Below are 72,089 nucleotides of genomic sequence, written 5' to 3' on the forward strand. Positions count from 1 at the left end.
TCTTGTTCTCAAGCTCAAGCTTCACCACCATGTGCTATAAACTCTTAATGAGCTTATCCATTTCTTCCCACTTCAATTCTACTAATTATTTACCTTGACTAGAGGAGGGTGCTTCTTCTTTCCCCCTTTTCTTCTCAGGAGGTTCATTCTTTCCTCTTGACTTCCCTGTCGAGGTGAAATTTGCTTCCACCTCAAGATCATTGTTGAGCTAATTTATTAACACAAATTAACACAAGTATTCATTATCAATCCAGGTTTGTAAGACTTGGAGGCATGTCCATAATGTATGGATATCAAATGTAGCCAAGCTTAGAAGATAAAATATAAGGATTTAAGGAAGTGCATATTACAAATATAAATCTATTTAAACAATTTCTAATTCACTTTTGCAATGTATGTGAGATGAAGTGATGCATGAAACCCCAATCACAAGGCAATCCCCCCTTCATTTACCAACTATCGATAGTGGACTTATGGTTATGCTTGCAACAATCTATCGGAAGCATTGTTGATGCACTATTGTGTTAAAAATCTGGCTATACAAATTTATTGGAATATAAAGGAATACACAGGAAAACCCGCTCTAAACACATAAACCAGACTTCAAACATAATTACACCCACATCTATAAACTTTCGGGTCTATGTATTTCAAAACCTTTCCGCAGCGATTAAATCTCCACCATTGATCCTTTTCTAATCCAATGGTTTACACTTCACTCGATTTGAGAAAACAGTTCACTCGATCTCAACCGTTCAATCAACTCCGCTTGATCTGACGGTTGATATTGATATCGGGTGGATAACTTGCGAGATTGTTAACCGCCCGATAAAGCGGGTTTCTCTTACTCCTTCGCTGCTACATGTTAATTGATGAATGTTATCGGGTGACCATCCCTAAATACCACTTACCACTTTAGTGCCACTCGATATCCCACTCACTGTTTATGGAAACTGCCTTCTGCCAATGCGATATTAAACTCCGCTCTGCTCTTGTGATCTAATCCTGACCGTTGATTGTAAAGATCAAATGGTTGATGAGCATTAGCACTTCACTTCTCTTCGCTTGGTTTTTACGCCACTCTTCAACGATTTCTCTGTGGTTTGGTTTATTTTGGGTTTCCTCATCCTTCCACCATTATGCGATGTGACTCCCTCCTAAGCTTAACTCTGTGGGTTCTTTACTAAATGTCCCTACAAGACATTACTTGGTTCTTCAAATGGATTCAACGATCCATCTCATTCCTCTCTATTCTTCTCCTCTGTGATTCACCTGGACTCTTCCTGCACACGTATATTATACAAAATACTCCATTCCCTACATAACTTTAACATTCAATACAAGAATTTCATACTTATATAGTTTAGAACCAATCACTGTATATGTATAAACACCCAGTTATACAATTTCTCTATCTTTGGCCTGATCTTCTCATGTAAATGGCGTTTGATTACAATCTTCCCATAGGCTTAGAATCACACCCTTGCTCTTTTAGCTTCTCTCTCACTAACTTCTGAATTATACAAAAAGATCACAATTTATACAAAAGTGGATTCATGAATCAATTTTGGTTCAGATCCAGAAATATCTCTCTCTCCTAAAGAATGTCTTCAACTCCACTCTTTTCTAAACAAATGCTAAATCAAGCTTTCAAATTCCTCATATGCTATCCAAACCAAATAAATCTAATTATTTGGCCTGATCTCCACACAGGGAGGATCACTCAGCCATTATACCCTTTTTCTCATGTTTTACAATAAATAAACACTCTCATACATTTAAATAAATAAAATTAACTAAACTATTGTCTTCCAACCCTTTGTTAGTCAGAACATGTGATCATGCCATCACATTGCTGACTAGGCCTGAATGCTCCTGCATCATGAAGTGGCTCTTAACTTAAGAGATCCATTTGTGTCCTTCTTCTACAATATCACTTAATGAATAGAAATAAAAAATCATTAATTAACAACAGTTGAAGATGTATGAATAAATAATGAAGGAGAATCCTATCTTAAGAGATCTTTGGTATTCCTCATCAAAATTCACTCATCATTATGCTATTGTTAGAAAACTGAAATTGCATAAAACTGGTTAAACACACTAAAGACAAATTCTAGTTTTGATCCATTAATTCAATAGAAGGAGGATTTACCTTGAACCCTTGTCGTCCCTTCTTATCAAAGTGATAAACAAACTAAGATTCATCAACAATATAAATCATTAATCATCAATTAAAGTAAGAAAATGTGAAATAAAACAAGTAAATAATTTTGAAGCAACTAGTACATGAAAATTAAGCTAGTTTAACAATGAAGTGTACTTAGCTTGGAGTGGGGGCCCTCCACCCTTGCCTTGCACACTTGAGGATGCCATAAACAACTAAAAATTCAGTCACGCATCCACACCAATAAACAAAAAAAGTAAGTAGAACAAGTTCTTCAAATTAACTTCAAATATTCAAATGTCTTAGCATAAAGTTATACAAAAACAACACACATAAGCCTTCAAAGTTTTGGCTTTAAATAGAATGTAATGAAAAAAAACTGATATAAAGTCTATCTAACAACTCTATCTACTCATAGCCATCTATCCACGTTGAATCCATCCAATTTATCAGTAAAAATATGGACAATCCCATGAAATCACAAAACAGCCCTATTTCCTAGGGATTTTCTGGATGACTGGTCATGTTTGACCAGCTTTGACCAAGACTGATTTAGCTTGTTTTAACCAAACTAATTGGATTTGGTTCAGTGCTAGTTTCCAAGCTTTCCATTCAAGTATCCAGCTCAATCCTAGGTGTTCTGCAAGTATGACATCCATATAGCTATTACGAGAATTTATGATTCTATCCAAAAATTTCACTTGAAATTCAATCCATAAAAACTTCTAGAAATTGCAAAATTAAAATTAAATACCTGAATGTGCATAAAATACATCAAAATTAGGTGGATGTGATGGAAAATGGATGGATAATATAAGAGTTAAATAAGTTTCCTTAAGAAAAAATGGACGAAAACTAAGGGCCAACATCTCCCCCTTGATGATCTTCAATCATGTCCTCATGCTTGTTTCTTCCTCTTGGACCTCCTCACCCCTGTTGTGTATCCTGTTCCTGACCTTGATGCCTACTGTTGTGCTGTCTCTATCAGATAATCTATCCCCATGCTATGCTCTTCTTTATACAAAGTAGCCTTGACCTTCTATTTTCCATATTTGTTTTCCACATGTTCTTTTCCTTAAGCCACTTGAATGCCTGTTTGCAAAGTATGTTATTCTTTCTCTTTAGTTTACTTATTTCTTCAGTTAATTTTTCATTCTCCTTAACTAGCTTTTCATTACTCTTCTTACTTGCCTTGTTTTCCTTCTTCAAGTGCTTTTCCAGAATCTTATTTATTTCTAGCTAGTCTGTTAATTCTTTGATTTTGGTCAAGTGTAACTCTTTTTTGAGTTCCTATGTGTCTTTTGCAAATGATGTTTCTGCCACATCATCAAAATAAGAGTCTTTCTCTAGAGCTTCTTTCTCTAGTGTCTCAATGATATCCTCTACTTGCTTCTCTGTAGAACATGTTTCTACAATTTGTACTTCTTGGTCCCTACTACTTGTTTCTACTGGGCTCTTCCTCCTAGGCTTCCTAGGAGTGGATATGATGGATGTTTCTTTTTCAACCATGACAGTGTTGTTTTGTTTCTTAGACCTGGTTCTGGGATAAAATGGTGAAGTTATAATGCCCCTCGTTTCTTACTGTGCTATTTTCTGTTCCTTAATGACCCATTCCTGATACTGGTTTTGATTTAAAAAATCTCTCCAAGTTATGCCTTGTGTTTTGACTTGATTCTCTACAAGTATTTTTAGGAGCCCCTAATGATAGACTTGTGCCTCCCTTGGTTTATTCTCATTTCTTGCCGATTCTATCATCTTAATGAGACTTCGGAAGAAGAAACATGGTAGTTTTATTTTGACTTCCCCCTTAATGTCTTGGAGGAGCCTAACATGATACAAGTGTGCCAAACTCTGTCCCCTATCACAAGTGAAGAATTTATGAATAATCAAGACTAGTTCCCCCCATGGCTCATTGAACCACTCCCTGGGTATACCTTTGGCCTTGTCAAAGGTTCCCTTCTTATTTTTCTCCAAGATGAAAGTCCATGCTTTCTCCTTTAAATGTAGACCCTCAGGATAATTTTCCCCTGTCAGTGGAAGGTCTAGTGCTTGGGAAATGTATTCCTAAATCACTGGAATGATTAGGTTCCCTACCCTTGTTTGCTCCTGAGTATAATTATTCACAAATTCTTTGGTTATCCCCTCACCGTGATGATTGAACCATTGTAGAAACCCTATAAGCCCTGCCTAATACAACTTTTCTATTGTTTCCTTTTTCCATTGTTCTATTTGAAATTTTGGCTCTATCCCGTGGGCCATGTTTTCTGAAAACCAGTGGATATACCCTTCTACTGTCATTAACTTCATTTTGAGCAATAAAAATAACAATCATTTGTGCATACAAACCATTTTTTATTGAGTTTGTAGAAGGCTTACCTCTTTCTTTTTATTCTTTAGAATGATGAAAACAAGCTTCTTTTTGTCTCTGTTTTTCTGCAATCAATGAATCAATGTTTTTTTATTAACCTCTATGACTAAAAAAAAAAATCAAACTGCCTTCTCTGATGCAAAATCCATTCTCGGCTGTGTCCCTTTTTATCACATCCCTATTCTATCAATACAAACAAATTATTCCTTCATGCATACATTGTTTATAAATGAAGACTTGGAAATCGATCTGTGTTTTTTTTTTAAACAAAATCATATCATGATTTTTTTCTTTTCAAATTTCCTTGTCACTCTCTTAAGTCATTCATCTGTCAAACAATCATATGTCAACACCATTATTCATAAATATTTTTCATAAACAAACTGGAGTTCTTTTCTTCTTTTACTCTTTGTCATATTAATACCATCGTGTATGCAATTAATATTGCTATTTATGCAATCAAATTTACAGTTTATGCATTTAAATCCACTATCTGTGCATTCAACCCTTGATTTTTGCCTTTTGAACTCACTGTTTACACAATAAAACCGTGGTTTTTGAACTCATTGTGTACTCAATGAACCATTTTTATGAATTCCTTTGCAAGTTCAATACTCTGTTTTATTAACCAATTTGGTGTAGACACGCATTCATGCAACTAGACCTCAACTCATCATTTTGTTTCATTACCCAACACATGTTTATGCAATCGAAATTACAATCAAACTCTCTATTTTAACTTGGTGACAACATGTGTTTTCAAAACTACACTTTAACACTCTGTTTTCGTTATTCTTGGAAAAAGTTTGTTTTTATGTATTCATAACTACACTAAACACTTCGTTTCATTACTCAAGTCTTAACAAAAACATTTAGTTCTGCAATCAAACATTCAGTTTGGTGATTTAATGGAGTTACCTAGCTACATTGACTTATATTGATTTCCTTTGATTTTGACTCAACTGACTTGCATTTTATTATGGTTGCCACTTGTTAAATCTCGGTTCAAAACATCTATTCTTTGGCTAATGGCAGAGACAACTAATGACAAAAATCAACAGAATTTGGAGTGCTTCCCTATCTCAGAGTTTAACTTCTATTTTAATGAAATAATCTTGTGATTTCCTCATAAGAATCTGTTGCATTCAATGATGGAGATCAAGTTTCGATCTTACCTTATTTCGCACGAGATTTCTTTGAACTAACTCCACTTTGCTTGTTAGTCTTCTCGGCCTATCTCTTGATCCTCACCCGATTTCCTCCTTATAGCTCCAATCCCCAACCGCTATATCTTCTGCCTTTTCCTTCTTGATTTATTTTTCTCTCTTCTCGTGTTTCTTCACTCAAACATGCATCTCAAGCTCACAACCATATGCTAAAACTCTTTCACAATATCTCGTCACTCTGCCTGAGCCTTCTGAATGGTTGTGATGGTGGAGAGGGAATGATATTCACAACAACTGTGTATACAATGGCAGGCTCTGTGTATTCAATGGGATACTGTTTACAAACTCACAGTGTTGTTTGAAACCTTTGTTGTTTGTATTTAAAACTGCATTTAACCGTTTACCTGCTCTGATTGCTTTCATCGTGGTCGTCCCTCATTCCATTGTGACTGTTGTGACTGTCCCGCATACCATTCCTTAGTATTGTCATGACATTCATTGTTTGACCTTGACTGATATGCCACTTATACCATCATATTATTTGCAAACCATATGTTCCATTATAGTTGGCTCGTATTTGTTATGCACTATGTTTTGATTTCCATTTGAATGATTTTTATTGCACATTGTATGGTCCTATCCCTATTCAATTGTCATCATCCTTTCCCTTATATCCACTTCCTCCATGACCTATGGCTTATTCCTCTGAAGAATTCATAACATGCATTATTTCATTATTATAATAACATGTATTTGCATTGTATGTTTTTTTATAATAACCCTTGTCACTTCAATAGTATCATTTCATATGCGCCATTATAACTTATTATAAGAAATCATTTCCACTTTGTATTTGTTATAATGTGCATGTTTCCATATGTTTGTATTTCATATGTCTCTTTTTAATTTTAAAAATGACCATATTTAGGTCATGTTTTAAAATTAATTCCCTGATACTAATGTTGTTATTGGTTGTGCAGGTTCTAGGGTTTCAATTGTTGAACCCTCTATTCTGGTCTTTTTTTCTTTTCAAAAAAACTTATGGTTAGGAGATGAAATGTATATGGAATGGAGTATGGAATTATGAATATAGACCATGAAATAAATATTTGGAGGATATTTATAGTATTAGATATAGGATAATAGGATGAGGGTAATAAAAATAATATTTAAGTAAAAATAATAGGATGAGGGTAGTGAAATGAATATGTAAGTAAAATTATGCTTTCAGGTACTAACTTTAATTTTAACATGTTTCTAAAAATTTCTAAAAAAAAATTGAATTTTCAAGAGCAGAACTTTGTACTTACAGTACTTGTACTCCATGATAATATTTGATAAAGCCTATGATGTCTTCTGGTCAAATGTCTTTTGATGAAATGTCTAATATGGATTGAATAAACTTTATTTCTGCTTCCTATTCTTGCATTCTTCATTGATTCAGGTCCATTGATTGTTGATGTCATTCAGGTTCTGTTAGCAATTGATTCATAATAACTCAGGTCCCTACTGTCATGTACATTTTTTATGAAATATATACATTTTTTTTTCTAACATTTCATGTCCCTTCTACTCAATGGTTTATGATGGGGCCAGCCCACGTGGTCCCGCCACTCCTAAGCTGATGTGTAACAATTCTATGAACCGGACAATATACATTTGATTTGGTATTAATTTCAGATTGATTTACAATCAACTTGGCATGTACTGGGGTGGTCTTATCGGTGGACAACTGTCCTCCTCGGGATCCTGGAAAGTTCTCGCTTGGGTTTTACCCTGTTCGCGCCCTTTGGGTTATTATTGTTACTTGGTGGTTTGGCTCTACAGTCTCTGCGATTTTTCCTTTGTATTTGTTGTATGGTCTGCGGTGAAACACAATGCGGTCCCTGCCTGCTCGGGTTACTGTATGGCAAACGTTTGGTCGCGGTTCTGTTGCTCCTGGTCCGGCTTGTATGCCTCGACGGTCTGGTGTCGCTTTGGTAAGTTCGCTACTGTTTCGTTTGTATGCTTGTCCCTCTGTCGTTTGGCGCTTCCCACTGGTGTTGTTGTTTGTCACGGTGTTGTCTGTTCATTTCTCTCAAGAGTCCATGGTTATTTGAGCATTATAAGTTAATGGCATTCTGGTTACATTCTCGGTTCGTCAGCCTCCAAGTTTGATGGATTTCGCGGCTTGCCCTGTTCGGCTCTCGGCTATTTCAACTGGTAAGCTCTCGTTCCCTGCCAGATTTCTTTACCACGGCTTATTTAGACCCTAATGGCTCATCTCCTCTGTGAGCAGGGCTCGTTTGTTCGAGGGTTTTGCTTTGCAGTCATGGCTCACCTTCAGGTATGGTTACTTGTTCATGCTCTCTGCATTTTCCCTTTCAATTTCTCTGTTTTCTGCTTTTCTTCAAGGGTTGGAAATTAACCCTTCCTCCTTTCGTCCCTACGCAGGTGGAGCCACTCACTGGGTCGATGGCATTGGCGTCCGGCTATTCTGGATATCTTCCGGGTAGATTTGTTTTCGTTTCTTGTCTATAATGGATTCTTGTATGGGTCGTTGGTTTGGTTGTTGGCTACTGTAGTGAATAGTTCTCGCCGCGGCTTGTGTTCATGACTTTTGTCAAACACTAGGCTTGTGAACTAGGTAGGGTTGAAGCTGCGTTGAACACTAATTTGTATGCTGAGATGGACTGTTAATATTTGTATTTATGCTGAGATGAATTGTTAGTTATATGTGGAAAGAAAACTTGTATCACCTTCGGTTTCGTTTGCATACCTTGTAACTGTATTTGTCTGGGCGCTGTAACTCGTGACCGGTGCTGGTTGGTGTCACCTCTCGTTTGGTTGTTTGTCCTTCTGCTGGTTCGAAGTCTGTCAAGAATTTATAATGGGTTTTGTACATGAAAGAAAAATGAAATATAAACACAGCATGGAATTGTACAGTCTCTATTTTTCTGAGGACGCACGTAAGAGTTGTTTGTGCACTGAAAACAAGATGTATCTATATTTATTTCTGTTCCTTCTTTTATCTTCCTACTGTTGAACCCCCATGGGCTTGCTTTCCCTCGTTTTTGTACATTGTTTTCAGGCAGTTAGATAACTGCTGTCAGTTATTCAATTATCAGTTACATCAGTTATTTCATATTTGACATTTATCCATGGCTAGCTTGTTTCCCTTTGTCTGTTTTTTTACAATAGTAAATAACTGTTCAGCGACTAATGATTCTAACTAATATTACTATTCCTAATTAGAACTCGTTATAGTATTCTAGGCATTTTAAACAGAAACCAAAAACAACAAATAATAAAAATAATTAAAAATAAAGACGAAACAGACATGCTGTCCGTTCTGCGAGCTATGTCCTCTGTCCTTCTCAGAAACCATGTCATCCTTCCTTCTATCTCCGCCCTGTTAACCAGATGCTCCTGCATCAGTTTAGAAAATGTTTCAGGTCCCTACTGCCATACAATACAAGTTCCATCATCAATTCAGCTGCGTAAACTTCTAGCTGCTCAACTATGTTTCTTTACATTCCCCCTTGCTTATCTGAAGACTTGTCCTGAAGTCTTGTTTCTTTGGAGGATCTTCTACAAAATCAAACAGTTATGAGAATAGAACAGAAATTTTGAATTTATACAAGCCAAAACAAGTTGGTTTTCCTTTATGACTTCCTGTTTGCTTGGTGCCAATTTCTTGTTTTCACTAGCAAACTTTTTATTAATTTATTATTATTATTATTATTATTATTATTATTATTATTATTTTTAATTCTTCCTCTTCTGGGGTACCGGAAGGCATATGGATATGTCGTTCCATTACTTCCAGATCTATCTCTTTTGTCAGTTGTTTCACAAAATCTTCTCTATTGATAGGCTTATTATAAACTTTAAGCCTATGTCCGTTTACTAAAAATGATGTAGACTCTTGATCAATTGTTTTTATCTCAACAACTCCATTATCAAAGATTTCTTCTATCTCATATGGCCCTAGTCAATGAGTTGTGAACTTTTCCTTGAAATCTTTGAATTTGGAGTCAAACAGTAATGCCCAGTCTCCCTTTTTGAATGTCTTGTTCTTGATGAATCTTTCATTCCATTTCATTCTTTGGTGTTGCATCAGTATTGTGTGTTCTACTGCTTGTTGTCTCTCTTCATCTAGTTGGTTCAATTCCATTATCCGCTATGTTGTGCTTCAGACAGTTCTAGTCCTAATTCTGTTGCCAACTTAAATGTGTGTATCTAAAATTATATGGGCAGTAAGACTTCTTTTCCATACACTAACTAGTATGGACTAAACCCAGTTGTGTTTTTCCGTGTTATTCTGTATGCCTATAGTGCATCTCTTAACTTTTCTGACCAACCCTTCCTATTCATCTGTATTGTCTTTGTCGTTATGTTTTCTAGGACTTTATTTGTTGCTTCCACTTGTCTGTTTGCCTAAGGATGGTATAGCGTTGATTTCCTATGTTTGATCTTGTACTTTTTCGTAAGATCCCAAACAAGTTTTGAAGTGAACTGTGTGCTTTGGTCAGTCACAATCTGTTTGGGTACCCAAAATCTAACAAAAATTTCCTCAAAGAGGAATGTGACCATTGTATTCTATGTTGCCCTTTCTACCGCCTTTGCTTTCACCCACTTAGTTACATAATCTGTACATACCAAGATGTACTTCTTTCCGTTTGATGGTGGATTTATTGGTCCTAAGAAATCCAGATCCCATTGCTTGAATGGTTCTATGAGGACTTGTGGTTTAAGTGGCATCTCATCCGATACTATTGATCTCCCTATTCTTTGGCAACTGTCACACCTCTTGACATAGGCTTTGGAATCTTTAATTATTGCTAGCCAGTAGTAGCCCAATTGCAGCACCTTGTAGGTTGTTCGCTTATCTACAAAATGAAAACCACATGGTTTGTCATGACATGCTTTCAAAATTTTTAGTATTTCATCTTCTCTAACACATTTTCTGATTATTAAATTAGAGCTAGTACAAAACAGATCATCATTCACCCAACTATATCTAGAGCTTCCTCTAATGATCTTTCGTTTTTGTTTCTTTGTGAACTGAGTTGGTAATTTTCTAGAGGATAAACAGTTTGCTATATCTGCAAACCATGGTTTTTTTACAGTTATTGCAAACAAATGTTCATCTGGAAAATTATCTGCAACAGGATTTGGATCATTAGGGGTATGAAGCCTTTAAAGGAAATCAGATACTTGAATGTCTTTCCCCAGTTGATCTTGAATTGTAATGTTAAATTCTTGCATTAACAGTAACCATCTTGTTATTCTTCTGTTTGTGACTGATTTGTTCATTAAGTATTTTATTGTTGAATGGTTTGTATGAATGGACACTTGGTATCCTGTTATGTAATGCCTGAATTTGTTTACTACATGTACTACAACTAACATCTCTTTCTCTATGACTATGTAGTTCAATTCTTCTGGTGTTAAGTTTTTGCTTTTGAAGTATATAGTATAATTGAATATGTTTTCTTTCTATCCAAGTGATGCACCTATAGTAGTATCACACACATCAGTTGAAATATGAAATAGAAAAGACAAATTTGGCCCTCGAAGAATGGGGGCAATTGATAGTTTTTCTTTCAATATTTGAAATGAATTTTGATAATGATATGTCCATTGGAACTTGACATCCTTTGGAAGTAACTTGAATAGAGGCTATGCTATTTTGTTAAAGCTTTCTATAAATCGCCTATAGTAGCCTCCATACCCCAAGAAACTTCTTACCTCCTTTTGAGTTGTAGGTAGCATCAAATTCATAATGACTTGTATTTTAGCTGGATCCACCTTAATTCCTGATCAAGAAATATGGTGTCCCAAGACTATTCCTTTTGTTATCATCATGTAGCATTTTTCATTACTCAGGGAAAGATTTGTCTCTATGCATCGTTTCAAAAATTTCTCAAGTTTTTTCAAACAATCATCATATGTGTTTCCATATATAGTGAAATCATCCATATAGACTTCTACACGTTCATGGATTAGATCAGCAAATATTGCAAGCACTGCTCTTTGGAAAGTAGTAGGTGCATTACATAGTCCAAATGGAAAAACATTATATGCATAGGTTCCCCATGGGAAGGTAAATGTTGTTTTGTCCTAGTCTTCCATTGTTATTCTAATCTGATTATACCCACTAAACCCATATATAAAGGAAAATAATTTTTTCCCAGCTAATGAGTCTAGGACTTGGTCAATAAAAGGTAGCGGGAAATGATATTTTAATGTTGCTTTGTTTAATTCCCGGTAGTCCACACATATTCTCCACTTCACATTTTTCTCTGGTACAATTACTAAGAGAGAAACCCATTAACTATCTGAAATAGGATAGATGAACCCAACTTGCAATAGTTTATGTAGTTCTTCTTTCACTATTTCCTTCATCACGGGGTTCATTCGCCTTTGAGGCTACCTTACTGGTTTAATCTGGTCATTTGTAGAGATGTGGTGGACACATGTGTTGGGATGAATTCCTTGCACATATGCGTAATCCCAGGCAAAATCTTTTGAGTATTTTTGTAGTAATGTTATTACCTCTTGTTCTTGTGACACTTGTAGATGGTTACCAATGTGCAAATGTTTTCCACGATATATCTCAATTGTTTTTGTTGTTGAATTGGTAATTGTGTTTACAAGAAAAATATTTGTAAAGGATTCTTGCAGGGATTGAATTGTACAAGTTTCCTGAAAACACTGATTCAAAAGATTAGTTGTAGCTTCATACTGAGTTACTCCAAGCTTCTCTAAAATATCTGGTTCTGAGATGAAAAGATCCAATAGATTTTCATTCTCCTCTTCTTCTCTAAGATCAAAAACTTGTTTAATACTTAAAAGTAATTTATTTTGTTGTTGTTCTTGTTCTTCAAGCATTGATACTAAAGAAGGTGATTGTGCAGGAGAATAAAGTGTGATGTGTTTTCTCTCATCTCCATGTGCAATAATCATACTTCCAAATCTACATCCTATAAAGGCATCAACGGTGGCTAACCATGGTCTGCCTAAGATTAGAGGATGTCCTCCCAAGTTTGTTTTCGGTTGCAAAATGAGGAAGTCTATAGGATACTCCCATGAATCCAAAGAGACTATGATATCTTCTAATATTCCTTCTGGTATAACTTTAGATCTATCTGCTAACTCTAAGATTGTAGAAGTAGATCTAATGTTGTTTAAATGCAAATGTTTCATTGTCTCTGTAGTCATTACATTTATAGCTACTCCCAAATCTATTAATGTGTTTGGAACTGAGAAATTGTTGATTGAAATAGTAACCATAGGGATACCAAGGTCAACATATTTTTCTACTGCCGTTTTTGTAGACACGAGGCTTGCTAATTTTCCAATGACTTGGATTGTAGTAGGATTCTTCTTCTTTTTACTAGTTTTCTTGATGCATAATTCCTTTACTATTTGAGCATATATCGATATTTCTTTCATTGCTTGCAATAAAGGAATTTTTACATAAGCATTTTTCAGTTCATCCAGAATGTCAAATTCAGGAAGGTTCATTTGAATTTTCTGCTCTACTAACCTTTCTGGATAAGGTGGTGTTTGAGTTATGATAGTTTTTCCTTTCTGAGTTTGTTTTCCTGAATGGGATGTTTTAGGTTGTTCTCTTTGTTCAGGTGGTTCTTCTTTGATCAGAGGAGAATGTTTATGAAGTACTTTCCCAAACCTTAAATGGACATCATTTATGGGAAAAATGTAGTATGTTGGAAAGTATGTTGCTTCTTCCACACCGTATGCAGGTTTATCCATTCTATTGCTTGTATTTGCCACCGGTTGGGCTAGTAGTTGAGTTGGTCTGGGCTAGTTTGAAGGCAGTTGTAGATGTTTTGGTTGTGTTAATAATGGTGCAATTTTTTTTTTGTGGAAATGGCATGGGTAGTGGATATGCATAACTCTGTTGTGGAAATGGCGTGGATTGTGGATATTGTTGGAACTGTTGGTATGGGAATGATTGTTGATATTGTTATTGGTATTTTTGTTGGTATTATTGAGGTGGCTGGCTTTCATAACCATATCCTCTCCAACCTTGTGCAGGTTGGTTCTGATATTGTTGTGGAGGCCAAGCTTGTCATGGAATTGCGGTATTCCAAGAGTTTTGAGGAGGATACTGATAGTTTTGTTGAGGGAATTGATGAGAAATTTGTTGAGGAATCCTTGGCTACCAAGGCCTCCTCGGTTCCACATAATAGAAACCTTTTGTTCATTGTACTTCTTCCATTGGATTCATTTGCAATTCCTTCAACTTTAGACAGTTTTCTGTTGAATGATTTTCTGTGCAATGACCACACACTTGAACACTATCTAAAGGACATTCTCTTAATGCATGTTTATTCCTACATTTGGGACAAAAGATTGTTAGGATTTGTTCTTTCTCTTCTTTCTTTTTGTTTGCATTTAGAACATCTACTTCTGTCACTAATGTACTTAGGAGATTAGTTTCGAAGTTTTCTAGCAAGCTTCCTATCTCTACTCTTGTTACCCCTCCTGCTACTGATTTTGCTAGTTTTGAACTAACATCTCTTCTTCTAGCTTTTGATCTTCATCTAGAATATTTTTGACATAATTCTACAATTTCACTAAATGGAAAGTTTGAAATGTCACCCTTGCCCATTACATTTATAATGTCAAGGTATTCATCTCTTATACCCTTGAGAAATATTGTTTGAATGGTTTCTTGGTTTAGTGAGTGTTGTTTAGATTTTTGTAGATTATAAGAAAATATTTCTAGGTATTCTTCTAAAATTTAATCTTCTTGTTGTGTCATTATGAAAACATCCACTTTCGAGTCCCTAGGCCTACAATAGGCTTGCTATTTTTTAAGAAATATTGTCTTCATTTCATCCCAAGAAGTTATTGTTTGCTCTCTTAAACCCATGAACCATTTTAAGGTTGTTGCTTTCAAAGTAGCAGGATAGAGACGAAGTTTTTGTGTGTCAATTTTGTATCCATAAGTTCTACACCAGATGTCAAATTCAAACATAAATGAATTAGGATCTTCTATTAACATTCCATAAAAGTTAGGCAATACAGAAGGTGGAATATTTTTCATTTTCACATCTTCTCCTACTATTGCACTTGTATCCAATATTGGAAAGCCAAAAATAGCTTCCGGATCACCAACATTTTCCTTTTAATTATCATTTTTTCTTTTCCTATCATCTTCTCCCTTCTTATCATTTTCTATTTTTGCATCTTCCTCTCTTTGTCTTCTCCATTCTCTTTTTTGTCTTTCATATTCAAGTCTTTGTTCAAGAGTAAAGATAACAGATCTGTTCCCTTCTTCTATCATAGCTTTAGCTATTTCGATGTCAACTTGAGACTTAGGTTGTTCGAAAATAGGTTGATCTATAGAATCAAAAATGGGTTGATTTATTTTAACAATTTCTTTTTGCTTTCCTGAAGTAGGTGTTGCTTTTGGACTTTGTTTTCTTTTCACCTCCTAGGCTAACAAAGTTTGTCTTTCAATTAAAGCTAATCTTGGTCTTGTTCTTTGTTTTTCTTCTAATTCCTCTATGGTTGGTTTACCAACAACCGGTGTGGTTAGTTTTGATGGTCCTACTTCTATTTATGGGGGTTTTGTTTAATAAATCTATCTTTAGGATCTCTATTTCTAGGCATAAAGAAACATAGCTAAGAAAAATGTAACATAACTAGAATTTTATTGTTTTTGTTTTATCAATTTTTTAGTGTTTTTGTTTATATTCTATTTGACTATGTTGATGAATGCCTCCCCAGAAACGGTGCCAAAATGATGAGCTAATTTATTAACACAAATTAACAGAATTATTCATTATCAATCTAGGTTTGTAAAACTTGGAGGCATGTCCACAATGTATGGATATCAGATGTAGACAAGCTTAGAAGATAAAATATAAGGATTTAAAGAAGTACATATTACAAATATAAATCTATTTAAACAATTTCTAATTCACTTCTGCAATGTATGTGAGATGAAGTGGCTCTTAACTTAAGAGATTCATTTGTGTCCTTCTTCTACAATATCGCTTAATGAATAGAAATAAAAAATCAATAATTAACAATAGCTCAAGATGCATGAATAAACAATGAAGGAGACTCCTAACTTAAGAGATCTTTGCTATTCCTCATCACAATTCACTCGTCATTATGCTATTGTTAGAAAACTGAAATTGCATAAAACTACTTGAACACACTAAAGATGAATTCTAGCGTTGATCCATTAATTCAACAGAAGGAGGATTTAACTTGAACCCTTTGTTGTCCCTTCTTATCAAAGTGATAAAAAAACTAAGATTCATAAGCAATATAAATAATTACTCATCAATTGAAGTAAGAAAATATAAAAAAAACAAGTAAATAATTCTAAAGCAATTAGTACATGAAAATTAAGCTAGTTTAATAATGAAGTGTACTTAGCTTGGAGTGGGGGCCCTCCACCCTTGCCTTGCACACTTGAGGATGCTATCAACTACTGAAACTTCAATCACTCATCCACACCAATGAACAGAAAAATGGAAGTAGAACAAGTTCTTCAAATTAATTTCAAATATTCAAATGTCTCATCATAAAGTTATACAAAAACTACACACATAAGCCTTCAAAGTTTTGGCTTTAAATAGAAGATCATGAAACAAACTGATATAAAGTCTATCTATAAACTCTATCTACTCATATCCATCTATCCAAGTCAAATCCATCCAATCTATCACTAAAAATATGGACAATCCCATGAAATCACAAAACTCCCTTATTTCCTAGGGATTTTCTAGATGACTGGTCATGTTTGACTAGCTTTGACCGGGCCTGATTTAGCTTGTTTTGATCAAACTAATTGGAGTTAGTTCAATCCTAGTTCCCAAGTTTTCCATTCATGTATCCAGCTCGAGCCCAAGTGTCCTACAACTATGACATCCCTATAGCTATTACAGGAATTTCTGATTCTGTCCAAAAATTGCACTTGAAATTCAATTTTAATAAAAACTTCTAGAAATTGCAAAATTAAAATTAAATACCTGAATGTGCATAAAATACATCAAAATGACGTGGATGTGATGGAAAATGGATGCATAATATAAGAGTTAAGTAAGTTTCCTTAAGCAAAAATGGACCAAAACTGAGGGCCAACAAGCATCAACTTGGAGTTAATTCAAGGTATGAGACTTCCTCAGCCTCGGGCTAAAGCCAAATTCAGACTCAAAGGCTCACACAAATAATACATGAGTAGCAGCTTGAGGAGGCTTTATCTCAACATAAATTTAATTATACCTCTTATTGAACCTTTTTATGAATTCTGAAATATACTCTTCTGGCTTCTTCCTTATAGCATTGAACTTTGTAAAGAGATACTCATGATCTCTCTTTTCACCCCACTTTTGTGTGAAAGAGTCTTCGAGTTCTTCCTAGGTGGTGATGGATTCATTGGGTAGGGCTTTAAACAACTTTTTGGCTTCTCCATCAAGGGATTGCACAACGCGTCTCAGGACCACATCCAGTTGTGCTACATTTTGATTCTCAGCAAAAGCATAGAAGGTTTCAATGTGTCTTTGTGCAGTGTTTTCATCTTCCCCATTGAACATAGGAAAAATCTTTAGGTAGTCCTAAGGCATAGCTCTTAGGGGTTGAGGTAAATCAAGAGGGGCATATTGATTCAGTAATAAACCCAGAACAACCATTTGGATTAATGGAGGGGGATTGAGATTTGCCGGAGGAACTTGGGGCAAAACCACAATGGTTGGAGTAACTAGACTGAGAGCAGTGTGACTGAGTGTATAGTGTATATTTCTATTATTGAGGATATATTTACCTTTTTCAGTCTAAGGAGGAGGAGGAAATGAAACAAAACGAGTCGTAACTGAGATTTCTTCCCCTTTGATCTCTGACTTGGGGGCACGATTCTCTAGATCATCGTGTGCAGGGTATGTAAGGACCTTAGGCGTAAGATCTGAGAAGTCACTGACAACATGTTGGGAGATGGATGAGGAAGATTTAAAGAATGATGAGACAGTAGCCTGGGTAGTAAGAATTTTCTCCTTCGAGACTCTCCTGAAAATTAATTTCTTTGGGTCAGATACAGAAGGGGTTTTCTACTGAGAGGTATCTGAGTGAGTGTGAGGCTTTCTAAAAGCTAGGATGATAAATGATAATGATATTAGTGGAGTCGCCAAGGTGATGAGGATGAAATCAACATGTCTTTGCTCACCTACACAAAGAGTGATTAACTTGTCGTATCCTAGGGGATAAATCCTTCAATACGTTCCCCGACAACGATGCCAAAATATGTTGTCGCTTCCAGATACAACCTTGGATTGGTTACAAGTCCAGTGCCTGGAACATCTATTATTTATGTGTCTCATATGATTCTAAGAAAAATACAGACATCACAGATATATATATATATATATATATATATATATATATATATATATATATATATATATATATATATATATATATATATATATATATATACACACACACACACACAATAAACAACATAGGTTGGTTCATTCATCCAAGGACATAAGCCATGTATTTCTGGTACTCTTTCACATGTACAACTCATAGAAATATATGTTTGTACTAGTGGAGGTCGAGTAGTTCGAGGACCTATAGTTTAATCAACTTTAGCAAAGTAATGAAAGAAGAGAAGGAGATAGAATAAGTCGCCATATAGAGCTTGAAACATCAAGAATTTTATACTTATCTGAGTTAAACATAGACATAATGAATGAAAGAGGATTGGGTGTAATGATTCATAGAGCGCAATTTTAAAGAGATAATCTCAAAGATACATACAGGCATGTGCATTAATGAGTCAATACAAATGAATATCTTGGTCTTGTTCTTTGTTTTTCTTCTAATTCCTCTATGGTTGGTTTACCAACAACCGGTGTGGTTAGTTTTGATGGTCCTACTTCTATTTATGGGGGTTTTGTTTAATAAATCTATCTTTAGGATCTCTATTTCTAGGCATAAAGAAACATAGCTAAGAAAAATGTAACATAACTAGAATTTTATTGTTTTTGTTTTATCAATTTTTTAGTGTTTTTGTTTATATTCTATTTGACTATGTTGATGAATGCCTCCCCAGAAACGGTGCCAAAATGATGAGCTAATTTATTAACACAAATTAACACAATTATTCATTATCAATCTAGGTTTGTAAAACTTGGAGGCATGTCCACAATGTATGGATATCAGATGTAGCCAAGCTTAGAAGATAAAATATAAGGATTTAAAGAAGTGCATATTACAAATATAAATCTATTTAAACAATTTCTAATTCACTTCTGCAATGTATGTGAGATGAAGTGGCTCTTAACTTAAGAGATTCATTTGTGTCCTTCTTCTACAATATCGCTTAATGAATAGAAATAAAAAATCAATAATTAACAATAGCTCAAGATGCATGAATAAACAATGAAGGAGACTCCTAACTTAAGAGATATTTGCTATTCCTCATCACAATTCACTCGTCATTATGCTATTGTTAGAAACTGAAATTGCATAAAACTACTTGAACACACTAAAGATGAATTCTAGCGTTGATCCATTAATTCAACAGAAGGAGGATTTAACTTGAACCCTTTGTTGTCCCTTCTTATCAAAGTGATAAAAAAACTAAGATTCATAAGCAATATAAATAATTACTCATGAATTGAAGTAAGAAAATATAAAAAAAAAACAAGTAAATAATTCTAAAGCAATTAGTACATGAAAATTAAGCTAGTTTAATAATGAAGTGTACTTAGCTTGGAGTGGGGGCCCTCCACCCTTGCCTTTCACACTTGAGGATGCTATCAACTACTGAAGCTTCAATCACTCATCCACACCAATGAACAGAAAAGTGGAAGTAGAACAAGTTCTTCAAATTAATTTCAAATATTCAAATGTCTCAGCATAAAGTTATACAAAAACTACACACATAAGCCTTCAAAGTTTTGGCTTTAAATAGAAGATCATGAAACAAACTGATATAAAGTCTATCTATAAACTCTATTTACTCATATCCATCTATCCAAGTCGAATCCATCCAATCTATCACTAAAAATATGGACAATCCCATGAAATCACAAAACTCCCTTATTTCCTAGGGATTTTCTAGATGACTGGTCATGTTTGACTAGCTTTGACCAGGCCTGATTTAGCTTGTTTTGATCAAACTAATTGGAGTTAGTTCAATCCTAGTTCCCAAGTTTTCCATTCATGTATCCATCTCGAGCCCAAGTGTCCTACAACTATGACATCCCTATAGCTATTACAGGAATTTCTGATTCTGTCCAAAAATTGCACTTGAAATTCAATTTTAATAAAAACTTCTAGAAATTGCAAAATTAAAATTAAATACCTGAATGTGCATAAAATACATCAAAATGAGGTGGATGTGATGGAAAATGGATGCATAATATAAGAGTTAAGTAAGTTTCCTTAAGCAAAAATGGACCAAAGCTGAGGGCCAACAAGCATCAACTTGGAGTTAATTCAAGGTATGAGACTTCCTCAGCCTCGGGCTAAAGCCAAATTCAGACTCAAAGGCTCACACAAATAATACATGAGTAGCAGCTTGAGGAGGCTTTATCTCAACATAAATTTAATTATACCTCTTATTGAACCTTTTTATGAATTCTGAAATATACTCTTCTGGCTTCTTCCTTATAGCATTGAACTTTGTAAAGAGATACTCATGATCTCTCTTTTCACCCCACTTTTGTGTGAAAGAGTCTTCGAGTTCTTCCTAGGTGGTGATGGATTCATTGGGTAGGGCTTTAAACAACTTTTTGGCTTCTCCATCAAGGGATTGCACAACGCGTCTCAGGACCACATCCAGTTGTGCTACATTTTGATTCTCAGCAAAAGCATAGAAGGTTTCAATGTGTCTTTGTGCAGTGTTTTCATCTTCCCCATTGAACATAGGAAAAATCTTTAGGTAGTCCTAAGGCATAGCTCTTAGGGGTTGAGGTAAATCAAGAGGGGCATATTGATTCAGTACTAAACCCAGAACAACCATTTGGATTAATGGAGGGGGATTGAGATTTGCCGGAGGAACTTGTGGCAAAACCACAATGGTTGGAGTAACTAGACTGAGAGCAGTGTGACTGAGTGTATAGTGTATATTTCTATTATTGAGGATATATTTACCTTTTTCAGTCTAAGGAGGAGGAGGAAATGAAACAAAACGAGTCATAACTGAGATTTCTTCCCCTTTGATCTCTGACTTGGGGGCACGATTCTCTAGATCATCGTGTGCAGGGTATGTAAGGACCTTAGGCGTAAGATCTGAGAAGTCACTGACAACATGTTGGGAGATGGATGAGGAAGATTCAAAGAATGATGGGACAGTAGCCTGGGTAGTAAGAATTTTCTCCTTCGAGACTCTCCTGAAAATTAATTTCTTTGGGTCAGATACAGAAGGGGTTTTCTACTGAGAGGTATCTGAGTGAGTGTGAGGCTTTCTGAAAGCTACGATGATAAATGATAATGATATTAGTGGAGTCGCCAAGGTGATGAGGATGAAATCAACATGTCTTTGCTCACCTACACAAAGAGTGATTAACTTGTCGTATCCTAGGGGATAAATCCTTCAATACGTTCCCCGACAACGATGCCAAAATATGTTGTCGCTTCCAGATACAACCTTGGATTGGTTACAAGTCCAGTGCCTGGAACATCTATATTTTATGTGTCTCATATGATTCTAAGAAAAATACAGACATCACAAATATATATATATATATCTATATATATATATATATATATATATATATATATATATATATATATATATATATATATATATATATATATATATATATATATATATATATATATATATATATATAGATATACACACACACAATAAACAACATGGGTTGGTTCATTCATCCAAGGACATAAGCCATGTATTTCTGGTACTCTTTCACATGTACAACTCATAGAAATATATGTTTGTACTAGTGGAGGTCGAGTAGTTCGAGGACCTATAGTTTAATCAACTTTAGCAAAGTAATGAAAGAAGAGAAGGAGATAGAATAAGTCGCCATATAGAGCTTGAAACATCAAGAATTTTATACTTATCTGAGTTAAACATAGACATAATGAATGAAAGAGGATTGGGTGTAATGATTCATAGAGCGCAATTTTAAAGAGATAATCTCAAAGATACATACAGGCATGTGCATTAACGAGTCAATACAAATGAATATGTAAGAACATATGAAACATTTATAGCAGCTACAATTACATGAAATCAAAGAGAAAAACTGAACATAATGGAATTTAAATAGAGAGGGAACATACAGTACTACTTGAATGTAGGAATCACCACCATTTCATTAATATTTTGAAAGCTACAAATCTTGAAGTCATACAATCTCAGAAATAAAATGTAGTTAATCTGTAGGATTCCAACCTTTTTCTAATTGTTTCTTCCTCCCTTTTATAAGGAGAGGGAGAACATGGTAATTAAAAAATATCTCAGGCTAGAGCTTCCAACTACCTGCATGACTAGCTGTCTCGGTGTGTAGGCTTTGTTGCTTTGTTGGGCATGGAATCCCCCCAAGGCACGTTTTGGGGCTTAAAGCCCAAGTTTTGACCAAATCTTTTGTAAAAGCTCCATGAATTATGGGCGCAAAGCGCGAAGTCATAATAGAATAACAAGGTTGTCCGCTCTTGTTTTTTTAATATAATGTCGGCTTGATAGACCTACCCATAGTCCGCGAACCCTGGGATTGTATAAATAGAGCGAGGCTCTAAGTGTAGAGATAGCTAAGAGATAATATAAGAAGCATGATGAGTCTAAGATACTGAGTCAAAGTGTAAAGTGTGTGTTTGGGTCATAGAGTAGGAGAAGGCTCTGTAGCTGAGTGCACAGAGGCCTAGTAGTCTGTAGTTGAGTGCATGGACCCCTGTGGTCAAGTGCACAAGGGAGGTCGAGTCTGTAACCATTGCAAGAATTAATAAAGATAATTTTACCATATTTTTGTGTATCTTTTCCTATTTTAATATATTATTCGGTTTAAATTGCAAGTGTATTGTTTATTTGTTGCGTGAACTCACATGAATGTGTTGCATAAATAAATATAACGTAAGACTTCTACTTACATGAAGATAATAGCCTAAGCATAATAAGATAAGTAAGATCTCTAGTGCGAATTAGGGGGATAGCGCAAAGCGATACTCTAGTAGCATGGAAGCTCCACAACCCTTGGTTAGGGTTTCATGAAGGCAAGTATATCATGGTGCAAAGGCCTAGGAAGTGCGTGAAATAACTTGCATGAAGGGACTAACAGTTGGACCAGTTCAACCTCTCAGACATCTCAAGGGTGCGGAAACCTGGTTCCAGCGACCTTCCATAGTACTTTGGGTGAGACCTCAATCCACACTCCACGGAATGTTGTCAAAAGGGCTAGTGGTACAGGGATTTGTTTGGCTAACTAACTCTGAGCTTGGGTTAGGCCCCTACAAGCCAACAAATGGTTCCGTTGCTAGGACTGGGATCTGCATAGAGATGTCTGATGTTGTATGACTAGAATCTAACAAAGAAAGGAATTGAAGATTGGTTGAATATGAAGATTCATGAGTTTGCAACACAGGAAAATAGGAATCTGCGACTATCAAAGGAAGAGTGGTTAGACTACTTCTTATACACAGAGATCAGTCTAACCACTCTTCGGTGTTAATGAATTACTTCGTGGGAGGAGGACCAATGCCATTAATAATGGAGGCACAAGAAGGGCTGAGCATGGTGCCTGCACTATGGTGCATGATTTGTCAAATAGGAGGAAAGCATGCTACAAATAACTGCCATTTATTGTAGAAGTATACATAGACTTCACAATAGTTGTTCTGTAATTTCTATAGATCAGTAGGCCATGATGAGCACACCTGTAGAAGTAATGAGCTAATGATGGATTGGACTCCTGCCTATAGAGTTCAAACCAAAATGCGGCCCCTTGACCAGAACACATGGATGGCGCGAATCGGATTTCAGGGGCGTGGACGAGGCTGAGATGGAGGAGGACTGGGAAGAGGTTGCAGACAACTGATATGTTACAAATGCAGAGGGCCAGGACATTATGCTTGCAATTATACAAATCCAATGCAGCTATCATGTTTGTATTATACATTATTCGATCACAATACAGAGGATTGTCCCACGTTAATAGCAAGGTTGCACAATAAAGGAGCACTCCAACCTCCCCTGACTCAGAAGCTGTAAATGATGAGGTCTGAGCTGTGCGAGGAAGACCCTAATGTGAATATTGTGCTCCAAAGTGGAATTACGATAGGGGATGACAAAGGCAAGCAGCCTGAATAAAGTACCTGGGTTTGCAAGGCCCCAACGAGGGAACCAGAGTTTGATTTGGAGCGCACTAAGGAAACCTTCATGGAAGCCAGGAAGAGCTTCGCTAATGCCTCCACTTTAGGAAGTAAAGACATACATGAGCTGGAAATGGACCCATCGATGCTCACCACATTCCTGGAAACATGCATGAAGCTACTGCACGACAACAAGGTTGTAAAGGGGCTGTAAGAACTCATAAATAGATGCGTTGGGACCACGCAAGGAGAACCCCGCTTAGTGTGGTAGCTCGGAAAGCACACAATGGGAATGGGAAGGGCGATGAGATTGATTGCGCAGATTGGGGAATATGAGATGGACCAAGTGATTCTGGATCTAGGATCAGATGCAAAAGTCCTACCAAAGCAGACATGGGAGCACATGGGAAGGCTTGCACTGCAATGCTCTCCTATCCAACTGTGAATGGCGAACCAACAAAAGATCCTACCTATGGGGAGATTGCTGGGAATGACAGTGGATATCAAAGGAGCAAGCGCGCTAGTAGATTTCAAAGTGATAGAGATCGTTGATGACAACAATCCCTACCCTCCACTATTAGGAATAGATTGGGCCACTGACATGAATGGGGTGATAAATCTGAAGAAGTGCAAGATGATTTTTGAGAAAAAGTCCCTGCGTGTGGTTGTACCTTTGGACCCTATAGAAGGATCACGCTACATAGAGCTGGTGCACAACTACGAGAATGACGATGACTTGGACTGCATCTACAAGATAACCGCGCGAGAGAAAGACTGGGTGAATTCGACCGTGGATGGAAGAATCTCATGGGAGCATGAAATCTCATGTACATCGGATTTAGATGAGGAAATAGAATGATGGAAGAACTGGTTACACGAGGTAACCACACTGAACTGTAACATGATGATAAGATCGTTGTATTGTGTATCAACGGAGGTAAGGGAGCTACCTACGCATGATGGGTTAAGTGATGTGGATGACTTCCTGAGCCAATTTAAAAGAGAAGTGACGGAACAACAATGTTTCGAAGCTTTGAAGTGGGTATTGTGCGCTATGCCCACGAGGTGGTGGGTTACGCACCAAGGAAGTTTTGAGGACTGGCGCGAATGCAGAAGGACGATGCACATACAGTTTGGAAAGCCTTAGATGTAGTTAAAAGATAAGTATCATGGACGGGATGATCAGCGTGCGCACCTCGCAAAATGGAAAAAGTTCTATGGGGAAGAGCCACAACCTAAGTAGGTGCACCTATTATGTCATACCCTGGATATTATACCCATGAATTGGTATATAGAGATGGAGCTCCGCCATGGAATGAACGAATGGGATATCTTATGTGAAGGATTCCTGTTGACCTTCACATTTGAGGATCATTGGTCGGATACTTTTGATGATGCGCTACAAGCAGTAAAAGCAGCTATCTTTAAAAAACCCCAGGAGCTAATGGAAATACTTCAGCTTGAATGGGCGACCTAGATGAGCTACACGCTGGAGTGTTACAACATGAATATTGAAGAAGACGATGAGGATCCATGGAAATTTAACATTCCAGAAACTGAAGGCTATTGCGAGGTTCAAGGGCCATTGATTGAAGACCTTGACATAACCACGTTGGTAAAAACGAAGCCGGTAAACATTGGTACGAAGGCTGAACCGAAGTATGCAATGCTCAATGACTATTGGGATGATGCGATGGTGGATAAGGTCGTTGAGTTACTCCGCGAGTACCAAGACTTATTCTCGACCAAGATCACGGAATTAAAAGGGATATTTGGTGATTTAGGGATGATGGATATCACCTTAAATCCAAACGTGAAGCTGGTTAAGTAGAGGCCTTACCGCTTGAATCCGAAGTACAAAGAAAAGGTCTGCGTAGAACTAGACGAAATTCTCATAGCTGGGAGCATTGAGTCAGTGGAAGAATCTGACTGGGTAAGCCCTATGGTAGTGTAGGAGAAGAAGCAAAAGGGAAAGATAAGAAAATCCATGGACCTCAAGAAATTGAATGACGCATGTGTGCATGACCCATTCCCAACTCTATTCACAGATGAAGTATTAGAAAATGTTGGCAGACAAGAAGCATATTCTTTTACTGATGGGTTCTCAGGGTACCATCAAATCAAAATCACACCGGGAGACAAGAGAAAGACCACCTTCATGACTGAGTGGGGATGCTTTCAATACACCATTATGCTACTTGGGTTGAAAAATGCGTCGGCCATATTTTCACACATAGTTGTTGCAGCATTCAAAGAATATATCCAAAAATTCTTGGAGGTCTATCTGGATGATTGGACTGTATTTGGATTGGTTAAGCACCATGTAGCAAGCTTACGCTTGATGTTGGATACTTGTCGACGACACCAAATTGCATTGAACCTCAAAAAGTGTACGTTCTTTGTTCCCTTCGGGAACCTGTTAGGACATGTGGTCTATAAACAGGGACTAATTGTAGCCCTCGTGAAGATTACAATAATTCTTAATTTGGAAGCACTGGGAAGCGTTAAATAGTTGCACGCTACCTTGGGACATATGCGATACTACAGGAAGTTCATCAAAAGCTATGCTCAAATCACCATGCCAATGGAGAAACTATTGAAAAAGGATGTCATATTCTGTTGGAATGATGATTGCATGAAGAGCCTAGATGTACTAAAAGAGAAATTGGCCTCTGCACCAATCCTAGCCTTCCTAAAATGGGATGTGGAGTTTCATGTCCATGTTGACGTGTCATGTATAGCGTTGGGAGCAGTACTCACATAGGAGGGTGGAGAGGGCTTGGATCACCTTATCACATTCGCAAGTCACTGGTTATCTAAAGTGTAAAAGAACTATTCTGCAACTGAACACGAGGAGTTGGCTATGGTGTATGTGCTCCAAAATACCAGCACTATTTGCTAGGGGGACATTTCAATATGTACATAGACCATTCCACACTAAAATACTTCGTCAATAGGCCTGTGTTGGCGGGGCGCATATGAAGGTGGCTCTTATTGTTCCAAGAATATGATTTTGTGGTCATTGTGAAGCCTAAACACCTGAACACAAGACCGAATCATTTGTCGCGAATTGAGATGGGCGAAGAACCTACTAATTTGGAGGAAGGATTACCTGATGCATAGCTCTTTTCTGCGTGCATCGCAGATAGACACTTTGAAGATATAATCCACTTTCTCACAACAGGAATTGCACCGATGGAATACTCCATCCAGCAGAAGAAGGAACTGGTGGTGTGCATGGCTGATTTTTCTGTCATCAGGGGACACCTATACAAGATGGGTAATGATGAGATACTGTACAGATATGCAGCTGAATTTGAATGAAGTTAGATCCTCGTGGAAGCGCATGGGGGCACTGTAGGGGGACACTATGTAGGACGAGCGACCACATAGAAGATTCTCCACGCAGGGTTGTGGTGGCCAACCCTTCATCAGGATTCAAAAGCACACTGTAAGGCCTGTGATATATGTCAAAGGATAGATAACCATCGCGCACGAACGAGATTATGTTGAATCCAAAAATGACACTACAGGCCTTCGAAAAGTGGGCAATTGACTTTGTAGGACCTATCAAACCTCAGGGAAAGATGGGCGCGAGATACATTATGACTGTGACAGAGCACCTAACTTGTTGGGCAGAAGCGTGGCTGGTCAAAGACTACACGGCCACCATGGATGCAAAGTTTTTGTTTGAACACGTGTTGACTCGATTTGGATGTTTGAAAATCTTGATGAGTGATTGTGGTACACATTTCCTGAATTAAACCATCAGTGCGCTAACAGAAGAGTTTCAGGTGTATCATTAGAAAAGCACACCATATCACCCACAAGCCAATTGGACAATGGAAGAATTCAACAAAATACTAGATACTGCACTAAATAAAGTATGCAACATGTAGCGGAGTGATTGGGACTTGTGCATACCTACAGTAACATGGGCTTATATGACAACATGCAAGAAACTGATGGGACAGACACCTTTTCGGTTCATTTACGGCGTGGAAGTTGTCATGCCAATGGAGTATATTGTACCTAGTTTGTGCATAGTAGCACTCACAGGTATGACGAATCATAAATCATTGGAAGAGAGGCTCGCGTAGTTGGAAGAACTTTAGGAGGAACGGTTCCTAGATGGCTTTCATGAGAAGGTACAAAAGTAGTGCAAGAAGGCCTAGCACGATCGCCATATTAAGTTGCGCACCCCCAAGGTAAATGATTTAGTGTTGTTGTATGATAGTAAGTTTGATATATTCCTGGGAAAGTTCAGAATGCATTGGTTGGGACCAGACATTGTTAAGGAGGTTACAAACAGAAGCATAGTACAGCTAGTCAAGCTAAATGGAGAGCCTTTCCCTGACAAATTGAATGGCAGTCGATTGAATCCATACACGGGTGGCTCGACTACTTGACTAGCTGACAGAAGCATAGTATTTTTGCTCCAAGAATCCAGATGAAGGCACAGGACTATAAACAGATGCAGGATAACAGTTCTGACACTGCGGTCTCATAACAATTCGTCCAGGAGATCCAACAAGCAACTGCTTAGTGCGCTGCCAACTTTGCAGCATTTCGGACATAGTTGGAGGGACTCCACGCGAATATTTTTGGACCAATAGACTGACTCAAGGGCAAGTCACGATGTCTGTGTTGGGGGCCTGTTGGGCATGGAATCCCCTCGAGTCATGTTTTGGGGCTTAAGGCCCAAGTTTTGACCAAATATTTTGTAAAGCTTTGCGAATTATGGGCACAGAGCGTGAAGTCATAATAAAGTCATAGGGTTGTCCACCCTTGTTTTTGTAATATAATGTAGACTTGATAGACCTACCCACGGTCCACGGACCATGGGATTGTATAAATAGAGCAAGGCTCTAAGTGTAGAGATAGCTAAGAGATAATAGAAGAAGCATGATGAGTCTAAGAGATTGAGTTGAAGCATAAAGTGTGTCTTTGGGTCATAGAGTAGGAGAAGGCTCTCCAGCTAAGTGCGCAGAGGCCTAGTAGTCTGCAGTTGAGTGCGCAGACCCCTGCAACTGAGTGCGCAGGGAAGGTCAAGTCTATAACCGTTGGAAGAATTAATAAAGAGAAGTTTACCATACTTCTGTGTATCTTTTCCTGTTTTAATATATGATTGGATTTAAATTGCAAGTGTATTGTTTATTTGTTGCGCGAACTCATATGAATGTGTTGTATAAATAAATGTAACGTAAGGCACCTACTTACAAGAAGATAATTTCCTAAGCATAGGAAGATAAGTAAGATCTATGTGCGACTTAGGGGAATAGCACAAAGTGCTGCTCCAACAGTGTGGAAGCTCCACAGCCCCTAGTTAAGGCTCCGCGAAGTCAAGTATATCAGGGCGCAAAGGCCTGGGAAGTGCGCGAAGTAACTTGCGTGAAGGGACTAATAGTTGGACTAGTTCAACCTCTTAGACATCTCAAGGGTGCAAAAACTGGGTTCCAGCACCCTCCCATACTACTTCGGTTGAGACCTCAATCCGCGCTCCAGGAGTCTTACCGAAAGGGCCAGTAGTATAGGGATTTTTTTGGCTAATTAACTCCTAACTTGGGTCAGGCCCCTACGAGCCAGCACGCCTCCAATTATTATAACATAAAGATCCTTTTCTTGAAAACAAATAAGAATGACAATAACAATAAAAAACAACAAAACAGAATTAACAAGCGAAACTAAAATGATGGCCTGTAAAAATATATCCATGCCACTCTCTTTGCTGGCCTCTCGTCCAACCGCGTTTCTACTACATTATGCCTCATGCTCTCTCGGTCAGTTCCTTGTCGCTTTTGGTCTTAACAATTTCACTTCTTTTATAGGAAGCGGGAGAAATCACCCATGATGGTCATAATAGATTTTGAAAACAGCTGCCAACTCATCCGTCCCTTCTTACAATCTTTCTCAAGCCAATGGAAATCAGTTTGCCCAGTGAAATGATCATACAAGTGTATGAGAGCTAAAATATATGGTCTTCAAATTGAAGAGGCTCTGCAAAATTGCAAACTTCGATCTCCTTTGCCCCCCTATGGTTTAGCCCCTTTTAATATTTTTGCATCATAGGACCGAGGGTTAGGACCTGGGGCTCAGCCTTTATATCACAGGCTTCTTATCGACATCTTGCAATCAAGGACTTAACTTGGAATGACACAATATCCAATTTTGTCGATTGTTTGTCGCTGACCACCTTCGTGCTTAGCCCTTTGTTTCTTTGACTCTTTATGTGACTGTGGGCCAGCCCCTTTATCGGCGGATCACAATCAGATGTTTTTCTTTGTGTAATAACATGCCTCACCCTGTAAACATCGATTTGCAATCTTCGATGTGATGTCATCCACTGCCACATGTCACCTTGTTTTGGCCCCTTATGGCCCCTCAAATTGTTGAATCTACATGCCACGTGTCCGTCGTACTGCCATGTCATGTTAACGTCAGTGCCACCATGTCTTTACCAGATCCAATAATACTCTACCATGTGGCCCCATGGAGGAGAGAGAAAAGGCTCGCATGCCCCTGGTTTTTCACTAATTTCCTTTGTAAATCATTTTTGGCCCTTCCACGTGATTTACGCTTATCGGCATATTCATCCCGCATTTTGTTCAGAGTAGTCAAGTTGAAATCGTCGATTGCCGATTTGTGATATGTTTGGGCGATTGTGATTGCCCATATGTGAGCTCGCCAATGCGCCATACAGGACCTCCAATCACTGATATACACTATACCTTGGACCTCTGATATTTGATCGCTGATATCGGTAATAACTGATCTCAAGTTTGCTCTGACCTTGTTGATATGCGCTTAGTGCCACCGATGAGAAATCGCCAATGTGTGATAGCCCATATTAGAGCTCTGCTACATGAAGCGTTGAATGCCCTGCTGTTATTAAGTGTGATCTCCGATATGCGATGTGACCTTGATGTGCGATCGTCGATAGGCCTTTTCATTGGAACCTCTAAGTTGCAATGAGCCGGTACCTTACCCTTGGTTGTTTTCTCTTTTTCTTTTGGCTTTCAAAGGTCAGCTTTAATCTGCTCTAACCTCTGATCCAAAAGTCCATTTTTTGACTTCCACATATCATTGGAAAGATTATTCGGAGAACTATCCAATGGAGAGGGAACGATTTAGCTTTGAGAGCTTTTGTGGCTTGGGAGATGTCTTCAAACAACACTGCTCATTTTCGCTTTGCACAATTGAAAACACATTTGGTGGTGAGTGACAAAAACCCAATGTATGGAAGCTTGTATGTGAAGGTTACTGTAAAGACTCTCCCTTTTTCCAAGAAAAATAATGGAATTCCAAGGCAAAATGTACCATGTATAAAAAATATTCATAATAAGGATCTTGATACAGTAATAGGATTAAATTCTGCAAAATAAATTTGGGATAGATTGTAGCTCATGCATGGAGGAGATACTAGTAGTAGCATTGCAGAAAAGGAAAAGAGGAAGAGGAAGAAGAAAAAGCCATGTCAAATGGAAAGTGTTCAATTAAATGAAATCTCTGCATGTGTGAGTGTACCTAGCCTTCATGGGGAAAATAAAAATGAAAAGTTAATTGAACATCAAGCCAAGCTTGACTTAGAATTGGCAAAAATAAATAGATTGAACATTGAAAACAGAGACCTAAAGAAACTTGTACAGATATGTGATGAGGGAGAGAATCAATACAAGGAAGTGCTTGTTAATCTAAAGACACAAATTAGAGAGGTAAGGAGAATATAAGAGATGATGATAGTTAGGTAAAGGAGAAAGAGGTATAGTGTGAAAGGTTAGAGGTTGAGACTAATTCAACAAAAAGGGAGTTTGATGGTCTCTATGAAAAACTCTGAAAAGTACATTAGATTAGAAGAAGCATTAAAAGGATATACAGAAGAAAAATACAACAACAATGTGAGCTGTGAGCTGTAAAGAAGCAGACAAAAATAAGAAGAAACATCAAGAGCCAAAGGATGAGGCTAAGAAGGGGTTTGTAGCAAAAAGGTCATTTCCTCCTTGATATGAGTTGAATGAATCTAAAATATCCCAAAGGAGAATCTATGCTTGTGCAAAAGATATTAAATGTTTTTCCTTCCATGGACCTGGACATGTAACAATAGAATGTAAGAGAAAACAAATAAAATCTAATCAGCAGAAGATGCAACAAATAAGAAGGCTCCCTCAAGCAAGAAAATGGAGAATGCATTCATTCACCAAGTACAAAAATAATTTCTATGGTTACTATTATTGATGGAATGGATTTGGACATAAATATATTGAATGAAAAATGTATACAAAGAAGAATATGAAATCAAGAACGAAAAAACCATCTCCTCCATTTCATAGCCAAACAAGGTGTTATTTATGTAGCAATATTGGCCACATAGCCAAGGATTGCAAGTTGCATTATTCCTTAAAGAACTCAAATCAAAAGGAAGAAGTCATTCAGAAAAAACCAAACAATGAGCCAAGAGGAAATGCATATACACACAGTAGGAAGGAGTCCAATAAAGTATGGAAGAGGAAGAATAAAGAACAACTAGTGACCTAGCTTGGTCTAAGGGGGAGTTGCTTATGGAAGAAATGAAAAACTTGTTCTAACTTAGAGAAACACTATTTCAGGGGGAGAGCACTTTCAAAAATGCATTGGAGAAATAAAAAAATATGAGGAGACTAAACCTATGAATTATGACAAAGCAATTTGCTATATAAATGTTTTTGATAAGATATCAGATAATGCTTGAAGTATGCAGTTAAATATCTTGATAATGCTTGAAGTATGCAGTTAAATATCTTGAAGACCTAAGATGGACATTTGGAGGTGTCAATTCTCACTCCATATATCAGCAACGAAAAAGTGCTTATTAATTTTTCTAAAAAAATGAATGATTAAAGGAAGCCCAAACAATGCTCCATTTAGAGCAGGAAATGCATTTAGAGCACCCATGAAAGACAAGTTATTTTTTATAGAGAAATAATACAAAAAATTGTGTATAGACAAACTATACAAAGAAAAAGAATACAATGGAAACAAAGATTATGATTTTACCGTAAGACTATGTAGAAGAATTAAACAAATCAACAAAAATAAAAATAAAAATATTTGAGGGTTGTAATCTTGCTACCAATGGTTCTCCATAAAGGGCGTAGGGTCCAAATCGCATAAAAAAATAAAATCTAAGGGAAGCGATGCAACAAAAAAGGATTCTATATGTCAAGTAATGACAAGAAGGGTTGTGAAATTTATGTGCATCAGACCTGCTATGCGATTGATGAATGGTTGAAAGTTGGTCAATCAGATCGTTTGCAGATCTCTAGTTGGATTTGTAGAAAATGTGAGGCTTTTGGTAAAGTGAATGAACATATTTGTTGTGTAATTTGTTTTGAAACTGGTGGTGCACTCAAGCCAACAAAAAATCCTGCAAAATAGACACAAATAGTTTGGGTATTGTATACAAAGAAAGTGTTCTTTTTAGACATTGATTCTAGGGAGCCAATTGATGGTGTTTCTTCTATTGAAGTGCGAACTGGGAGATAATGAAGCGTAATGAGTGTTTTCTCACTGTGATCTCTTATACCACCATTATCAATATTTTGGTGAAGAACAGTAGGTCGAATGAGGCTCTCTTTTTTATACGGAAATAGCATGAAGCCTGCAACAAGAACATAAAAGTATTGTTGTTACGATTCAGAGAGAGAAGGAAGAAGATGGTGTTGGTATTTATCAAGAAGCAAATGATTTTGATTGACTACGGGGATAGATAGATCCAAGTCTCCAAGTCTGATAGCTGAGCAAAGGAACCCACGATCTCAAGAGACTTGAAAAACTAGGATCTATGACTGCGTTTAATGCATAGAGACCACACAAAGATTGTAGAAACTAGCGTTACATATCATGTATTATTTGAAGAATGCATTAAAATGTATCCAATGGATGAGCATGTAAGATACATGGCGGTGAACAGGAAAATTCATTTTTGCATGCATTCATATTGTGTGAGTCTTAATACTTTTGTCAATGTGCATATTTGAGTATTACACTAGTTATTGGCATATATTGGTATATTATATGTAGTGTACTAATTACGACAACATCACCCAATCCTACATGGCTGGCCAATATAGTGGAAATTCCTCCAAGAGACAAACTCGACATTAATTTGCAGGAAAAGTTGTTGACATGGGATGTTACATATTAATTAATGCAAGTTCAGAACATAGGTTATGGACATGAAATGTTAGAGATTTGTATGCCAACATACGATGATGTGATTTTTATTTTTATTTATTTATTTTTATTTTTATTTTTATTTATTTATTTATTTTTATTTTTTTTCTGCTCCCAACAAATCATAAGACAATTACACATAATGTGGAGGTCTATGATTCAAAGGATATTTAGTTGTGTAACGCCCATGTGACCAAGTCAACAAAGAAACGCTCAGTGATATGATGAGAATGCAGTAGAGAAGAATGATAACGATTTTGATAAAGGTCAGGAATGAGGATTCTATAGGACTGAAAATAATTGAGAATGCCAAAAAATAACACATTGAGTACACCTGAGAACATCAAAATCTCTTGCCTGCAGAGTTCGACTTCTTCAACATTTGGCGATAGATTTTTTCATATTTATTTTGTTGAGTCAAAAGATCTGTGTTTTGATAACATCTCACCATAGGGGTCGAGCAATAAATATTGCACTGCAATATCTCATAAAAGAGGAATTAAAGAAGTGCAATCCCAACCACCTATGACTGTGGAATAGTGCTCATAGCTCCTTAAATTCTATTGTTAGATTGTGAACGTGCATCTTCGTCAAATGCAATAGTCTTCAAATGTGAATAAACTATTGAAAGAGAAGAGGGGTTACTTATTGGAGAGAATTTTGATTATTTGAAGTCTAGACTATTGTAGAAAACATTTAGTAGCTTGTCACAACCTCTTTTAAAGACTGGCATGTGGATAAATAAGAAATGGAAAAGCCTAAGAGAAAACGAACAAGCAAAGAACTGGACCGAAGGAATTAGCATTGGCTTAAGGAGCCCCTGTGTACAAACATAAAACAATAATCAATAAGTCTTCCAAAAGATACAAATGAGCTCCACGAACATTCTTTGACAAATTTGGAAGTAGAAAATGATTCACCCATTTGGTTGGCTGCACAGCAAGCAATCCCTCTGTATGAAAAACTTTATCTTCTAGTAGCTCTTGTGGGAGGCTGCTTACACCATTTGTGCATACTCGCAGTTTTCTCGGCAGTTTGTGCATATCTCGCAGTTTTCTCCGCAGATCTCTTCCACAGTTTTATTGGTTGCAGTAACTTTGACATGTACGTCATTGGTTTCATTTGAAATATGACATCCAAGGTTTACAAGGGTTTAGTTTTCTCCGCAGATCTCTTCCACAGTTTCTCGGCTTGTTAAGATCTGCGGTTCCGGTGAAGGGCGTAGCATATCTCGCATTTTTATCTGGCAGATCTGCGGTTTCGGTGAAGGGCGTATATATATATAAACTATTGCATTCGGTGAAGGGCGTAGCATATCTCGCAGTTTTCTCCGCAGAAGGGCGTGGCATCTCTTCAGATCTGCGGTTCTTATCCGCAGATCTCTTCCACAGTTTTCTCGCAGTTTTCTCTTCAGATCTCATTCGGTGAATTCGGTGAATTGTCTGCGGTTCTTCAGATCTGCGGTTCCGGTGAAGGGCGTAGCATATCTCGCATTTTTCTGAGGCAGATCTGCGGTTTCGGTGAAGGGCGTATATATATATAAACTATTGCATTCGGTGAAGGGCGTAGCATATCTCGCAGTTTTCTCCGCAGATCTCTTCCACAGTTTTCTCGGCTTTCGGTATAGTTATAATACCTTCTCCCAAGATTGGGAAGAGATCTTAGCCTTCGGTATAGATCTGCGGTATTGAATTGAATCTGCGGTATAGATCTGGTGCAGATCTGCGTAAAATATGGCTCCGAGCTTCGCAAAAATAACTGGTGGCTCATCCGCCTCTGGAGGGCAATCTCCTGCCCATATTGTGAGTGAAGCCCCAGCTCCCACTATCCAAGTGGTCCAGGACTCACTCGATGAAGCTTTGAAGTTCTCCGAAAGTGCTCTAATTTGCCGGTTCAATGGTTTTTGGCCGCGGCTGATAGCACTCCACAATTGGATCTCGGAGGTATGGAAGCCTATCATTTCTGATGAAATTAATATCTACCCCTGTGCTAGAGGTTTCTTTATAGTAGATTTTGAAAATCCTGAAAGCAGACAATGTATTCTAGATTCCAGCCCTTGGTTTTGGGAAAAATCAGGCCTATTCATGAAGCCATGGAACCCATCATTCGATCCCTCTACAGCAGTGATAACCTCAGCACCAGTTTGGGTGAGATTGCCAAGCCTACCCTTGCATCTCTGGAATCTATCCTCGCTAAAAGCCATCGGAAATGCAATTGGGAAATTTTACTGCAGGTGCCCAGAAACAGAGGAATATGCCAGAACCACCTATGCACGCATCTGTGTGGAAATGGATTTCAGTGCCGGATTCCCAGCTGAAATAAACCTAACAAGTAAAGACTATGTGTGGAACCAGAAGCTTGATTATGAAAGTGTCCTCTTCAGATGTCGATCGTGCTTTGAGACGGGGCATCTAGCCAAAAATTGCCCAAAAGCCTCTGAGAAAAATTTTGCTAGAAAAAACCACCACAGATCTACATGGTGGGAAGGAGCACAAAAAGAACACTACACTGTCATCAAAGAAGAATATTCTGGAGAAAACTCTGAGTCACAAGAAATCAAGGAAGAAGGAAACAACTCTCAAAGCAAGCAAGGAGAAAGCCCGCCCCAACAAATCAACAGTTATGAGGATTTGAATACCGCAGAAAATAAATCTTCATTTAACAGCAAATCAGATCTCCTAAACCAAACTTCTCCGACTATAGATCCCGAAGCTAAGACACCAATGTCCCAAGAACCAGAAGAGATGAAGGAGATGCAAGACAAAGGAAGTTGGAAGACTGTAGAGAAAAGAAAGAAAGCTACAACACCAATCTCGCCAAGAAAGACGAGGAGCCAAACAAGTAAAAATTAAGAAAATTGTAGGTCCGATAGACCAATTTGGTCTCAGTGGACGTTAACCATCATCATCATCATCATCATCAATAAAATTACTTGCTTGGATGGGTCTTCTCCAATCAGAACCATCAACATCTATAATTATTGACAACAATGGTTCATATTTAGATCCATATTCGAGGACAAATTTCTTGTCGAGAGTCTCACCGAAGGATATTTGGAAACCTGCAACAAAGGAAATTTTTGAAAATGATGTTTGGAGACAACTCCGAGCCGCATTCTCAGTTCTTTTTTCACGGTCAACTTTGTAGGAACCAACATTCAAAGAGTTAGTTTTATTATATACTGCACTTGTGGACTAGACAGGAAATGAAAAGAGTTATAGTCTTCCCACCCTACAATTGAAAATATATACGATGATTCCAATACCAGATCTTAAGGTGATCTTTCCAAATAAGAAACTCTCTTTTCGAATCCTTGATACTGTGTTTGATAGTAGAAAATTTAACGTGGAGAAACTCTATGAGAAGTTTGGTCATTTGATTGAGGCCTTCTTGACATCAAGGTGGCACATTTTCATGGCACAAACAAGACACATGGGAGGTGACAGGAAAGAAAAGTGATGACGTGGTTGTTGATATGGGAGGCATGGAAAATGATGTGAATGTAGAGGTGAGGTATAGCAAAGGCCCACACGGAGGCTGGCATGATGGAGAAGCATTAATGACAAGGCAACGTGACATAGAAATGCACCAAAGATGATGTGAGTTGGAAACGTAGTTTCATTTTCCAGTGGGTAGATGACAAAATTTCAAGGTTTCTAGTGGGTAGATGACAAAATTTCAAGGTTTGGGAGGCAAGTGAGAAGCCTATGTTTCCAACACGTGGACTCATCCACATGAACTCCACCTGTTTGCGTGCATGCAACTTAGTCTTGTGAGATCTCTTGCATTGTCGAATGTATGGATGTCTCCACTATTGGATCTCGGCGGCACACATCTTCCATTGATGCCCCTCTACCCACTAGTTTTGTTTGTTGCAATCTGATGTGCCCACATTGGGTGTGCAAAAATTAATATGTCATCATGGTTGATATTATTTTTTAATAGTACGTTCTTATCGCATTTAGATGTTTAGTGCACCCATATTGCAAATTGTCTTCATATTTCCAAACATGGAAATTGGAGATATGAAATTAGTGTTATAATATATATATCGACATATAATGGTGGTTGTGAATAGCTCGCTGGATACAAGCATTAAATTGAGTCTCAACGACCTGTATACCTTATTGATTGGCCTACCATGTATTCTAGAAATATTCATATTATAGTGAATATTACAGTACGTATGATGGAAATCCAGAAATATTATGGTTCTTATTCTCTGTCCACTTCATGTCATATAATGGCTCATTGTAGAAAGCATCAGCACAAGATTGTGTGTCATTTTATGTCACTGTATCAAGAAATATGGTGATGTAAGTGTTTTGTATGGATCTCTAATGCAGACAGTGTTTATAAAGAGTCGATTCCTATGACTCTCCCAAGATGGCATCTCAAGCATTGTTGAGGTTTATTATATCTTCATTCAGGTTTTCATACCATTCAAGTAGGAACAACACAGTCAATGTCAAAATTGTATCAACATCACAGGCTCATCTGCCACCATCATATCTACTTCAACTTCTGCTACCTCAAGAAATTATCTATTTAGAAATGACACCACAAGGGTTAACAAAGTTCACTATCCCATTTCTTAATGCTGCCACAAATGATCTTCAGGTTTTTGTGGCTAATAAATATATGTTGAGGCTTGGTTGGACTAAAGCATGGATATTTATGATTAATTTAGGCAAGACTTGGAAAAGCTTCAACTTGGTGAAATATTGAATAGGATAATATTGTCCAATCTACAAGGTTATATAGTTAGTGTGTAGTATTGTAACTATTATGAAACAATAACAAGATGAAGTGGTTTTGTTTCTTGATACTATTGAAGGCATCACAGGAAGTGAAGAATTCAAATTCTCTCGGAACTAATTCCTATCCAAAGATGTTGGTGGACTTTGAAATAAGTCTAGGAAGAAAATAACAAATATTGGTTGGGTTGATGAGCAAGAATTGAGGGATGCACTTCTCGCACTAGTTCCAAAACATGTGAATGAATAAGAAGCTCTGATGGAGAGTTATAAATCTTTTTATTTTAAGTGGCATTTTCCATTTGAGGTGTGGATTTGGACTTCTCATGTATGGGTTTGGATCGAAAAATAAATTTCTTGAAGACTTTGCTTCCTCAACTTTGACTGATGGTGGAGTAGTTGTGATAAATGGATACCTTCCATCTCTCATTATGAGAAGTGTTATATCTACTATTATTGAAGTCTTATGGGATCAAGTGGATAATATATCTGCAAGAAACAAGTCAAAAAATAAATAAATTACCCTACCTTTCAATCCAAATTTCTTGATGGAGCTGGTGGTAGTGAGTCTGATTTTGTTGTATGTTTTATTGTACATAACTTTGATGGACCGAGACTTAGAGAAAGTGAAGCACCACAATGCCTTGCTACTGTTGCAGCCTAATCACGAGTTTTATTTGTGGCTTCTGTTGATCATGAGAATGCACCACTCTTATGGGATAAGAAAATGACCAGAGCACAATTCAAGTGGTGGTGGTATTGCACCACAACATATGCACCATATACTATCGAAGGGACTTTCTTTCTTGTGATCCTTGCAAACACAAGAGCTGTGGAAAATGCGCGGATTGCAACAATTGTTTTACAAATTTTGACCCCCAATGCATAGAGTGTCTTTAAGATACTTGTTGATTATCAACTTGTCCATGTTGAGGAACAAGGACTGCATGTTCAACGCTTATATATCTTATGTAGGGAATGATTTTTTAATTATTTTTGTGAAATAAAGGAAGGGATTTACTTCAACAACTCTATTGTTTGGATATTGTTATGAATAATATACTCTTACAAGCAACCTAAGAGAGCATTGGAATCCCCACTCATGTACAATTTAAAATAAAAGGACCTAATGAGTATACCATAGCTTAAGTTAAGGATGTTGTTAAAAACACAATTGAAAATAGATATATTGTTGAAGTTTCTACAAGTCAGCATCTCAAACACACATTCAAGAAGAATCTTCAATGGGGATAAAGTCTTTGCTGATGCCATACTGTTGGTACTCAAGACTGGAAGAAAATATGAATTATTGGTTTAAATCATCATACAATTCTCATTCATACCATGTTTTCCTTACAAAGTGTTCTCTCAACAGTATTTTTTCTTTCAGAGTTTTCTCACAAAAATATTTTGCATCACTCTTTTTATATGTCATATAGAGCAATGTTCACTTTGGAGCAGCATTCATTCAATATGGAGGAGCTCCAATAAGTCATATGGAGTAGCATTCAGTCAATAATGCAGAACAATACATTACATGTTTTAAATCATTAAAGCAATGGTGATAGCTACATTGAGGACTCTTTTACAAGCTACAAGACATCTATAACCCCTTTCCATTTACGTAAAAGGGGTAGGTAAGTAGAGGTTATGGGGAGTAATGAGAAACCTATTTGAGGTAAAAGGGGGAGGACTAATGTGTTGCCATCAATGCTAAAGGGGGAGATTGTTGACAATATTGTCATTGATGGAAAAGGAGCAACAAGCAAAGGAGAAGCAAAGCAAGGGACAAAGGAGCAACAAGTACCTTGATGGCATGTTGATGGCTTGATGCTTGGATAATGTTGCAGGGATTGTCTAATGAAGAATTTGTGATGTGAAATTGTTGATTACGCTTAATTGTTGGGACACAAAGGCAAGACTCCAAGGCAAAGGCAAAGATGTTGAAAAAATTGTTGTGATGTAATAATGATAAATATTCATATTTGTTGTTGGCATTAGGTTGATGTGTTTAATGATTACATGTGGCCGAAATTAATATTGGATGTATTATTTATTTATGTGTCTTAATATTCAATATATGAATAGTTTGGAAACAAATGAGTGGAAGGCAAAGAGTCAAGCCTATTCACTTCATATTCATATGTGGGATACAAACATACATAGAACGATATTTATAAAACATATGATTTTGGAAGGCATTGAAGAGGTTAGAGTATGGGAGAATGTGAGAGAATTGATTGAACTATTATGCATTAGTTACTTGGCACATATGAAGTTGAGGGGAATTAGATTTGAAGGGAGGAAGATGCAGAAACAAAGATGGAGATATGTTGATCTAGATTTAAATAGGAACGAAACAAATTACAAATATAACCATGCATACAAATATGCAGTAGAAATAACACTTCACTTCATTAATATCAAATATTGAAATATGCTTATAAATAGAACATAAATAAGACTAGCTTGGGTGATGGTAGATTATCTTTGAGAAGAGATGTGGTAGATACATGCCTCTAAACTCTGCTACAATGAGGTTCAAATGCCTATTAATTGTTGAGAAACAATGGAAAAATGCAAACATCCAAAAACCTAGCCCTAGGAGGTGAAGCGCCAAACTATGGGCCCCGTTTGGCTAAATTGGTACATCAACTTCCCGGGGTTATAACTTTGGCATACGATCTCTATTTGCACACACAATACCTTGTTAGAAAGATATATTCAAGGACTACAACTTTTAAGTGAGGAACATGGTCAATGACCTATGTTGTTCCTAGTTTTCTCAAAAAATTTCGTTTAGGGTCTCAAAACGGCTCCAGAAGTTTAGGACCCAAAAAGCTGCCAAAAATAAAAAATTGTGCTACAAATAAGGAAAATGAAAAACTAAAATAAACAATAGTGAGGGTCCAAGTGGAATAGGCGAGTGGTCACCAATATCCACCTGGATCATTCCTCCCCCCTTAGGAAGCAATGGTCCCCATTGTGTTGATTTCCTCCATGAGATGACAAAACTTCTGCTGAACTTAGTGCTTGGTGACCCACATGCCGTGGTGAAGGAGTTGGCCTACTTTGACAACTTGATATAGTTGGATCCTTTTTTTTCGAGTGTTCTTGATCTACATGTCCATGATCTGATATGTTTTGGCTTGTTCCATGCAATATGGATTTAGCTCTGTAGGTGTGAGTTGTTTTGCAATGTCTGATTTGTCTAGCAATGGTGGGAAGTATGGTCGAAGGTAGTCCACATTGAACACTGGGTGCAAGCCAAGGAATGGGGGAATGTTGAGCTAAAATGCATTGTCTCCCATAGCCTTCGTAATGATGTAAGTACCATATCAGAGTGGTCTAAGTTTTCGACAGGCTTTGGTAGGGCGTTCCTTTTACAAATGCAACCAAACTTTGTCACCTACCTGAAACTTGTGTGGCACCCAATGTTGATCATGTCATTGCTTGTACTTGGCATTTGATTTCTCTAGAATGTCATGGACCTGCTGGCGGATATGTTGGATGTGATTAATGAAGTTGTTGGCCTTATTGGTTTCAGACTAGACATGAGCCGAATCTACCTGAGTAGCTACAAATGGCATGCCCACATCAATGGGACATAATGGCTAGAATCCCAAGCCCACCTGAAAAGGGTTGTGGCCAGTCGAGCTGTGGAGAGCTCAGTTATAGCTATGCTGGACATAGTGGAGGCTCTCATCTCATGTGCATGGATGCTTTGAGTTGTACATGCGCAGAATGTGTACAATCATCATGTTGTCGACCTCTGGCTGTCCATCAGTTTGGGGATGGAAACATGTGGACTTAGTGAGCTTGTTGTCGAGTGTCGAACAGAGACTAGAATAAAATGTACTAAGGAACTTGTTGTCGCGATATGAGATGATAGACTGTGGGATCCTAAAGTGTACCCACACTCGTTCAAAGAAGAGTTTAGCAGTAGCTTCTGCTGTGATGTTCTTCTTGCAAGTTGCCATAATGGCCATCTTCGAGAATCTGTCGACGACCAAAAAAACACAGTCGTTGCCATGCTCGGTAGAAGGAAGGCCCGACATCTAATCCATGGAAATGGATTCCCAAGGTCAACTAGAGGTAGGCAATGGATTATTTAGGCCTTGCTTCTTGATGGTCAGTTTGGCAATGGCACAGGCAATGTAGGATCTGATTTACTTCTTGACATCACGTTGAAGATTCAGCCAATAGAAATACTTCTGCAGTACTGCCACCATTTTCTCGACCCCGAAATGCTTGACAACCTGACTGTTGTGCGCTTCCCAAATCATCTTGGCACACTCGCTTGAAGGAACACAAAGGTATCATGAGTGGCATAACGACGCATCCTCGAGGTGAAAATATAGAATTTTCTAACCCTCCAAGAGCGTATGGTATGTGTGGCCAAATTTTGGTCACTTTTGTAAAGAAGTGGCCAATCAGAAGTCTCATGCCCACAAGAGTTAAGCACGGTGGTTGACACCATGATCAGTGGTCAGTTGAGGTAATTTGCAACATTATTGGTGTTGCCCTTCTTATCCTTGATATTAAAATGGAATTGTTGCAGGTATGTGGACCACTTATAATGGTGATCATTTTGCAACTTCCCATGCATCTGTATGAACTGGAGGGGCCGATGGTCTGTGTGGATGACCATTTCCTTCCCCAAAATTTAATGCTTCTGTTTTCGACAAGCCTGCACAATGGAATACATCTCTTAGTCATAAGTGGGATACTTCTGGACTATGTCTAAAAGTGTCTCACTATGATATGCCACTGGATGCCCCTATTGAGTAAGGACTGCCCCAATATCATAGTCAGAGGCATCTGTCTCAATCTTAAATGGATGTTGCAAGTCTGGTAATGTGATCATTAGTGTAAAGTAGAGGTGATGTTTCAACTCTGTGAACGCCTTCTATTGAGACTCAGACCAAAATAATTTTGCTTTCGCTCCTCCCTTGGTGACTTGACTCAAGGGCCAAGTGATATGAGAGAATCCCAACATGAACCTACGGTAAAAATTGGCAAGGCCCAAAAAGCTGCGGAGCTCTGTCAAAATGGTTGGAGCTGGCTAATCCCAAATGACTTGGATCTTGGTTGGATCCACATGCACCCCTCGTTCATCAATAATGTATCCCAGATACTGAACCTGGGTCATACCAAAAGTTCATTTCTCCAAATTGGCAAATAGCTTTTGTTGCCGCAGTGTTTGGAGAACTTGTTGGATGTGGTGGAGGTGCTCTTCCCAACTCTGGCTAAAGATCAAGTTGTCATCCAAGTATACCACTACAAATGAGTTGGTGAATGGTTGCAAGATGTCATCCATCAACCTCATGAAGGTTGCAGGAGCATTCGTCAACCTAAAAGGTATAAGCAACCATTCGAAAAGGCCCTCTTTGGCTTTGAAGGCAGTCTTCCACACATCAGAGGGTTCGATTGGTACCTATTGATATCCCGACTTCAAGTTGATCTTCCCAAAATATTCCCCCCCTTCAGTTGGTCTAGAAGGTCATCAATCCGTGGGATCGGGTACCTATTCCAGACAGTGATCTTGTTCAATGCTCGATAGTCAATACAAAGTCTCCAAGTCCCATCCTTCTTCTGTACCAACACGATCAGGCTCCCACAGGGTGATGAACTTGGCCAGATGTGACCTTTTTGCAGAAGGTCCTGAATTTGCCTCTTGATTTAGTCGTTCTCCATAACAGAGTGCGATAGATTGGTCCATTAGGCGGTGGCACACCTGGGGTTAGATTGATGGAGTGCTTGACCTGATAGTGCAGAGGCACCCTTGTGAGGGATGTGAACATGTCCTCGTACCCCTCCATGACCTTGTCTATATGTTTTTTTCGTGTGGAGGGGCCTTGTCTGGAGGTCATGGCCATCGTCTTGTTCTTTCCCTCAGGGAGTATCATCAGGAAGACAAATTTCCTGGTTTTGAAAATGAGCTTACTATATTGTTTTACAGTAACCAAAGAGATGGAAGTAGGTGGTGCTACCTCTGGTATCCTGTACAAATTATTTTCCAAAGTAACAATAACAAAACAAGGCCTTGAATCATACACAACATTTCGCTTCCACAAGTATTGCTGGCCTAATAATACAGCACAAACATCAAGGGGAGCAATGTCACATAATACCTCATCCGTGAAGGGCTTGATGTTTTATGGGAGGCGACACTGCTAGCTCACGTGAAGATACCGTCCTTGGTGAAGCCACCTGATGGTCTACGGTTGTGGATGTGCTGTGGTCGGTAAGCCCAGCCACTTCACAACCTCTGTTGGAATGAGGTTCTTTTGGCTCCTGTTGTCGACAATGAATTGTAGCGGGGAACCCTTTACCACATCTTGAAGTGGAAGAGGCGCTCATCCTCCCCTGTATCTTTGGGTTCCTCCTTATGGATATTTGTGGTTGCAACGGTGGCATTCGGCTCCGAATCAATAATCTGCTTCCCTTTGTCATTCCCCTTGTCGAGTTCTGACTCAAAGTCAGAACATGCATCTGATTTCGAAGCCTTCAGCTTAGCCACCAGTGACTGCTTGGCTCGACACTCACTTGTGTTGTGAGTGGAGCTCTTATGGAACTCACACCTCTTTCTCGTGTCCTTCCTCAACTTCGCAACATTGTTCTTTGCTTCCGGATTTGGTGGGTTGTCCTAGGCCGCCCCGCCTTGGCTTTGTCCTTTGTTCAGTGATTTGGGGGCACCTTTCCCTTGCTTCAGATTCATATGTCCAAAGTCTCGCTTCTTTTGTTTAAACTTTTTCTCCATCTTGATGACATATCGGTATTCCATGCCGAGCAAGGAGATGTCCAGGAATTCCATCTCATCTTGGACGTACCTGTGTAGGTAGTCACGGTACCTGAGAACCAAATGCTTCTCTAAATCCTCAATACCCAACTTCGTGTGAAGGGTATGAAAAACATTAGTAAACTCTCGCACATCTTGGTCCCTTCCCTGTCATACCATTGTCCACTTTATGTATTTATCCTCATAGATTATAACAGGGTAGTACTGCCCCTTGATGGCATCTCGGAACGAGTTCCATGTAGGTGCGGCTAAAAACAATGGGTTTGTAATTTCATCCTTCTACTCATAGTAGGTTTCCCACCAGTTCTTGACGAGGGGGGCTGCTTTGAGAAGTGTAAAAGTGATATTTTCCTAGTTGGAAAAATCATGAATGGAAAGATATCCTTCTAACAGATTTAACCATTTATCTGTGGCGTCTACATCTATCTGACCCTCAAATATGGGAATGTCAAAGTTAACTTGTATCTTAAAGGGTGTGGTGCTTCCAAAGTAGCTTCCGGAGGTAAATTTGTCGCCCTTGGGTAGTCACTGAACAATCTAGGAAAAGTTGTCCATCATTGTGTTCCTCTGTCGCTCAAGGGATTCTTTGAGCAAGATTTTGATAGGATCTCCTGCCCCCTCGTATTTCTTGTCATCCTCCATGGGAGGCCATTGAGATTCGTGATGCTAGTCTTGCAAAGGTTTGACCAGTTCAAGCCCTAAATCCTTATATCCTGGCCTCGTTGGGGGCATACAAAGAAAAATAGAGAAAGAGCAGACCACTCTGATACCACTTATCTAGATAAAAATAGGAACACAACAAATTACAGATATAACCATGAATACGATGCAGTAGAAATAACACTTCACTTCATTAATATCAAATACTGAAACATGCTTACAAACAAAATGGAAAGAAGACTTTCTCGTGCGATGGTAGCTTATCTCTAAGAAGAGATGTGGTGGTTGCATCCCTCTAAGCTGTGTTACAATGAGGCTTGAAGGCCTATTTATTGTTGAGAAATAATGGAAATCCACAAACATCCAAAAACCTAACCCGAGGAGATGAAGCGCCAAACTATGGGCCTCGTTTGGGTAAATTGGTACATCAACTTCTCGGGGTTGTAACATTGGCATACGATCTTCATTTGATGTGCACAATACATTGTTAGAAAGATCTATCCGAGGACTACAAATGCTACTCACGATTTTCCCAAAAGACATTGTTTAACTCCTCAAAATGGCTTTGGAAGTTCACGACCCGAAAATCTACCAAAAATAGTAAATTATGCTACAAATAAGGAAACTGAAAAACTGAAAGAAATAATAGTGGGGGTCCAAGTGGAATAGGTAGGTGGCCACCAATATCCACCTGGATCATATGCAGAATTTATCACTAGGTAAAGCAACACATTGTTATTTCTTGTTTGCATTAGGGGATGGTAGTCTCATTGTTATTTCTTGTTTGCATCATGGGATGGTAGTCTCCTTTCAAGTTGTGGCTTGATAAATATCGAGTTGGAGCTGGTTGAGGTAGGAGCCTCTTGTGGGTTGTAGCCTACATAAAACATATGGTAGTTGGAGCTCCCTTGCATGTTGTAGCTTGCAGAAAATTGAGGTAGGAGCCTACAAAAAATCGTATGTAATAAGGAGTAGGAGATTGCCTTTGCATCACAACAATAATTAAATCGTGGTTTCTCTGTTTATGGGTTTCCACATATATCTCGTGTCAATATGTTTGGGTATCATGTGTTGATATGATGTTTTGATTAGCTTATTACTTGATGCTCATATATTCCATATATTGGCCATTATTTGTTAAGATGCTCATGCAATGTCTTAGTTAATGAGAAAAAGGAAAAGAATTTAATGTCCATGAATATGCTAAATTGATTCACCACCCTCTCAGTTTAGTCAATTTTTCATCATATATATATATAAACTTATTACTAATTACATAATATTATTAAATAATATTTATTAATAATATTATGTAATTAGTAATAAGTTTATATATATATATATATATATATATATATATATATATATATATATATATATAAACTTATTACTAATTACATAATATTATTAAATAATATTTATAGGATAATATAAATAAATATAATTATTAGGACAATGTGGATACTTAATTTAAAATGGTATAAATTATTTACATTAACTTGCATTTAAGAAAATTTAAAGCTTCATCCAATTTTAGTTGTAACAATTATGAATGAGTAAATAATTATCTTTGGTAGACAAATGGCATGTAGTCATATTAAAATTAATTATTTATTGTTTTTTTTTTTCTTTGATATATAAACTTCTTTAATAATGAGTGTAGTATAAATTAAATAGTTTGTAAATGTTGATAGACATCAAAGCATTTTATGATAAATCTCATATTTCTAAAATAAAAATAAAAATCACAAAAATTAACTAAACTATAATTTTATTATTATTATTAGAACATTAATGAGTTGAACATATATACATTTAAAAAAGATGTAATTAGATTATCTCCATTTACAATAGAGATTTTTGATGATAATAAGCTTTGTGACAATATCATGGGTCAATATGAAATTTTGTTCAATTAATCAATTTAATAAAAAAGGTACAACTACTTTTGAGATAAATCTCAACCTCTAATTTATTAGTAAAAAAATTCCTAAAATAATTTATGAAGATTAAATCTCTAACATCCACTTAATAATATTATTAATTAGATTAATTTTTTGCAAATCTTATTTTAAAATAAGCATACCTATCAACATAATTAAATAAAAATTATAAATAAAAAAATTAAAATTAATCTCTAAATAAAAATAATGATATAAATAAATATATATTTTATAAATCATAAAAATAAAAATAAAAATAAAAAATGTTCTAAAGCAAAAAATATTGTCCTTTAAATTATGATTTTTTTAAAATAATAATTATGTCTTAAAATATGTATGTCATAAGTCATAACTAATTAAATTATATAAGATTTTTTTTTAAAGGAAAGAAAAACTAATGTAATAATAAAAATAAAAATAGGTAAAATATATAAAATTAAATAAAAGAAAGTAAATTATGAGTGGAATATTTTTCTATATTATGAAAATACCTATCATAAGTTCACCTAAACTTTACCATTTTCCATACTACATATTAAGCTCACTTTTCATAGTAACACTCCATTGGCTTTCTTCCATGGGGTATCATAAGGCACACCCATTTGTGGGAGGCTGGTGGCATCTTTCATCTATCTGAAATCCGCAAATCTCATTTTGGGCAGGGGTGGGGTTCTCTATAAACAATTATGTATACTTCATGACTTTCAAGCTTCTATTACACTTTGTATAAGAAAATAAGATTAGAATTTTTCACATGTATGGGGACTTGTTAGTGGTCATCTGTTTGCAAATTCAAAAATCTCATTTTGGGCAGGGATGGGCCCTCCACAAACAATAATGCATATTTTATGACTCTCAAATTCCTATTACACCTTGTATAAGAAAATAAAATTAGAAATCTTCATATATACGGGGACTCATTTGTACTCATAAACTGGGTAAAGGCATATACATGATAAACAATTTCTACTGGCAACCTATCTTAAGAAATTTTAAAATTATAAATTTTCTCTTCACAAATATATCTTTTAACCATGTCTACAGACATCTGAATGAGGAATCCTACACACTCTCAAAACTAGGATGAGAGGTGGACTTGGGACTTTGGAAAAAAAAAAAACTCATTTAAAAAAATCATACTAGGTTTAAGAGAAAATTCTAATATTCAACCACCAATGCACTTCTTAACTCGTAACCTTTGTAGTTTTAAAGGTGGTCAGTGAAGCACCTTAAGGGCACACTATTTTATGTACTTGCTAATATCAAATCTGTCCTTTTTCTCCTAGAAACTTTAACCCTTTTCTCTTCAAATAAATATATATATATATATAATTGGATAAATTTTATGTGAAATAAAAAGTAAAAATGATAACACAAATTTTAAATTATAAAATAAAGAGAATAAATAAAATTAAATATATTACAACATATACTAATTAAAAAAAATACAATTAATGGATAAAATCTAAATCATCAAAAATGATAATGTATATATGGGAAGGAAAAAGCCTCTTCGACTTGGCAAAAATTCAATATTCCAATCACAAGTATGGCAAGAATCCAATATTACAATCACCTAGCAAGTTCCAGAAACAAAACACTAAAGTTAGAGCGAGTGCAAGTTTTAAATACAAATTAATAATATTTTTTCTCATGACGATAAATCGACACAAGTTATTCATTGAGCATTGCATAATAAATCTGCATAAGATATTCATTACGTTTTGAGAAAATTTAAACAAATGAGTAAACTATGTTACTCGAAAACAGGTTACATATATGAATTAAATAAGAAAAAAAGGTATACACAGTGAGTGAGAGCACGCTATTTTGCAAAACGAATTTAAATGAATAAATAAAAACTACTAACCAAAAACAAATTAAAAGTTAGGGAATTAACATAAATAAATGTATAAACATTGATAACATAAGACATATTCATCTTAAAAGGGTCCATAAAGATAATTGGCCTACAGTTTAATAATAACATTTTTTCTATTAAAATAAATATGTACAAACTACTCATTGAGGTTTAGAATTAAATAATAATGATTTTTCCTATTACATTTAAATCTGTGCAAGCAATTCATTTGGTTGCAGAAAGCATGAATAAAGGGGTAACCTCTCCTACCAAGAATAAGGTTGAATGAATATACCGGGGTAAGAGAAGTAGGTTCCTCTTAGTGTATTCATTAAGAGGGCATAGTCGCTCAATCTATATAATGGTAATGAATGAATAAATATACCCAAAAGCAAGTTCCACTTAAAATCTAAAACACATGCGGAGAAGAGAGCGAGATGTAACAAAATCGAAACAGAAGAACAAAACTCGACCTCATCTGAACCCTGTCAATCAATTTTCATGTTCATGAGTAATTTCTACTAGAATCCAATGCTAGAGAGAGAGTGAGAGAGGGTGAACACTCCTCTTGCTCTCCTTCTAAAAGGTTCAAATCAAATGTCCTTGGAGTCACTCTTTCCATTGTTGAAAGTTAGTAGGGATACTTGAGTGCCTATCCTCGGAGTCACTCTTTCCATTATTGAAGGATCGGGAGGGGAGACTTGGGTGCCTATCCTTGGAGTCTCTCTTTCCATTGTTGAAGGATCAAGAGGGGAGAATTTAGTGCTTGATACTGCTATAGAGGAAGACAATTCACAAGTAGTAGTCTGTGAGTTGCCTGTAGGAAGTATATTATTCATTAAACCTACTCTCACACACTCATTGTTATTGGATTTATTTATCATGTGAGGTGCCACAATTTTTTCCCAAAAGGGAATCACCATCGGATTTCATTTTTGCTGCATCACCATAGGCTACAGCGGGTTTTGCATAAGGATAGTGTAGTCTATAATATTTGTGGCAATGATAGTGGGAATAGTAGTTCACATACACATCCTATGATCGATAACTCTTTTTACTCTCAATACCTCATTCATACAAATGTTATTCGAGGGCTTTATTTGTTCAGAGACACTCGCAAGCAACCCATTCTTTTTTCACAGTCAACTTTATAGGAACCACCATTCAAAGAATTAGTTTTATTATATATTGCACCTATGGACTAGAAAGGAAATGACAAGGGCTATAGTCTTCCCACCCTACAATTGAAAATATATAAGATTATTCCAATACCAGATTTTAAAGTGATCTTTACAAATACTAAACTCTCTTTTCAAATCCTTGATACTCTGTCTGATGGTGGAAAATTTAATGTGGACAAACTGTATGAGAAGTTTGGGCATTTGATTGAGGCCTTCTTGACATCAGGGTGGCACATTTTCATGGAAAAAACAAGACACATGGGAGGTGACAGGAAAGTAGAGTGATGACATGGTTGTTGATATGGGAGTGGCATGTAAAATTAGGTGAATGTGGAGGTGAGGTATACAAAAGGCCCACAGAGCCTGGTGTGATGCAAAAGTGTTAATGACAAGGCAGTGTGGCATAGAAATGCACTGAAGGTGATGTGAGTTGGAAATGTGGTTTCATTTTCCAGTGGGAAGATGATAAAATTTCAAGGTTCGAGAGGCAAGTGAGAGGCCTATGTTACTAACACATGGGCACCTCCGCATGACCTCCACGTGTTCATGTGCATGCAACTTAGCCTTATGAGATGTCTTGGATCGTCGAATGTATGGATGTCTCCACTATTTGATCTTGGTGGCACACATCTTCCACAGATACCCCTCTACCCACTGGTTTTGTTCGTTCCAGTCTAGTGTGCCCACACTTGGTGTGTAGCAATTAATATGTCGTCATGGTTGATATTGTTGTTTAATAGTACGTTCTTATTTCATGGGTGTGCCCATATTGCAGCTGCCTTCGTATTTCCAAATGTGGAAGTTGGAGATTGTTATGATATATATATATATATATATATATATATATATATATATATATATATATATATATATATATATATATATATACTCGCTGATTACAAGAATTAAATTGAGTCTCAATGACCTGTATACCTTATTGATTGGCCAACCATGTATGCTGGAAATATTCAGATTATAGTGAATATTATATTACATATGGTGGAAATTCAAAAATATTATGGTTCTTGACGAGCGCCAGTATTGCAGCAAGGATGCTGCAACTCCTAGGCTACTAGCTTTACTTATCAACCCGAGGGTCGTACAAACTTGGAGGTGATAGTGCTATATGCACAAGTAAAAGTGAAGGTCCTGCATGTTGTCACTGTTCATCTGGCGAGAGATCCTAGGGGTTCCAAGCCAGACTTCTATAGAGTCAGAAGAAGCTTGATTCTTTGATGGAAGAAGAGAAAATATATTCTAAGACAGCTACTCTACTGCAATAATGAAGAAAACAACATGTAATGCTAAATGACACCATTTCCTAATTAACCCTTTAAATAGCTATGCTAAGCATAATTTCTAGATCAACACTAACCTAACGCTGCTATCTAAGCTACAGAAGTAAAGAGCATCAAACCATACTAATGTGTAAATAAGAAAACCAAACTAAATCTATTTTCATTTTTTGGTTTTTTTGGGCAAAACCAAGTAGGCAAACTAATTGCTCTTGTGGATGTCACAGGTGGATGGAAGGTGATTGGAGATGGATAGAAGGCTTATGGGGTGGTTGGATGGTGTGGAAGGGTCTTAGGAGGGCTTTTGTGACTTCCTAGAGGTTCCCCATCAGTTCGGCCTCAAAAGAAGTTGTTTCAGAAAAACCTACAGGATGTACTAGAAACCTATAGGATGATCTTATAGGAATTACACGAAACCTATAGGATACAACCGAGAGCTAATTGTGAGGTGTTGGAGGTGTTGGGAAGCTTGGAAAAAGTGTGTAAGGAGTGGTATGGGGTGTTAGGAAGTCTAGGAACACTAAGGAGTCAATATCCAAGAGAAGAGATGGCTAGATTCACTCAATGTATCTAGGGGAATTTCAATGAAAAATGACAAAAAAAATAGTGAGGGTGATGGTGGAGCAAGAGAAGGCTAAGGTGGATGAGGTGGAAGGTGGCTGTTGGTAATGAAGTCTAGGTCTCCTCCTAAAGTACCTGTTGTTCTTAAAACATGTGTGTTTTCCAGGAACTATGCAACAAGAGATATTTTCATAACCTAGGAAAGCATGAATCAATTGCCTATATTATGCATGAAGAGAGTGTTGAAGGGAATGAAAGCATGAGTGAGATCTTATTGTAGAAATGTAGTAATGGAAAAATATGACAATGAAATGAACCAAATGTTGAATCAAGACAACAAACTCCAAAGCTCGTGCAAGAACTAGAAATCTATGTTTTTGGGGTTGTTCATGGGTTTCTTCCTCAAGTCATGGTCCGAGAGGGAGGAAGTGAGGCTGAGGCACCTGCTGACAACCTTATGGTGATCCTTTTTCTCCTTGATAACCTACTAACTGAAAGAAGGCACAAATGGAAGCAAACTAATATACAACCAATCTAATGTACACTATTGTAATGGAAATGCAGCTACTAAACAAATGTGCAATGAAACTATGAATCTATGCTAGCATACATGTACAATAAAGAGGAGCCTTGGATGCTAGGGTTGGGCCCTAACCCAAGAGCTTTAGCCCTCTGAGTTAACTCAGTGCTCGCTCAAAACAAAACTCATTCTTATTATCAAAACAATGGATTACATCAAAAATTGTCACAAGTCTTGCAACTCGAAAATAGAGCAGAGTTTTACAATCAAAAATCTGAATCCTACTGAGGTCCTAGGCTTCTCTACTTATGCATCTAAATTCTCCAATGAATTCCTTAAAATTAGCGAGGCTCGGCTCCCAAACTTGAGATAAACTGGTGCTTTGTCTTTCACTTGCTCGGCTGCCTTCTAGTCCTCATGATTTGTCTATTTGCACTCCAAGATGATGGAGGAATATTCGAATGGAGGGGTAGTAAATGAGGAGGATTTACCTCCTATAATTCCTCTCCCTTGTCCCATTCGAGTTTTGACCAAGGTATTTGCCAACATTCCTTGCTTTTATCCTTTAATCCTACGTTAAATGCGCATTAGACCATAAAGCAAAATATCCAACTCTAACTCATCTCATAAATAAAATATAATCAAAAGTATGCAATAAGTTGTGAGAATAGTTGGTTTGACTAAGCTAGGAGGTTAATTAAGGCCCATATAATTACCCAATGATGAGGCTCATCCTATGAGCAACTTAGTCAATGTCCATGCCCTTCATGGCTCTGGTAGCCTCTCTGACATCCCATGCCTCTGTTGTGGTCTCTTCTTCTTGTTCGTAGAAGCTTGATTTCTTTTCTACCTCTTCCCACTGCCCCTTTTCTTCTTCTTCTTTTCTCCCTTCTAGTATCCCTAGGAGTAGTGGTGGATTGAGTTTTAGGCCTATCTAATTGACCTTCAATCTTTGCATTGATTTCTTATACATAGGTGTCCTGTTGAGTGCCTCTCTCAACATTTGAGGGGAGTGATATTCTGTGATCTTCAAGTTGTGTGGCAGTGTGTTCCATCTTCTTAAGCAGACATGTATACTATCATGTCCTAGAAGCCTAAACATATCCTCAAAATGTGAAATTTATTGGTCTTGGGAAGCAAGATATCTACATTCCAGCTAAGGATCATTTGCAATCAAATTATGGGTGTTGATTAGGGCCATGGATTTGATTATTCAGCTTTGATGAAAAGAGGTTCATTTTTCTCTCTGGCCAATATTCTTTTCATCTCTGTAGCCCTTGACTCCTCATGGTTCATCCATGATGTCAAAGCCATTAATTGTAGATCTCCTAGCTTGGCATTAGGATCCCAAATATTCATCTCTGTGAAGGCCATGTTGTGCAAATAAAACTCAGCCATTTTGTCCCTATCCTCTAGTGTACATTGATCACAAAGATCAATAAACTGCCTGTAGTCATGAAATGGCATGGTGCCCCTTTTTGCTAGTGTTTTAATCTGAAACTGTAGCCATTGTTCTTTGAGGTAAAGAGCATAGGATTTAGCTGGCATCCTACACTAGATGGTCTCCAAGGAGAGGTTGGCCATACATACTAGTTGGTTCTCCCTTTCCTGCAGCTGTCCCCTTAACCATGCATTTTCCCTCTCAAGTTGATCTCTCATTATTGCTTCCTGTCCTTTAAGCCACTTATCTCTTTACCCATTTCTTTGAGCTTCTCTTCCATGTGCCCAATGTCTTCCACCCTTTTTTACTTGGCAATTTACATCCATTGATGGGTTCCAGCCCTCTCTTTCTCAAGTTCGAAAAACAATGGGATGATAAATTTTCGAGGTATTACCTTGCCTCCTTCAATAAACCGGTAATACGAGTCTAGGTTAGGTTGGGGGCTTGGTTACTTTGTCTTTGGGTCTTCTTCTTTTGTTTCTTACTGCTCCCCTACCTTTCTTTCCAATTTATGTTCTTCATGTAGTTTCAACAAAGTATCCTGTAGGACTGTTTTTTCTTCCTGTAGGTTTTGCTGTGGATCCTATAGGATTGCCTTACCCTTTGAGGAAGTTGATTTAGTATTAGGCCTCCTTACATATGTGATTGGTCACTTAGGGGAAGGCATTTTTTCTCTTTGAGTAGGTGAATCTTCAATCTCAATAGTAATTTTTGTTGATATTTGTGGTTTCCCTTGTTTGATTCTTGTGCTCTTTCTTGTTCTGAAATATAGGGGCATTTTCCTCCTTTTTCCTTTTTGCTTGACTAGGGTACTGAGAGCAGTGAGGGAAGTTATTGCCTCCCTTTCAGTGGCCTCTGGAGACACCCTAGGTGACCCCTCCTTGTTTTCTTTCCCTTCCATTTCAATGCCTTCTTCCTCTCTATTTTTCCTATCTTCTTCCTCTTGTGGTTCTTCCTCATCTCCATTAGTTCCTTCCTTATTTTCCTCCTCTATGTCATCATCACCCTCCTTCTCTTCTCCCTCTTCTTCTTCTGCTTCATCATGTTCCTCTGTGTTAGCTTCTTCTTCATCCATCTAATCCTTATCTATATCTATATCTTCCTCTTCGTGTTTTGCCTCCTCCTCACTGACAGAAGGACTAACATCATAAGTGAGGGTTTTGATGTCATCCTCTTCTGGAAAGTCTTTGAAGACAGACCATGCTATAGGGATTTTGAGGTTTCAAAGGGCATCCTCAATGAGGATCCTAATCAACAAATGGTTAGCCAATTGTTGGGAATCCCCTTCCTTTACTTTGTTGTTGGAGTCTATGAGTGATTGCATCAAGAAATAGGGTATGATGAGTCTTTGGTGAACTGGTGTTTCTACCCCAAATCTTAATTCTTCAAGGATCTTGAAATGGTAGCCATAAACAACACTATATCTACCCTCACATGACATATATTTGATGAGTTAGTAGCCTACCTCACTCCATGGGTATGGAAGATTGTCCCTTCTTACTCCATTTTTATCCTCTATGGGTTCTTCACCTTCTAAACAGAATTTCATTTTTGCCACGTGACTGTCTCCTTTGTCTTCTTTTCTCCATGGAATTCCTAGGGGAAGTGTGGTGACCCTACTGATGAGATCTGGGGTGAGATATATAGTGAGGCCTCTAACTAAAACAGTGGCATGGATTCTGCTGTGTGGAGTGAGCGGGTGAGAAAATTCTTGAGCCACCTCATCATCATACCCTGTGAATTTTTTGAAAAACCCCATCCAGTTGTGTCTTGTAAAGATTTCAAGCACTTGGGGGTGTTTTTGTATCCTCATAGTGTTTGTGGGCTCTCTCCTATTAGACCCTCTTGTTGTCTTGCTTTTGAGGCTTGAGGAGAAAATGAGAGGGTTCACACAAATTTTTTAATTTAGGAGGAAAACTGAGTTGATTGTGTATGTAATTCACCCCTCACAGTTGCTAAATTCACTAGATTTTAGAGTATTTATGGTTCATTTTCTTGTAAATGGGGATGGAATTTTAGAGCCTACCTCTTTAGAATGGTGGTAGTGAACAATTCTCATGATATCCCCTCTTGAACTCTACTCTGCCTATCATGTAGACTACCTTTGTGTATCTTGTAGATTGATCCTATACACTATATCCTATAGACTGTATCCTATAGGAATTCCTGTGCATGCTCCTATAGGAATTCTTGTGTAGAATGATGGATCCTTGCTTCCAGTGGGTGGCCAGAGTTATGAGAGTGAGTGGAGTGAGGGATTTTCGAGGAGGTGGAATGCATAAATGCATGCGAACCACGTTTTATTTCCCTTTATGGTGTTTCGAGGTGAGGTGGTGTGCTGGAAGCAGAGGCATGTTGCCATTTTTGGACCATTGGTCCCCACTACCACCTCATCATTTCCCACTCCTCGTAATTAGTTCCCACCTCGTAGATCTGTAGTTAACCACTTCTTGTCCTACTCCTCCTCTATCTCTGAGTTGATTGTAGCCACGTGTGAGAGGACACCCAGTTTTGCATGTGCTGACTGAATGAAGGTGGCCAAGTTAACTTCCACCTTTTCACTTATAAACCAACTATCTCATAACCCTTACAACTTTTGATTAAATAATGCATATGAGTGAGTAAGTGGGATACTTACCTGTGGTTTCAATGCCATGTTGCAGTTGTCAAAGATCAGAGGTGTTGCATTGTTTATTTGCTGCATGCCATTCTCCTTCCTCTTCTTGCTATCTATTAATGGTTTCTTGGATTTTGTAGGTATATGTGATTGAAGATCTAATGTTGCTGCTGTTGTGGAGCTCCTGGACCATCCTAGTGAATACTTGTAGCTTTTTATTGACATTCTGTGGGACAGGTTGCTACATGATGTCCTGTAGCTGCTTCTCCCTCAGAATTCTCTAATCATGTTGCTGGTTGGGGTTGTGAGGTTGGTGCAATAAATGGACAGAGAGAGTAGGAGTGTGTAGATCAAAGGACACTCAGGTAATTCTCTTACTTTTCTATGTTTTTCTTTTTTTTTCCATGACTGGTAGAAACTGATCTCTTTTTGTTTTGATTGGTGAGTGCAGGGATGATAATGGCTGATGAGGTGAGGTGTTAGATCATGCCTAGGATTAATTTCAAGGACCTAACAAACCTACCATGTGCCCTTAGATCACTTCCTGTAGGTTTTCCGGGCCACTGTAATTCCTACAAGATCATCCTATTGGTTTTCAAGGGATCCTGTAGAAAAGATAGTCTTCACATAAATTGAAGCAATGGAGTGGAAAAATGATAGAAATGATGGATGGATGCATGGTGAGTTGTGGAAGAGATGAAAATGTGTGAGGAAGGGTTACCTTTGGATCCTACTTTTGTTCTTTAACTATCTTTCTCACCCACCTACAAATAACAATTTTATCTTTTTCTCGCTCTCTCTCTTTTCTTTTTTTTTGAAAAACAACTAGGCTACCTCAAAGAGATTTTCACCCTAGGTATTTGCTCTGGGCACCTTAAGGGAGGTTTTCGCCCAGGGATCTTATTATTATTTTTTCTATTCTTTTGGTTTTTCATCATTGGACCGCCTCATGAGGTTTTTAACCCAAAGGTGGGACTCAAACGCCTCATGGAGATTTTCATGTGAGTCCTTTTTCTTTTTTCTTTTTCAGTGACTTGATGAGGGAGGAGCTAGAACTTGCTCTACCATCATCATCATTTTATTGTTATTGTCAATGAACTCTTGTTTTGATAAAGTTCTCTTGTACATTTTCAATCGGTGCCCATTAACAAGCAACAGAATGGCTTCTTCATCTATAGTTCTGATCTGCACTGAACTATTATCATGGAATATTTCCACAACATAAGGTCTAAGCCATCTTTTCCTTAGCTCGCCCTTGAAGTCTATATACCTAGAATCATATAACAATGCCCAATTTCCCTCCTGAAATTACTGCTCTTTAATATGTTTATCATGCCATATCTTCCTCTTAAGCTAAACTATCTTTGTATGTAGTAGGGCCTACATTTTGAATTCATCCAATCCATTCAATTGGAACAATCTCTCTTTTTGTGCTTGACTGAGATCCAAATATAGTTGGATTTCCATCCTCAATGTTCTATATTCAAACTCAATGGACAACAAGGCCATTTTTCCATAGACCAGCTCATAGGGTGTAAATCCAATGGTGGTCTTCCATGTGGTATTATAGGTCCAGGTGGCCTCAACTAGTCTCTCTCCCCAATCCTTCTTGTTGCTACTCACTACCTTGGTTAAGATGCCCTATAGTGCTTTGTTGGTCACCTCCACTTGCCCATTAGCTTGTGGATGATAGGGAGTGGAGGTACTATGCATGATTTTGTGATGGATGAGCAATTACTCAATCATGTTGGAGGTAAAATAGCTGCCTTGCTCTGTGACTAGCTCTATAGGGTACCCAAATTTGTAAATACATTCTCCCTTAGGAACTCAGTAACCTTCTCTTCTGTTGCTGCCTTAATTTCCTTGGTTTCAACCCACTTAGTCAAACAATCAGTGCACACAATAATGTATTGTTTTTGCTTTGAAGGAGGGTTGATAGGCCCAATGATTCCATGCCCCACTTGTCAAATGGCTCGAAAGTCACTTGAGGCTATAGGGGCATTTCATCTCTTGGAGTAGGCTTTCCCATCCTCTGGCACTGATCACACTAACTAGTGTACTTTTTCACATTCTGATGAAGAGTGGGCCAATAATAGCTTGCTTGTAACACTTTGAATCTTGTCCTCTTTACTACAAAGTGACCTCTACAAGGCCCTTCATGACAAGTCAGAAGGATGTCAAAAAAGTACTCTTCCCTTACACACCTTCTCAAGATTTGATCTAAGCCAAGTTTGAAGAGATTTCCCCCAATCTAGGTGAAGGGGCCACTTTTGCTGACTATCTTGTTCTTTTCTTTGGAGGGCAAGTTTGGTGGGAACTGTGTTGATACCAAATAGTTTGCTATATCAGCAAACCATGGGGAGAGAAATGAAATAGCAAACAAGTGCTCGTTTAGTAATTGGTTATCCACCATTCCTTCTTCACCTGTGAGCAGATTCACCCAAAATAAAATGTCTGCAACAACATTTTCCTTACCAAGCTTACCAATAATGGTTAGATCATACTGCTGTAATAAAAGCAACCATCTTATATTTCAATCATTCACATCTGGTTTTTTCATTAAATATTTGATTACATCATGGTTAGTAAGCACAAATGTTTGATAGCCTGTAATGTAATGCCTAAAGTTGTTTAATGAATGCACAACAGCTAGGAGTTCCTTTTCAGTCATAGTATAATTTAGCTAAGCCTTTGAAAAGTTATTACTGATAAAATAGATGGCATAGGGAAATTTCTCCTCTACCTATCCTAGGGCTGCTCCTATGGCTTTGTGTGAGGCATCAACATGAATATGAAAGGGGAGGACCCAGTTTGGGCCTTAGAGAATTGGTGTAGTGGTTAGCTTACCCTTTAGAATGTCTAAGGCCTCTTGATAGCTTTTTGACCATATAAAATTAGAATCTTTGGCCAACAACCCAAATAAAGAAGAGGCCAACTTGTTGAATTCCTTTATGAACCTTCGGTAGTATCTAGCTAACCACAAGAAACTCCTGACATCTCTCTGCTTTTGTGGAGGTGTGACCCTTTGGATGATGGCTATTTTGTTCGGGTCCACCTGTAGTCCTCGCTGAGATATTGAATGACCTAGCATGGTCCCTTTAGTCATTATGAATTCACACTTTTCAGGACTGAGAGACGGGCTCATTTCAATGCACTTGTGCAGTACTTTGCCTAGGTTAGTCAGGGCTTCTTGAAAATCACAACCATAAGGTGTAAAATCATCCATATAAATTTCCACTGCATCATGTACTAATTCAGCAAAAATACTCAAGACTGCTCTCTGGAAAGTGGTAGGAGCATTAGGTAGGACAAGAGGAAGGACCCTATAGGCTAAAGTAACCCAAGGACAGGTGCATGTGGTCTTATCCTAGTCTTCTGGGCATAATTGGATTTGGTTGTATCCACCGAATCCATCTCAGAAAGAAAAAAACTTTTTCCCTGCCAAGTCATCTAACACTTGGTCAATGAAGGGTAGGGGAAAATGATCCTTATTTGTGGCTTATTTAAACTCCTTGTAGTTGATAAAAATCCTCCACTTACCATTTTTCTTGGGAACTAACACTAAAGGGGAGACCCAATCAGTGTCGGAGATAGGGTAAATGAATCCTGCATCTAGTAGTTTTTGCAGTTCTTCTTTGACTGTATCTTTAAGAGCTAGATTCATCCTACTTTCTGGTTGTCAGACCAACTTGCAACCCTCTTTGATGTATATGTGGTAAGTACAAACTGAGCGGTGTACTCCCTTCATTTCCTTGTAACTCCAAGCGAAGGATTCGAGGTTTTCTTTTAACATGTTGCATAACTTTTCCTCTTCAAGAGTAGAAAGAGATGGATTTATATTCAAGGTTTTCTCTAGGCCAAATTCTATGGTTTTGACACGGAGTGGGTTGGAATCGGCCAAGCATAAGTCAATTGGATGATTGTTCTGGGTTTCCCTTACTTCTTCTTCTAATGGTAATGAACTAGGAGTTAGACTTTGGAGCAGGTATTCAATCAAGTCATCCTCATCTTGTTGTCCCCCTCCTATGGTTGCTTCTAATTTAAGCATAAAGTTGGGTGGAATAAACCTCACCTTCTTCCTCCTCCTCCATCCATAAAGGTAAATCATGCTCTAGAGAATGTTGAGCAGGAGGGTATAGGACTAACTGCTTGGACATATGCCCATTCTTGATGGTCATATTCCCAGCCCTGCAGCTGATGTAAGCATCGGTTGTGGCCAAACATGGCCTTCCAAGGATGAGAGGGTAACCAGTAAGATTAGCCTTAGGTTTGAGAACTAGCAAAATCTGCAGGGTACCCCTACGAGTCAATGGAGACCATCACATCCTCAACAATTCCCTCAGGGGTGACCGTGGAATGGTTTGCAAGTTTCAAAACCATTGTGGTCTTCCTCAATGATCCTTGGAGGTTGAGATTGAGCATGGTGTCCTTGGTCATCACATTAATGGTAGCCCCAAGATCGATCAGAGTGTGTGGGACAATGGTGCCATTGATGTGCATATCTACTACAGGGCTTCTAGGGTCCAAATATTTCAGACATATTACCTGTCCCAACATTAAGTCGGAAAACTACCTAATGACATTAAAGGTAGGGGAATCCCTTTTTCTTCTTCCTCGATGCTTGAAGAATTTCTCCTTAATCAACTTATTGTAAATGGGAACATCTTTTGTTGCCTCGAGAAGGAGTATCTTTACACATAGATTTCTCAATTCTCCCAGAAGTTCAGTTTCTTCTGGGGTAGGCTGGAGTGGTTGGGCTAATCTCTCAGGAAAGGGTGGATTTTACTTTAAGGTTTCTTTCCTCTCTTTCTTCCTCAACCTCCCGATGTCGAGGGGGAGGTTGGTTATCCAAGATGACTCTCCCAAATCTGAGGCTAATCTCCTAGATTTCCATAGCATAAGCTAGATATGATGTCTCTCCACTGTATACTTGTTGAGCCTGCCTATTGTCCGGGTTCGGATTTGGATGGGAAGGCATTTGGGGTTTCTTTGGTGGAGAAGAGTGTAGGTGTTTTGGTTGGGCGGGTGGTGAAGGCAATAGAGCTGGAGCATTGTTCTATTGGGGCCTCCACCTGTGGAGTGGTGTATCCCACTGAGGTTGTGGCAGAGCATCAGGTTGAAATGATTCGCTGGTAATGATACTGAGTATGCATAGGACCGAGGGGATGTAGACTAGGAGGGATGAGCAAGGGGTCCTCAAGAAGGTATAGTTGTGGTTTGGTAGGGGTTGTAATATGAATGGGATGACCCTTGGATGCCCTGCTCATATGGTCTAGGCCTAGGAGGTCTCCTTTGGTTGATGTAGCAAAGATACTCAGTGACCCCTTCAGCTCCTTGATATACAACTTTGAGTCTGTGGAGTGGTTTTCTTCAGATCGAGAAAATTTTAATACAGTTCAATGGACATTCATTCCTAGGATGCCTCCTAGTGCATCTAGGACAAAAGATGGCCAAGGCTCTCTCTGCTTCCTCTTGCTTCCTTTTGATGTTCATGGTCTCCAATTGTAAGGCAAGGGTTTGCAACATCTCACTTTTGAAATATTCCATCATATTTCCAATTTAACCCTTGATGGATGAGTTGGAAGATGATGTATTGGCCATAGGTTGACTGCTCCTGCCCTTTTTCCTGGCTACCCTAGAATGGTTTCTAATTAAAATCTTGATATCCTCATAGGGTAATTGGTATATATATCCTCCTTCTAACAAGTGCAAGGTATCTAGAGGGACTTCTCTTACTCCCCTTAGTAGGACCAGCTTTAGGGATACAGGGTCAAGTGTTCACCTAGCCCTTTTGTAACTGAGCTAGAATCTTTCTTTGTAGTATTTTAAGGATTCATTCTAGCCCATGTTTATCCTAAAAATTTCTTCTTTAGTATCCTTTGACCTATAGTAGTCCCGATATTTGCTATTAAAAGCCTGATGCATCTAAGCCCAAGTTGTGATGCTATCTCTAGGTAAACCCATGAACCAGTGCAATGATGCATCCTTGAGGGTAGATCGAAATAGTTTTAACATTTGCTCAACATTTGTATAGTCATAGGTTCAACATATAACAACAAACTCAAATAGGAAAGTGTCGGGGTCCTCTGTGGTCAGGCCATGGAAATGAGGTAGGACGGAGGGGCTTATAATCTTCATCTTAGTGTCCTCGTTGGCTTCCCTGATGGGGAAGGAACCCTCAACTCTCTATCTATTCCCTCTATCATTTCGGTTTTCAACCATTGGTTCAGTAGGAATGTGTTCCTCTTCTTCTTATTCCCTTGTAGGTTCTTCAAATATGTCAAGTTGCTCACCTAAAGGTTCCTCCAGTTCACAGCCACCAAAGAAGAGAGAAGGTTGGTTGTTGGATGCAGTGGGCATATTTGGAAAAATCTTCCCTAAATTATCCCTATTCCTATGAGGCATGAAAGGAAATTTTTTTGGGTTGGTTTTTGTAAATAATTTAGGCTGGAAAGTACTTGCAGAAATGAAATTGTTGATTGAATGAAAATCATTGACATAATGAAAAAGCTACTTGAATTGAAATTCTACTTACAGAATGGAAAGGAAAGCAAGTAATGACAATGAATGAAAGGAAGCTACTATATTACTTTTGCAGAAATAAACTAATAGGAGAAAATTGAAGATAAGAAATAGAAGAAAAGAAAGCAGTAATCACATTCTACTCAGACACCTCCTCGGCAACAACACCAAAAGGTGATGAGTGCTGGTAATGCAACAAGGATGTTGCAAATCCTAAGCTACAAGATTTACTTATCAACCTGGGGTTCGTACAAACTTGGAGGTGACAGTGCTACACGCACAAGTGAGAGTGAAGGTCCTGCTTGTTGTCACTGTTCAACTGGCGAAAGAACCCAGGGGTTCCAAGCGAGACTTCTATAGAGTCAAAAGAAGCTTGATTCTTTGATGGAAGAAGAGAAAATCTATTCTAAGAGAGCTACTCTATTGCAGTAATGAAGAAAACAACATGTAATGCTAAATCACACCATATCCTAATTAACCATTTAAACAACTATGCTAAGAAGAATTACTAGATCAACACTAACCTAATGTTTCTATCTAAGCTACAGAAGTAAAGAGCATCAAACCATACTAATGTGTAAGCAAGAAAACCAAACTAAATCTATTTTCACTTTTTTGGTTTTTTTTGGGCAAAATCAAGTAGGAAAATTAATTGTTCTTGTGGATGTGACATGTGGATGGAAGGTGATTGAGGATGGATAGAAGGCTTATGGGGTGGTTGGATGGTGTGGAAGGGTCTTAGGAGGATTCCTGTGACTTCCTAGAGGTTCCCCATCAATTCGGCCTCAAAACAGGTCATTTTAGGAAAACCTACAGGATGTACTAGAAACCTATAGGATGATCCTGTAGTAACCTGTAGGATACAACCGAGAGCTAATTGTGAGGTGTTGGAGGTGTTTGGAAGCTTGGAAAATGTGTGTAATGAGTGGGATGGGGTGTTAGAAAGTCTAGGAACACTTATTAGTCAATATACAAGAGAAGAGAGGGCTAGATTCGCTTAATGTATCTAGGGTAATTTCAATGAAAAATGACAAAAAAAACTAGTGAGGGTGATGGTGGAGCAAGATAAGGCTAAGGTGGATGAGGTGGAAGGCAGCTATTGGTAATGAAGTCTCGGTCTCCTCTTGAAGTACCTGTTGTTCTTAAAACATGTGTGCTTTCCAAGAACTATGCAACAAGATATATTTTCATAACCTAGGAAAGCATGAATCAATTGCCTATATTATGCATGAAGAGAGTGTTGAAGGGAATGAAAGCATGATTGAGATATTATTGTAGAAATGTAGTAATGGAAAAATATGACAATGAAATGAACCAAATGTTGAATCAAGACAACAAACTCCAAAGCTCATGCAAGAACTAGAAATCTGTGTTTTTGGGGCTATTGAAGGGTCTCTTCCTCAAGTCATGGTCCCAGATTGAGGAAATGAAGCCAAGGCACCTGCTGACAACCTTATGGTGATCCTTTTTCTCCTTGATAACTTGCTAACTGAGAGAAGGCACAAATGGAAGAAAACTAACATACAACCAATCTAATCTACGTTGTTGTAATTGAAATGCAACTAGTAAGCAAATGAACAATGAAACTATCAATCTATGCTAGCATACATGTACAATAAAGAGGAGCCTTGGTTGCTAGGATTGGGCCCTAACCCAAGAGCTTCATCCCTCTGATTTAACTTAGTGCTGGCTCAAAACAAAACTCATTATTACTATCAAAACAATGGATTACATAAAAAACTGTCACAAGTCTTACAGCTCGAAAATAGAGTAGAGTTTTACAATAAAAAATATGAATCCTACTGATTCTTAGGAATTTTTACTTATACATCTGAAGTCTCCGACGACTTCCTTGAAATTAGGGATGCTCAGCTCCCAAACTCGACATAAACTGGTGATTTGTCTTTCACTTGCTCGTCTGCCTTCCAGTCCTCATGATTTGACTGTTTTCACTTCGAGCTGATGGAGGAATATTTGAATGGAAGGGTAGTAAATGAGGAGGATTTACCTCCTATAATTCCTCTCCCTTATCCCATTCGAGTTTTGACCAAGGTCTTTGCCAAAATCCCTTGCTTTTATCCTTTAATCCTGCATTAAATGTGCATTAGACTACAAAGAAAAATATCCAACTCTAACTCATCTCATAAACAAAATATAATCAAAAGTATGCAATAAGTTGTGAGAATAGTTGGTTTGACTAAGTTAGGAGGTGAATTAAGGCTCATATAATTACCCAGTGATGAGGTTCATCAGTTCTTATTCTCTATCCACTTCATGTCATATAATGGCTCATTGTAGAAAGCATCGGCACAAGGCTGTGTGTCATTTTATGTCACTGTATCAAAAAAGATGGTGATGTAAGTGTTTGGGTATGGATATCTAATGCAAACAGTGTTTACAAAGAGTCGATTCATATGAATCTCCCAGGATGGCATCTCAAGCATTGTTGAGGTTTATTATATATTCGTCTAGATTTTCACGCCATTCAAGTAGGAACAACATAGTCAATGTCAGAACTGCATCAACATCATAGGCTCATCTCCCACCGTCATATCTACTTCAACTTCTGCTACCTCCAAAAATTATCTATTTATAAATGACACAACAAGGGCGCTTAAAAAAGTTCACTATCCCATTCGATAATAATGCCAGAAATGATCTTCAAGTTTTTGTGACTAATAATATATGTTGAGGCTTGGTTGGACTAAAGCATGGATATTTATGATTAATTTAGGCAAGAATTGGAAAAGCTTCAACTTGGTGAAATATTGAATAGGGTAATACTATCCAATCTACAAGGTCATATAGTCAGTGTGCAGTATTGTAACTATAATGCAACAACAACAAGATGAAGTGGGCCTCTTTCTTGATATTGTTGAAGGCATCAACAGAAGTGAAGAATTTGAATTCTCTTGAAACTACTTCCTATCCAAATAAGTTGGTGGACTTTGAAAGAAGTCTGGGAAGCAAATATAAAATATTGATTGGGTTGATGAGAAAGAATTGAGGGAAGCACTTCTGGCACTAGTTCCAAAACATGTGAATGAACAAGTAGCTCTGATGGAGAGTTATAAATCTTTTTATTTTAAGTGGCCTTTTCCATTTTAGGTGTGGCTTTGGACTTCTCATGTATGGGTTTGGATCAAAAAAAAGATTTCTTGAAGACCTTGCTTCTTCAACTTTCATTGATGGTGGAGTAGTTTTGATAAATGGATACCTTCCATTTGTTAATATGAAAAGAGTTATATCTACTATTGCTAAAGTCTTATGGGATCAAGTGGACAACATATATGCAAGAAACAAGTCAAAAAATAAATAAATTACCCCACCTTTCAATCCACATTTATTGATGGAGCTGGTGGTAGTGAGATTGATTTTGTTGTATTCTTAATAACATTGATGGACCAAGCCTTAGAGAAAGTGAAGCATGACAATACCTAGTTGTTGCTGTAGTCTGATCACGAGTTCGATTTGTGGCTTTTGTTGATCATGAGAATCCACCATTATTATGGGATAAGCAAATGGACAGAGCACAATTCAAGTAGAAGTGGTATAACACCACAACATATGCACCATATACTATCGAAGGGACTTTCTTGCTTTTGATTCTTGCAAACACAGGAGCTGTGGAAAATGCACGGGCTGGAACAATTGTTTTATAGAGTTTGACCCCCAATGCATAGAGCGTCTTTAAGATACTCGTTGATTATCAACTTTTCCATGTTGAGGAACAAAGATTGCATGTTCAACGATTATATATCTTATGCAAGAAACTATTTTTTAATTATTTTTGTGAAATAAAGGAAGGGCTTTACTTCATAAACTCTATTGTTTGGTCATTGTTATGAATAATATATTCTTACAAGAAACCTAGGAGAGCACTAGAATCCCCACTCATGTACAATTTCAAATAAAAGGACCTAGCGATTATACTATAGCTCAGGTTAAGGATGTTGTTAAAAACACACTTGAAAATAGATTTATTGTTGAAGTTTCTACAAGCCAGCATCTCAAACAGACATTTAAGAATACGCTTCAATGGGGTTAAAGTCTTTGTTGATGCCATGTTGTTGGTACTCAAGACTCAAAGAAAATATGAATTATTTGTTTAAATCATCATATAATTCTCATTCATACCATTTTTTCTTTACAAAGTATTCTCTCAACAATATTCTTATTTTCAGAGTGTTCTCACAACAATATTTTGCATTGCTCTTTCAATGTTTATATGTCATATAGAGAAATTTTCACTTTGGAGCATCATTCATTCAATGTGGAGGAGCTCTAATAAGTCATATGGAGTAGCATTCAATCAATGATGCAAAACAATACATTGTAGCTTTTAAAGCATTAAAGAAATGATGACAGCTACACTGAGGACTCTTTTACAGGCTACAAGACATCTATAACCACATTCCATTGATTTTAAAGGGGGAGGTAAGTGTTATAGCACCATTTACCACCTTTGGTATTTGTGATGCTTGGTTTATGGCCTAGGGCAACCCCTCCTTCCAGACTTGGTCCAAATATTTTAAAAAAAATGTTTTATTCCCTGTACACTACTTTTCCCTGAGATAAAACCGTGGACATGCAATTTAGTCAATACCCAACCCACGTATATGTTTTAAAACACTTAAAAAAATTAAATTTCCTTAATTATGGGCGGAGTTCATGGTTTTTACCAGTTGATTACCTCCTATTGCCCGTGGCCCAACTCTTTCCCAACTAAAAAACTAATTGGGAGGAGTATAAATAGACTTCTATGGGAAGGCCTTAAGGAGTGGAAGAGATAGAGTTATTATACTGAGATTATCCCTGACTGAGTCTCAAGTATCCCTGTGCTTCAAGCACTTCCCCAAGTTTGAGGAAACCCTTGTTTACTTGATTATTGATATTCTCTCTCTTGTTTGAGATATCATGGTATTGGTTATGGAAGGAGGCTGTTGAAGATTCAGACTAGATGGATCTGGAGGACGGTTCTGCTTGGAGCCAGAAGAAGAAGACTCAGGTGAATTCTCTGGGTGTTAATTATTGCTTTCTACAATAAAAAGAAGTGATGTCTTGTTTCCACGAGTAATTGTGTTTATGCATCAGATACTAATGTAATTCATATATGAATGTTATTTTGATGTATAACTAATCATTTGCTTATATGATATAAAGTTAGTTTCATTAAAATGCTTTATCTATATACTGCTATGTATGTTCGAATTGAATAATTTTCAGGTTTGGAGAACATCACGAGTTGTAGAGGGTCTGAACCCTGTGGGATCTACCCAAACGAAGGACATTCAAGTACGATTGATCTCACATAATTTGTCGATTTAAGCATTTTGTTTGAGTTGTATGAGTGTTTCTTACTGTAGTTTGCTCTTTCTCTATTGGGGTTCCAACCCAAAGCCCTAGGGTACTTATTCCAGTAACAGTAAGCACAGGTTATGGGTAGTAATGAGAAATATGATTGGGGACAAAAGGGGGAGCCTAATTTGTTTCCATCAATGCCAAAGGGGGAGATTGTTCACAATATTATCATTGATGGAAATGGAACAACACGGGAACAACAAGCAAAGGAGAAAAAAATATCTTGATGGCATATTCATGGCTTGATGCTTGGATAATGTTGCGGGGATTGTCTAATGAAAAATTCGTGATGTGAAATTGTTGATTAAGCTTAATTGTTGTGATGAAAAGGCAAGACTCCAAGGCAAAGGAAAATATGTTGCAAAGATTGTTGTGATGCAATAATGATAAATATTGATATTTGTTGTTAGCATTAAGTTGATGCATTTAATGATTACATGTGGTTGAAATTAATATTGGATAGATTATTTATTTGTGTCCTAATATTCAAGATATGAAGAGTTTGGAAATGAATGAGTGGAAGGAAAAGAGTCAAGCCCATTCAATTCATATTCCTATGTGGGATTCAAACAACCAGAAAACTATCTTTATAAAATACATGATTTTGGAAGGCATTGAAGAGGTTAGAGTATGGGAGAATGTGAGAGAATTGATTGAACTATTATGCATTAGTTACCTTGCACATATGAAGCTGAGGGGAATCAGATTTGAAGGGATGAAGATGTAGAAATGAAGATGGAGATATGCGAACTTTATCACCAGGTAAACTAGCACATTGTTATTTCTTATTTGCATCAAGGGATGGTAGTCTCCTTTCTAAGTTGTGGCTTTATAAATATCCAATTGGAGCTAGTTGAGGTAGGAGCCTCTTGTGAGTTTTAGCCTATAGAAAACATATGGGAGTTGGAGCTTCATTGCATGTTGCATCTTGTAGAAAATTGAGGTAGTAGCCTCATGTAGGTTGGAGCCTACAAAAAATCTGATATAATAAGGAGTAGGAGATTTTCTTTCCATCGCAACAATAATAAAACCATGGTTTTCTCTTTTTATCGGTTTCCACATATATCTGGTGTCAATATATGTTGATGTAATGTTTTGATTAACTTATTACTTGATGTTCATATATTCAATATGTTGGCCATTATTTGTTAAGATGCTCATGCAATGATTTAGTTAATGAGAAAAGGGAAAAGAATTTAATGTCCATGAATATACTAAACTGATTCACCACCCTTTGAGTTTAGTCAAGTTTTCATCACACACACACACACACACACACAGACACACACACACATATATAACTTATTACTTATTACATAATATTATTATCTAATATTTATAGGATAATATAAGTATATATAATTATTATTACAATGTAGATACTTAATTTAAAATGGTATAAACTATTTATATTAACTTCCATTTAAGAAAATTTAAAGCTTCATCCAATTTTAGTTGCAACAATTATGAATGAGTAAATAATTATCATTGCTAGAGGAATGACATGTAGCCATATTAGATTTAATTATTTATTGCTTTTCTCTTTAATATATAAACTTCTTTAATAATGAGTGTAGTATAAATTAAATAGTTGGTAAATGTTGATAGACATCACAACATTTTATGATAAATCTCATATTTCTAAAATAAAAATAAAAAATCACAAAAATTAACTAAACTATAATTTTTTTATTATTATTAAAAAATTAATGAGTGGAACATATATGCATTCAAAAAAACATGTAATTAGATTCATCTTCATTTACCATAGAGATTTTTAGCATGTAAATAAGCATTGTGACAATATCATGGGTCAATATAACATTTTGTTCAATTAATCAATTTAATAAAAAATGTACAACTACTTTTGAGATAAAAATCAACCTCTAATTTATTATTAAAAAATTCCTAAAACAATTTATGAATATTAAATCTATAACATCCACTTAATAATATTAATAATTAAATTAAATTTTTGCAAATCTTATTTTAAAATAAACATACCTATCAACATAATTAAGTAAAAATTATACATAAAAAAACTTAAAATTAATCTCCACATGAAAACAATAATATAAATAATATATATTTTATAATAAAAAATAAAAAATGTTTTAAAGAAAAAAATATTGTCCTTTAAATTATAAATTTAAAAAAAATAATAATTATATCTTAAAATATGTATATCATAAGTTATAACTAATTAAATTATATACATTAAAAAGAACTAACTAATGTAATAATAAAAATATGTATAATTAAATAAAAGAGAGTAAATTATAAGTGGAATATTTTTTATATTGTAAAAATACCTATCATAAGTTCACCTGAACTTTACCATTTTCTGGG

General features: G+C 37.3%; 2 pseudogenes; both read left to right on the forward strand.

The window, feature by feature from the left end:
* Positions 1–7,578: 7,578 nt before the first annotated feature.
* Positions 7,579–39,958, forward strand: LOC149218292 (origin of replication complex subunit 2-like; annotated as a pseudogene).
* A 27,253-nt stretch (positions 39,959–67,211) lies between these two features.
* LOC149218293 (origin of replication complex subunit 2 pseudogene) lies at positions 67,212–68,227 on the forward strand (annotated as a pseudogene).
* The last annotated feature ends 3,862 nt before the right edge of the window (positions 68,228–72,089 follow it).

Source organism: Pinus tabuliformis, chromosome Q, assembly GCF_031772625.1.
Source record: "Pinus tabuliformis cultivar Carrire ecotype Pingquan chromosome Q, CPIR1, whole genome shotgun sequence".
NCBI lineage: Eukaryota > Viridiplantae > Streptophyta > Pinopsida > Pinales > Pinaceae > Pinus > Pinus tabuliformis.